General features: G+C 44.0%; 1 protein-coding gene across 1 annotated transcript; it reads left to right on the top strand.

Annotated features, from left to right (window-relative positions):
• The first annotated feature begins 7,104 nt into the window (after positions 1 to 7,104).
• Positions 7,105 to 38,382, top strand: LOC121004006 (urotensin-2 receptor-like). Its single transcript, XM_040436025.1, has 2 exons — positions 7,105 to 8,317; positions 37,546 to 38,382. Exon 1 carries the CDS (start codon positions 7,170 to 7,172, stop codon positions 8,253 to 8,255), a length of 1,086 nt encoding a protein of 361 aa, XP_040291959.1. The 5' UTR covers positions 7,105 to 7,169; the 3' UTR covers positions 8,256 to 8,317; positions 37,546 to 38,382.
• Positions 38,383 to 72,089: the final 33,707 nt, after the last annotated feature.

Here is a 72,089-nt window from a genome sequence, read left to right on the forward strand (position 1 = left end):
CATAGCGGATCGTCCTCTTAACTGTGACCTCCACCGTTCCCTGCCCCTTTAACAGTGACCTCCACAGCAGCCGCCCATTTATTAGTGAACCTCCACAGTACCCCATCTCCTTAACAGTGATTTCCACAACACCCCGTCCCCTTAACAGTGGTCTCTGCAGCAATCTGCCCCTTTACACCTCCATAGCAGACCATCCCCTTAACTGTGACCTCCACAGAAGCCTGGACGGACACAGGGATGTCCTTTTGAACAGCTCATTCTCAGACAGCAGCACTGTGCTGTCTGAGCGTGAGCTGCAGGGAGAAAGTCACCCTCCCTCCCACCTCTGCAGCTGACAGAAGTAGATTTTCACCTTCATTTTTTTAATCCCCGTCGGCTGCGGAGTGGATTGAGGGCATGGCTTAGTGGGTGGCCTGAATTGCCAGTGAAGAAAAATGGCTGGGTTGTTATGGAAACCTGGTGTAAAACTGTGTGTATGTGGAGACTAAGGGCCTGCGAGCTTCTATTGGCTGATAAGGGTCATGTGACCAAGCTTCTATTGGCTAATGCATTTTTGGGAATATCTCAAAAACGATACGTGCTAGAGAGCTGAGAGCTGGTCTAAAACCTTCCCGAACACCTGATGTATGCCAATTTTGTGACTGTAAATGCGATGGTGCGGATTCCTTTATCGGACATACATGCATACACACACATGTATACTCATCTTTATTTAGATATATATTTCTATAGATCTCTCTATATATATATATATTACAGAGGACAATATAATGTGTATATATAGTACAGAGGACTGTATACTACAGGTATATTTCATCTATTTCATTTAATGTTTGTGTGTGTCATTAAAGATATCGACCGTATCCCCATAACAGTTATCTCTACCTTTAACAGTCCCCCACCCCTGAACACTGACCCCCCCTCCCCCCATAGTGCCCCGCCACTTTAAAATGGGACATCACAAGCAGCCCATCCCCTTAACTTTGACCTTCACAGCAGCACGCCCCTTTAACAGTAAGTTTCACAGCACCCCACTCCCTTGACAGTGACCTCCTCAGGGGCCCGCCCCCTTAACAGTGACCTCCACAGTAGCCTGATGCCTTAACAGTGACCTTCATAGCAGTTGCCCCTTTAATAGTGGCCCCTGCCCCCTTAACAGTGACCTCCACAGCGGCCTGCCCCCTTAACAGTAACATCCACAGTGAACGCCTCTTTAACAGTGACCTCCACAGTGCCCGTCCCTTTAACAGTGACCTCCACAGCGCCTGGCCCCTTTAATGCTAGGGCTACACGACGACATGTGTTGGGCGACATTTTGTCTCAACAATTTTTATAATGATATTCTATGGTGTCGCACTGCGACATGTGACATGCTGCGACTGCGACACGTCAGTTGCAAAAAATCCATCCAAGATAAGTTGTCACATGTTGTCAGCATGTCACATGTCGCAGTGCAACACCATAGACTTAAATTGTAGCGCGACATTGGTACGACATCAATGTCGCGCGACACATGTAGCCAGAGGCGGCTCTTCCATTAGGCCACTTAGGCCACCGCCTAAGGCCTCGCGCTGGTGGGGGCCTCGCTCTGGCTCCCACCCGACACCGCCACAAGTACTTGCGGCAGTGTCGGGTGGGAGCGTCCTTAGGTCAAAACATTCCAGGCCCCGAATGCTATTCCCCACGCCCCTTGTACTTGTCTGTCCACTAATGGCTAATGCTAGGCTGCTGCGCTGCGCGGTCATGAATTCAGTCACTTGACAAGGCGACCCAGTCGTGCGGTGCGTTACGTGCGTAATCTCGCGAGACCAGAGGGAGGTCACAGGTCTCGCAGGATTACGCGCCACAGGATGGGGTTGCGCTGTCAAGTGACTGAAGTTGAACTCATGCCCGCGCAGCAGCCTAGCAGATCAGCGGACAAGTACAAGGTGGGGGGGGAAATTTCATAATATGAAGCAGTGTGTGGGCAAATTTGTGAGGCAGTGTGGGGGGACAAATTACTTAATGGGGGCAGTGTGGGGGGACAAATTACTTAATGGGGGCAGTGTGGGGGGACAAATTACTTAATAGGGGCAGTGTGGGGGGACAAATTACTTAATGGGGGCAGTGTGGGGGGACAAATTACTTAATGGGGGCAGTGTGGGGGGACAAATTACTTAATGGGGGCAGTGTGGGGGGACAAATTACTTAATGGGGGCAGTGTGGGGGGACAAATTACTTAATGGGGCAGTGTGGGGGGACAAATTACTTAATGGGGGCTGTGTGGGGGGACAAATTACTTAATGGGGGCAGTGTGGGGTGACAAATTACTTAATGGGGGCTGTGTGGGGGGCAAATCACTTAATGGGGGCTGTGTGGGGGGCAATTTACTTAATGGGGCAATGTGGGGGACAGTATTACTAATGAGAGCATTCTAGAAGGGAATTACTATTGGTGGGACTATGAGGAGTACTATTACTATGGGGGGCACTAATATTTCTTCAGGATAGTATTTGGGGGCACAGTGAGCAGCAGGATAACACTGTGGGGGCTCCAGGTTGGGGGATGATGATAGAAATGTGAGGAAGCTAAGATGTCCGTGTGTCACACTCTGCAGAGACGAGGCGGCTGAGAGAAGTGTCCGGGACCGAATGGAGAAGATGATGACAGAGAAGATCTACACCGGAGGAGACGTCACCTGGAGGCCCTGGATGTGACCGGTATGTGCTGCTGTATAGCAAGTACAGCACAATGCGGTGTGTGGGGGGAGGGTCGATTTAGAGAACTGGGCCAGGGTTAATGCAAAGTGTTAATATGCACTGTGAATATAAGCCCAGTACTGTGTTGTCACTGTGCATATTAACCCTTTACTGTGATGTCACTGCATATTAAAGGGGTACTCCGGGATAGGAAAATAAATCCCCTATCCAAAGGATAGAAGACAAGTGTCTGATCAGGGGGGTCTGGCCGTTGGGATCCCCCACGATCTCCTGTATGGTACTCCGGATCTCCTTGTGCCCAAAGCGGTGGTCAACACTCCCCCTCCATGTATCTATGGGAGAGCCGCAGAAACAACACTTGTGTATCTCCGAGTCCTCCATAGAGATACATGAAGGGGGGAGTGTTGACCACACCACCGCTCCGTGCGGTGGTTAACACAGCTTATTTCTTGAGGATTGAGGCGGGGCGCCGTACAGGAGATCACGAGCATCCCAACAATCTTTGTGGGGGCCTCATGTTCGAGTTTCACCTAAGGCCTCACAAAGTCTAGAGCCGCCTCTGCATGTAGCAGTGTAGTTATGCCCTATGTGTTGTGCGACTTATTATCGTGTAGCCCTAGCCTAAAGCTGACCTACAGCAGTGAAGAAAAATGGCTAGTTTGTTATGGAAACCTGGAGTAAAACTGTGTGTATGTGGAGACTAAGGGCCTGCGAGCTTCTACTGGCTGATAAGTGACATGTGACCGTGTGTATGGCAGTTGGGATATGAAGAGAAAGAATATCTCAGGAATGGTACGTCCTAGAGAGCTAAGACCCCCCCACAAGATTTCTTTCCAGGTAGCAAGGGATGTGTATGGTTGCGTTTTTGAGTGATCACGGAACATACATACACACATATATACGTCCTTCTTTTTATATATATATATATATATATATATATATATATACACTACAGAGGACAGTATACTGTGTGTGTGTGTATATATATATACATACAGTCTGGTCCATAAATATTAGGACATGGACACAATTCTAACATTTCTGGCTCTATACACCACACACAGTTTTACACCAGGTTTCCATAACAACCCAGCCATTTTTCTTCACTGGCAATTCAGGCCACCCTCAAAAGACAGACTTAAAATGGACTTAAAACCCCCGTCTTCCATGTCCCACTAAGCCATGCCCTCAATCCACTCCGCAGCCGACGGAGATTGAGCCAATAGAAGCTTGCAGGTCCTCCAGCCTCCACATACACAGTTTTACTCCAGGTTTCCATAACAACCCAGCCATTTTTCTTCACTGCTGTAGGAGAGCTTTAAAGGAAATCTGTTACAAGGATAATTGCTATTGAAGTAAAGCCATGGCCTAATAGCACTTAGTACCTTATTTCAAGATGTGCCTTTGTTCCAGCAATAGATGTTTTTATCCTCTGAAAATCCAGTTTATTTGGTATGCAAATGAGCCAGTAAGGTGCCCAGAGGGGTGTCACTCTTGCAGGAAGGAGCCCAAACACGCCCCCTACAACAATGTGTCCACCCTCAAAAGACTAAACCACGCCCCTGATCTGGTTAGGTCACGCCCCCTCTAACTCCTGAGCCGACGGGGGTTGAAAAAATGAAGGTAAAAATCAACTTCTAGGTCCCACTAAGCCACGCCCAAATCTGGTTAGGCCATGCCCCTCCACTCCTCAGCCGAAAGGGATTGAAAAAATGAAGGTAAAAATCAACTTCTGTATCCCAGGGGTGGGAGAGAGGGCGACTTTCTCCCTGCAGCTCACACTCAAACAGTACAGTGCTGCTGTCTTAGAGTGAGCTGTTCAAAAGGACACACCCCCGATCTGGTTAGGCCACGCCCCCTCCCACTCCTCAGCCGACTGAGATTGAAAAAATTAAGTTAAAAATCAACTTCTAAGTCCCGCTAAGCCACCCCCCAATCTGGTGGTGTTGGTGTTACAGTGTGGGCAGGTGTCTGTATATACTACAGAGGACAGTACACTGCTACAAATGGATCTGGATAGGTTGGAGGCTAGGGCAGAGAAGTGGCAAATGAGGCAACTAGAGTAATAACTGGAATTTATGGACTACAGAACCTAGAAAGATTATCAAAATTAGGGTTATTCAGTTTTTAAAAAAAGACGACTGAGGGAAGATCTAATAACTATGAATAAATATATCAGGGGTCTGTGCAGAGATCTCTCCCATCATCTATTTATCCCCAGGACTGTGACAAGGGGACATCCTCTGCGTCTGGAGGAAAGAAGGTTTGTACGCCATGGAACTCTCTGCCTGAGGATGTGGTGATGGTAAGTTCTCTAAAAGAGTCCAAGAGGGACCTGGATGTTTTTCTGGAGGGTAATAATATCACAGACTATAGCTACTAGAAAGGTGTCGTTGATCCAGGGAGTTATTCTGATTGCCTGATTGGACTCGGGAATGAATTTTAAGAAAATTGACTTCTGCCTCATGAAGTTTTTTTGCCTTCCTCTGGATCATCGTTGCAGGATAACAGGCTGAACTGGATGGACAGATGTCTTTTTTCAGCCTTATGTACTATGTTACTATGTGTAGCTGTTCAAAGATCCGGGAAAGAGAAGAGAAGTATGACCAGAACAAGTGGACCTCTTTCCAAAAACTCAAGAGTAGAACATGGCTCAAGTCTAGGACAATCATCGTTCGTCATACACATAAGATGAATGTCGGCCAAACCCTCCGATATTTGTGGGGCATAAATCAGAACGTCCATATGAATCAGACCTCAGGCATATACTGTGTATTAGAAGGAAGCGTTTCAAGAAAAGGTGAAAGTAACAGTCTTCATGAAGGTGGAAGTCTGGGAGCTGGTTGGGGTGGGTGGGACAACAGGTGAAAGAGTGTGAAGATATGGAAAGTGTAAAGTGAATAATTTATACTTGAGAGGATATATGAATACATGAGCTTGGACTGACGCAAGATGGTAGGAGACCTGGAAGGGAGGGACGTGTCGTGGAGGATATGAAAGACAACACATATTGAGGAGAGACTGGAGAAATGTTCATAAGGGACCTTGTCAGTCATGTGCACAGAAGACAGGATGGGGGCTTTATAAGAGCTGCATGACACCACCACACATTTTACCCTTCCCTTTTTGAAGACATGTTGCCTTGCTGGTTCTCTACCCATTACTATGGGGAAGGGGTCATCCTGGAAGGGCTTCCCTCTCTGGATTACCATAAAGATTTTTTAGAATATAATAAAGAGTTAATGGACTAAAAAAAATCTATGTATTGTATACTTAACAATGTTCTTATTGATACATTTTGAGCATTTAAGCCCCACCCCTGGGAATCCCCCAAATCCACCAAAAGCGGCTGCTCATGGGCTGGGCTTACATAAGTACCTCCCATTTATCTAGAGGCAGCCTAAATTTGCCAGGATTGTATCTGAAAATTAGGGACAGTCCCTGTAAATTCAGGACTATTGGGATACAGAGTAAATTCAAGGAATGTTACGCTGTAGCACAGGTGAGTTTGTTACTTGTGGCTACATCTTTAAAGAGCACCTGCTCGCAGGATCAACCCTATTAAACCATACACACTGTGTGGTAGGGTTGATACTGATAAGTAAAACAAAGCCTGTATCATGTTATTAATTAGCATTTTATTAATATGTTAATTAGGTCTTCAGATCAATGAGGGACAGGCCTGAGCCCATCAGAGCACCAGAGCTCTATCTCCCTCACTTACAACCATTCTCCCATCTGGCCAGCTATCTCCTCTGGCCCTGTAATCTTGCACCCGCTATTGGCGCATGCACAGCGCATCCGTCTCTGCTTCCCCAGAAGTGCAGATGACTACTGATGACCATAGGGTTGCTACTGCTGACAGATGCTCTTGAACAGTTCCCTAAAGGCAGACGTATCAGCCCCTGGGCTCCAGTGCAAAACCTCTGCCATGGAACAATATTGGTGCTTTCTTATGTAACAGAGGGACCTTGGGGCTCCTCTCAGGTAGCAGCAAACTCAGGCCTGCTACATCTGCATTCCAAAAAGTTTCCATCAGCAAACAATACTCATTGCTGGCTGTGAAGAGTAAAAGGGAAACGGGTGAAAAATAGGGGTAGAAAGGTGGCATCTCAAAAAGTTACAAAAAGCAAGTGGAAGACAAAAGAGGAGAAGAACGAGACAAGTGCAATTGGAGAAGAATACAAAGAAGCAGACGGGTGATGGAAAACCTGACACAAGGGAAACATGATGGATCCAGAGCTGAACAAGAGCCAGACACAAAGGAAGGAACAGGGGATCCGTAAAGTAAGGAGATAGAGAAGGATGGAGAAGATAGTGAGGGAGAGCAGTGCTGTCGTCACCACCTCCCGCCTCCCCCTCCCTCCCGTCATCTCTCTCTCTCTCGCCTTTGCAGTTTCTAGCTGTTAAGAAGCCTCAGTCTTCTCCACAAGACGGTCCCTTCCCCGGGCCGGCTGCACCGACACTCAAATGGAGCACAACTCCTCCGGCCCGGGGAACTTTTCCAACCTGGACCTTCGGGGCTACAGCACGGAGGAATTAATTATCACGGCAACGTTTGGCACCATCCTGTCTCTGATGTATGTGGCTGGAATGGTGGGGAATGTGTACACCTTGGTGGTCATGTGTCACTCCATGAGATATGCTGCATCTATGTACATCTCCATTATTAACCTGGCCCTGGCTGACCTCCTTTACCTCTCCAGCATCCCGTTCATCGTCTGCACCTCTTTTGTCAAAGACTGGTACTTTGGGGACATAGGGTGCCGGATATTGCTCAGTTTGGACCTCTTCACCATGCACGCCAGCATATTCACCCTTACCGTCATGTGTACCGAAAGGTACATGGCCGTCACCAAACCTCTGGACACGGTCAGAAGGTCCAAGGGCTACCGAAAGTCCATGGCCATTGCCGTGTGGCTGCTGTCTCTTCTTCTCACCTTGCCAATGATGATCATGATGACCCTAAAAGAAGTGGAAGGGAAAGGGGTGAAAAGAATGTGCGCCCCAACTTGGAGTGAGGATGCCTACAGAACTTACTTGACGGTACTCTTCAGCACGAGCATCATGGCACCGGGCATGATCATTGGGTACCTATACACCAGGTTGGCCAGGACTTATCTTGAATCCCAGAGGAACCCCATCAATAAGAAAGAGAACAAGAGGTCACCAAAACAGAAGGTGCTAATTATGATCTTCAGCATTGTCCTCGTCTTCTGGGCTTGCTTCTTGCCTTTCTGGATCTGGCAGCTAATACGACTTTACGACATGTCCCCTCCGCTCTCCTCTCAAACCCAAAAGTGCATTAACTACCTGGTCACCTGCTTGACCTACAGCAACAGCTGCATTAACCCTTTCCTGTACACCCTGCTCACCAAGAACTACAGGGAATACCTGAAAAACAGGCACAAGAAGTTCTACAGGTTCACCTCCTCCTTCAAGAAGAGAGGCTCTAACCTGCAGTGTTCTTCATGGGGTCGTTCAATGTCCTCCAGCAACCAGTACGACTATGTTTCAGAGTCTATCGGCATGACATGTGTCAGGGACATCAAGTGATAGGCGCTTGTCTCAGGTTCAGCACTGGCTGCAGGTTCACTGCAGGGGGACCTCTGACTCTGGTAAGTGACAGCAAGGCGGCCAAGATAATTTAACCCCTCCAGCGCTTGCTCCTTGCTCATAGCAATGTATCCTGCTGTTATCACTGCACTGCTCTGCAATAAACATGAGAGATACTCGGCCGGTTGTGTGATTTGTGTGTAACCCTTACATTGCCATAGACATGGAGGCTACTGCAGACTTAGGAATCTAAGCCAGGATTTTTGCAGTCGATGCAGCAATCAGCATATTTATTGGTTACTGTCCCTTTAAGAGCTTACAATAGTCAGTCACCCTCATATACAGTCCTTAACCAGGGCTCTGGTTATAGCAGGTTCGTAGACATTGGTTTCCCAATACTAGGCTCATCCCTCTTGACCCTTGAAGTGAAGCTCCACATTTTCCTACCACATTATAGAATTGTATTGTAAGCAGCTTTAATAATAAACATCGATCAAGGCCAAGTGATCCCTTTAACAAGGAGAAGCAATCCAAGAGCAGCGGTGGTGAAATCAAAATTCCCTATGACTGCTCTTCCTGGCACCAGACCACTAAAGTGTCACCACCTGCCCTAACAGGGGTGCACCATCAATGAGGCCAGGTGAGGCTTTCGCCTCAGGCAGCAGAAAGGCTAGTTTCACCCCTATGCCCTAAGGGCCATAATAAATGTATATGAGGGAATCACTCATAATACAATTCCATAATAGTGTTAATGGTGGAGATTGAAACTTATAGGGGAACTCCACTTTTATTCCCAGACATGAAATCAATACAGTGTGTGAGCTGGGATATAAAAATAGCTGAACATAATGCTAACATGAGCGACTTTTTCACCTACGGCCAAAGGGCAAATGTTATTATTATTTGTATTTTTTTTGGGGGGGGGGGGGGGGCATACCATTGTTTTGGAAGGCGACAAATAAATCTATATACATATATATAATACCATCATAAGGGACCTATCTACAGTAATATTCCCAAAAAGTGTTGTAATAATAGTGCCATACAAAGCTTACATACAGTAATTGTGCCATACAGCTTTATAAAGCTCACACATAACCGTGGCATAAAGAACATCCCTGCTGCTGTAGGCCATGATGTACATTAGGTAACTCAAAAAACATTAACATGGTGCTTCTAGGGAAAAGTCTTTGACTTCAGTGAAATCAGCGTCAGGCAGGAGTGTTAAAGCAGCGAGGATATCGGTAGTGGTTCCAAAGTAAACTGAACTCATCTTAAGAACAAGTGGATTACTTATGGATCCCACCACAGATGGCAGCTTCTCATACCACCACATGGGCAAACATATTCTAACTCAACATCACATCCATGTACCCATTCTACCAAAACAGCTTCCACTCTTCTCGGAAGGATTTCTATGTCCATTGGGCCAAAAGAGGTTAGGCGTTGTTGTTGGTCTTGGGCCTTGGTTAGGGGTTGAATGGTACTGAGGTCAGGACACTGGTGTAGACCAATGAAGTTCTCTAACGCCAGTCCAAATTTTCCGGGCCTCCTCTTGCCCAGCCAGTATGGTCATGATGGAACATCAGCCTTAGGCCTCATGCACACGACCGTTCCGTTTTTTGGAACGGGCGGCCCATTGTAGAAATGCCTATTCTTGTCTGCAAAACGGACAAGAATAGGACATGTTCTATTTTTTTTGCTGTCCGCATCTTTTGCGGCCCCATTGAAGTGAATGGGTCCGCATCCGAGCTGCCAAAACAGCGGCTCAGATGCGGACCCAAACAACGGCCGTGTGCATGAGGCCTTAGGTCCACTAAACTAAGGGGATTTTTCATGGAAGACCAGACATGGAACCTAAGATGGGTCTTTTTCTAATTTTGTAACTGATAAGGAACATCCTCGATAGGTAAGAAATGAGGTCAGACCCATTTTTGAGGTCACAGGTGATATTGAGACATTTAGGGCTGCCTCATTTGAGAAGATCCTATGCACAATGGCCATCTTCTATAAGAGGACCACCCCTCCTGAAGACCATATTTCCATAGGTGATTGCCTCAAGAAAGTTTCTCTATAGCTTACCAACACATTCCATATAACACCTCCTTCTACCGGTTTCTATAAATTTCCTCTGCTTCATGAAACCCACCCACCATCTGGTCCCTGCTACCTCTTGAAGTTCTTCACTAGAACATGGCTTAAAATTGGCCAAGAAAAATTCTCATGTTTTGTTTCAAATGTAAAGGCCAAAGAATACTTTGCAGGAGGTATTATCTCATCTTCATTACCCTTCAGGGATACAGCTAGGTGAAGAGTAGGTTAGAGAAAGATGAGAGGCATAGGCTTGTTTGACCTTGGTCTGAGAGGCAGCTTCCCGCAGCAGAAGCCTCCTGCAATAGTTCTGCCTACAATCAGGACCAAGCAAGGTTTAAGCCATCCTTCACGTAAGCCTCTGACATTCTTCAGATAAATGTGGAGAAAAACAGAAAGTGAAGAACATCTATCTACGGTATCTATCTCCTTCCCATCTATCTCTGCTCTTTGCTTTACGGTTTCCAGACCTCTTTCATTGACATAATGAACATCCTTGCCAAGACCAAGCCTCCTCCGCACCGTGTACCTGCCTGCTTAACCCTTCCACAGCCAGTGGATCTGCTCAATGCTACTACCTGTACAGTAATTACTGTATTTCACTGTGACTTGGGCATTCAAAGGCCTCAGGGGATGTGACTGAGCTGAATGGCATATATATCTCTCCTACTGACCTGCCTGTGCGGGTGTCAGTCTCCACTGTATTTCTGGCATTGTATTCAGGAACCAGTAGACACTATAACTCCTTATGAAACCAAACAGAAATTGTGAAGGCCACTAAAAAAGGGATGCTATTTCATTTAAAGGGGTACTATGGCTTGCGGGTGCCCCATACCAGCATAGCAAGTGAAGCAGCAGCTCTTGTGATCCTGGGTATCCCACCAATCTACTTAGGGCACTTTAGATTCCAGTGCTCTGTCCACTTGTCTGAGCAGATTTATAGGCACAGACAAGTGGCACCATTATATGGGCACTGTCTGTGTCTGGCACTGATATGGGGGCATTACATGTGTATTATAGCCTACGGCTGGCACCATTACATGGGCACTGTCTATGGTTGGCACTGGTATGGGGACATTATATGTGTATTATAGCCTATGGCTGGCACCATTACATGGGCACTGTCTATGGTTGGCACTGGTATGGAGACATTACTTGTGTATTATAGCCTACAGCTGGCACCATTACATGGGCTCTGTCTGTGGTTGGAACTGGTATGGGGGCATTACATGTGTATTATAGCCTACGGCTGGCACCATTATATGGGCACTGCCTGTGGTTGGCACTGATATGTTATGTGATGTTATATGAGCATAGACTGTTATGGGGAGGCTGAGCCTGGTACGTAGGCACTATAGGCTGCCCTATTATGGGGGCACTGTGGCTGGCACTGTAAATGGGGCACTTGGCAGCATACCCTCCTGTCATTCCTGTCTCTAGACACTGGGGTGAGAGTTGCTTCTAAGTTTTGCAACTTTCTAATATACTTTTCTGTTTCAGTTCCTCAACATTTTCCAGATCTCTGCTTGCTGTCAGTGAATGGGAAAAGCCCATTTGCATCCAGAGACTGAAAACCTGTCCTAATACGTCTCACAGTTGAGAATAAAAACATAAAAACACTTAAATAAATTTTTTCCTGAGCTGATACATAGTAACAAACCACCAGGACAGGAAAAAAAGATCTGTGCTGTTTTACTTAAAATATGTGGATTGTCTAGACTGGCAATGACTGTAACGAATCTTCAGCTGTGAGGAGTGTAGAGGGTTTAGGCCTGTGAATACTTGCATTCAGGGATAGCAAGCGGAGATCTTGAAAGTGGTGAAGAACTGACGCACACAGTATATTAAAAAGTTATAGGAGTGTTCACTAAATAATGATTCAACCTTATTTCCACAGGAGTGGAGAACCCCTTTAAGCTGTAGGGGGTGGAGAAGTTGGGATGGGGAAGGGGGGGACACACAATTCTCTTGCTGTGTATTTCATTCTTCGTCCGTGCAGCCGTCAGTGTTACTATTCTAAACATGTCTGCTGAGGTGGATCAATTAAGCAAGCGACATCAGGTTTATATATATCCGCTCTATAAATACTGTACAGCTGGGATCAGCCGTCATTTACTGCAGGCAACAATACACATATAATGCAGGAGACATCTCCAGCACTTTAATCAGAGGAGAAGGTAGATGACTCTGACCCCTATAGGGCTCCAGGGTATAGAAGAAGGGGGGCCCACTAATGGTCCCGAAATCCTGGTAAGCTAGGAGGCAGCAAACCAGAGTAATGGGAAATTACCTGGTAGATGGAGCGCGGGGGGTCTCAGATGAGAGGATTTTCGGTAGCATAGTCATCTCCTTGCTGTCCTCCTTCAGATCGATATAATATCTAATAGGATTTTACGCCTCTTCAACTTTTTAATCCTTGTGTAGTGAGAGGAAATGTAGACTTCTTAGGCCCCTTGCCGACGAGCGAGTATTCGACGCGGGCGCAATGCGTGATGTGACCGCATTGCGCCCGCACTGAATCCGGACCCCTTCATTTCGATGGGTCTGCGTACATGAGCGTTGTTTTTTCGCGCATCACTTGTGCGCAGCATGCTCTATATTGTGTGCGTTTTTCACGCAACGCTGGCCCCATAGAAGTGAACGGGGCTGCGTGAAAATGCAAGCAAGTGCGGATGCGATGCGTTTTTCACGGATGGTTGCTAAGAGATGTTGTTTGTAAAACTTCCGTTTTTTATCACGCGCGTGCAAAAAGCATTAAATCGCATTGCACCCGCACGATAAAAATTTAACAACTGAACGCGATCACATACAAAACTGAATGAACTTGCTTGCGAAATCGCGCATTTTTCACTGAACGCATCCGCAACGCATCCAGACCTAATCCGCTCACGCTCGTCTGCAAGGGGCCTTAGGCCTCCTGCACACGGCCGTTTTTTTTTCCCGTTTACTGGCCGTTTTTTGCGTTCCGTATACGGTCCGTATACGGAACCATTCATTTTAATGGTTCCGCAAAAAAAACGGAATGTACTCCGTATGCATTCCGTTTCCGTATTTCCGTTTTTCCGTTCCGTTTTAACATAGAACATGTCCTATTATTGCCCGCAAATCACGTTCCGTGGCTCCATCCAAGTCAATGGGTCCGCAAAAAAAACGGAACACATACGGAAATGCATCCGTATGTCTTCCGTTTCCGTTCCGTTTTTTGCTGAACCATCTATTGAAAATGTGATGCCCAGCCCAATTTTATCTATGTAATTACTGTATACTGTATATGCCATACGGAAAAACGGAACGGAAAAACTGAACAAAAACGGAAACAAAAAACGGAACAACGGATCCGTGAAAAACGGACCGCAAAACATTGAAAAAGCCATACGGTCGTGTGCAATAGGCCTTAGTGTCAGAGACTGTGACAGACAAGAGCTGACAGTCATACAGTTTTAAAGGGCCACCGACCCAATATAAAATGTGCCAATATCAAGGGAGACTACTTTTCTCATCGGAGACTGAAGCCTTAATTCTCTTGAAGGGCATCTCCACCCAGATTCACCTCTGACAATGGGCAATCTAAATCAGATGGAGTAAAGGAAGATGAATGGTTGAGTTGGAAATCTATAAATAGCAAAAACATCAGACCGGAGAGGGTGTGAGGACTAATGCACCTCCATTATCACCTTCCAGCAGCGCCTGAATATGGCAAGTTTTATAACTTAGAGGAATTAGGACACAAAATGTCAAGATGTCTTCCAGTTACCTCAAAGTAAGGAGGAAGGAGCAGCTGTCGGGTGACAGTGGCTGAGATATCCCTCTCCTGGGACTGCACATGATAGGTGACCCCTGAACCACCGGATGACCAGAGGAGGGACAACTGACCATTGATCACCATGATTGACCAATAAACTAAAGATACTGAGCCACCTTCAATATCATCAAAAGGACCCTGCTGACCAATTTGTCATTCAGGCTGAAGCAATATATCACCAGATGTGGGATGAACCACTAGATCACCATGGATGACTGCTGGACACCCAGGGATGATCAATAAATCACGAGACATGGATAATATGAGATGAGGAAAGGAGAATAAATCCCTTGTAGGATCAAATATGGACCTTGTTGACCAATTTTTTAAGAGGGACTGAGCATTAGCTCTCCAGATGAGGGATTTCGATCACTATGGTTGACTGCCAGGGATGACCACCAGGGATGACCAGATATAGACATGTGATCATCAGAGAAGGACCAGTTTGTCAACATGTAAAGCCTGTATTAAACTGGCAGATTTTTGAGGAAAGGACAATAAATCCCTTGTAGGAGCAAATATGGACCATGACCATATTTCAACGGCCCCATAGAAGTGAATGGAGGATGGCCGCACATGCGCAGTGCGCCCTCTTTCAGTTTACGAGATAGGTGTTGGTGCCAGAGGTGGGACCTGCACCTATCATACAGTGGGGCCATATCCTAGCAATATGCCCCCATTCTCTGAGATGAGAATACCCCTTTAAGTGCTGGATCAGCTATATGAAGGACAAACCAGTCGATTATCTCGGATCACCAATAAACTCCCAAACAATAATGGAACCAAACAGTTTTTACGATCAGATATGGACCTGGCTGACCAGTTCAACAGAGACTAAGCAATGGATCACTAAACGAGAGAGAAACCATTCGATCACCATGAATGTTTGCTGGATCACCAGGAATGATCAATAAACCACTAGACATGGGTGACAGTAAACCATTTTTATGATCAGATATGGACCATGCTGACCAATTAATCAACAGGGACTATGAAACGGATGAGGGACAAAGCACTTTATCACCATGGATGACTGCTGGATTACCAAGAATAACAAATCATCAGACACACGATCAAGGAGGAAGAACCAGTCTGTCAACAGGGACTAAGCAATAGATCCCTGATGAGGGACAAGCCACTCGATCACCATGGATGACTGCTGGATCACCAAGGTTAACAAATAAACCATCAGATATAGACACATAATCAGAAAGGAAGAATCAGTCTGTCAACAGGAACTAACCAATAGATCACCAGATGAAGGACAAGCCAGTCGTTCACCATGGATGACTGCTGGATCTCCAAGAATGACCAATAAACCATCAAATATGGATGCTAGATCCTTGGAGAAGAATGCTGCTAAACCACTCCATGTGAGCAGACATGGACCCCATTGACCAATTTGAAACCAGTGGCTGATCATTAGATCACCAGATGAAGGAGGCACCAGAGACTGGGACGCTTATAGAAGCATTTCCAGTAGAACACTTGAAGCTTATGGGGGAAGTTGAAGCTGAAGTAATTATGGTGGCATCTAAAACTGATGCATTTATGGAGCATCAGGCACTGAATCCCTTGGTGAGGCATTATAGAGGCATATATGGGGTAAATGAAGTCCAAGGTTGGCATTTGAAGATGAGGCACCTATGACAACATTGCTGTAGCATTCATGGGGCATCTGACTCTGAAGCATTGACCCTATAAATTGTTATGGGGAAACTTGTACTATTTTTTTATGCTTGGGGTGTAGTTAATTTCCATTGCTGGGGATATGGATTTTACAAGAGGAGTTATGGCTGGTGAGCATCTTTATGATCAAGTCTTCCAGCTGCAATGATAAAAACGAGCACAACCTCCGAAGCCTTTCAATGAATTGCCTCCCACCAGCCTGTACATTGCAGTCACATATAATTTGCTTGCTGAAATGACTTTCCCGACTATCTTTCCCTATTAGTTTGAATGTGTTGTCACTTTTCAAAGCGCTGTAAAATCTAATTAGATGCGCTATCGTTAATTAGCTCACAGTCGAGATCGTGTTTGGTATTGGAGCAGGCAATGACGAGATGCAACAGTAAAGACGTGTATACAGTTTAGATCATTGTCAGTAAGGAGCACTGTGTGGGTGGGGTCTCTAGCAATGTTTATCCTGACATTCCTGAGTTATGAATACAATTCCAGAAGTACAGTAAAGACTGATACTCATGCAAACACATCGAAGAAAAAAAAAAAGTGAAGATGGGCATCTCTTGCTCAAGATAACTCAAAAATGATGCATAATATTGCGGGGAAAAGTAACTTTATTCAAAATGTGCTGTTCCTTTAAATAATGTACCGTCCCTTTAAATAATGGGATGCAGCCTAAACAATAAAAAGATAATGCAATAACCATGAAAATAAAATGGAGACCTTTACAGAAGGCCTGCGGGTGCCCGGAGATATCCAATATAATGACGCAGTGTAGATGCCATGCTGAGGTTGCCACTAACTGTGCCTCTGTGCAACCGCAATTACACAAGAGCTATAATTACCCCATAAAAATACATTCATCAAGATAATTATTTTGTTATGGTCACAATTTCAGACCACTGGGCGCGTCCTTAGGACTCGAGTTGCTACAATAACAGTCGAGCTGGGGAAAAAAAAAATCCCATTTTAAATGTATTCTACAGATGTAGTAGAGCTGAGTTGATTGTTGGCACAGTGTGGTATCTGTGGTTTTATGCACTGGTCCATTACCTAAACATGGCGATTGTTCACAATGGACGAGTGATACATTCCCACTGAGCAACACAATGCTATTAAAGTGTGGAATTTAATACTATAATAACATTTTAAAGCAATCACAGCGAATGATTTGGCATTGAGTCAGTTATAGTCATTCTTTCAGCCACCACTAGAGGGAGCATAAGAGCTTACTGCTTAGTAAAAAACAGTATGCACTAAGCTCCTATGCTCCCCCTAGTGGTGGCTACAAGCAGCCAGAATTGTATCATTTAACTCAATGCTTACGCAGGGGTTTGTATCAGAAAATCCAGCTCATTAGCATGTTTTCTCAGGGGCGGAGCATCTGAGAGGAACTCTCAAGGGATATACAAAACGAACTACGGTACATTTTAGCTAATGTTTTACAGTAAGGTTGGACAAGGGTATTTGTCAGGTTCTGTAAAAACTAGATCATCGGTGAATCCCAGACAAAAGCAATCAATAGATAGAGGCTGCCAGACTATTGGCTCCGCCCCCACAAAATGGTGGCCTCTACTCTAAGCAGATCCCAAACAATAGACTAAAATGGCTATTTTGCTGTAAGTTTCACCACTGGAGCTCCTTGAGGCGTTCTTTAAGAAGCTGCCAGGAAAATACCAATGTGGTTCTTGCTTCACTATGAAATATTAATTTACAGCGTCACGATTATCTCCTCGGCTCTCCGGTGTAAACACTTCAAGACACCCGCTATCTGGAATAGACAGCTAAGCAGGAATGACTATATCATGGTAATGAAGGGATCGGCTCTGTAAAATGAATTACTTAATAGTCAGTGAACAAAGCTCATCTACTCAAAAGGGAATGTCCATTTAAAGGGGAACTCCGCTTGTGACTTTTCCCAGTATAAATCTATAAAGAATGCTGAGCCATTATGTAAATACTTAGCTTTACTTATCCCTTAAAGATCCCGAGTTATTCCATGCATGTTTTTCTCCATTCACAGCCAAAGCTACATTCAGGATTCTATTGGTTGCCCTTAGAAACCGACTGGGGTGTTCTAGACCGCCAGTCATGTGACCCTCGTTCAGATCTGATGCAAGGATTACTCTCTGGCAACCGGAAAGCAGCAGAATTCTGAATGTCGCTTTATATGGGAATGGAGAAGAAAAGATTTATACTGTAAACTTTTGTGACTTTTTTCAAAAGTGGAATTATCCTTTACATTTCCCTGACGCTGCTATTTTAAGATCCTTATTGATGAAGCCGTCCATTGTTTGCCTTCTCTTTCCCATAAATGGCAGCTACCATTAGCAATAGCATGTCAATTGATTTGGAGTAGGGTAAGAGTAAGAGCGCTTCTCATGGTTGGAAGTCATCATCGAAGGGTTAAATTATTTGGCGCTATGAGGACTGACTCAGGTGGGGAGATTTTGTGTAAAGAAAATAGTGCCTTCATACAGTCTCCAAATAATGCTGCCATATACTGCCCGCATAATACCACTACCCAATGCTGAAATAAAACTGACACTTGGTCAATTAACAATACTGTATGTACAGTCCAAATCATGCAGCCATATAGTAGTAATAATACTGCCATATACATCCTGTATAACACCACTATATAGTGCTAACATAATACTGCTACAGGAGCGTGACTATAGCGGAAGCGACTGCTACGGGGCCCAAACTCAGAAGGGACCTGCCCAGAAAGGAGAATGAAAGATTTTGTTATCAGGCCCCCCTCAACAGTATTATACAATGACAGTATATAGTGACATGACATACAGGATATACGTGTAGGAAATGGATGGTGCAGCTGTCTGGCCTGCTCTGGCAGAGCTATCTTGACTAGCCGCAGGAGTGAGGGTTGCACGGGAGGAGGGGGTTGCTTGTGGAAGGGGGTCCCAGTCAAAAATTTGCTGAGGGGCCCAGTCAGTTCTAGTTGTGCCACTGTGCTGCCATACATATCCTGTATAACTATATAGTGCTAAGATCATACTGCCATTCATATCCTGTATAACACCACTATATAGCGCTAGGATAATACTGCCATTCATATCCTGTATAACATCACTATATAGCGCTAAGATAACACTGCCATACACATACTGTATAACATCACTATATAGCGCTAGGATAATACTGCCATACACATCCTGTATAACACTACTATACAGTGCTAGGATAATACTGCCATACACATCCTGTATAACATCACTATATAGCGCTAGGATAATACTGCCATTCATATCCTGTATAACATCACTATATAGCGCTAAGATAACACTGCCATACACATCCTGTATAACATCACTATATAGCGCTAGGATAATACTGCCATACACATCCTGTATAACATCACTATATAGCGCTAGGATAATACTGCCATACACATCCTATATAACACCACTATATAGTGCTAGGATAATACTGCCATACACATCCTGTATAACACCACTATATAGTGCTAGGATCATACTGCCATACACATCCTGTATAACACTACTATACAGTGCTAGGATAATACTGCCATACACATCCTGTATAACACCACTATATAGTGCTAAGATCATACTGCCATACACATCCTATATAACATCACTATATAGTGCTAAGATCATACTGCCATACACATCCTGTATAACATCACTATATAGTGCTAAGATCATACTGCCATACACATCCTATATAACATCACTATATAGTGCTAAGATCATACTGCCATACACAACCTATATAACATCACTATATAGTGCTAAGATCATACTGCCATACACATCCTGTATAACACCACTATATAGTGCTAAGATAATACTGCCATACACATCCTGTATAACACCACTATATAGTGCTAAGATAATACTGCCATACACATCCTGTATAACACCACTATATAGTGCTAGGATCATACTGCCATACACATCCTGTATAACACCACTATATAGTGCTAGGATCATACTGCCATACACATCCTATATAACATCACTATATAGTGCTAAGATCATACTGCCATACACATCCTGTATAACACCACTATATAGTGCTAGGATCATACTGCCATACACATCCTATATAACATCACTATATAGTGCTATGATCATACTGCCATACACATCCTGTATAACATCACTATATAGTGCTAGGATCATACTGCCATACACATCCTGTATAACATCACTATATAGTGCTAAGATCATACTGCCATACACATCCTGTATAACACCACTATTTAGTACCAGGATAATACTGCCATACATACAGTTGTGTTCAAAATTATTCAACCCCCAATGCTGTAAAGGGTTTTAGGGAATTTAGTGTACATTTGTAATTGTGTTCAGAATGAAATCTTACAAGGACTTTTTAAAGAACCAAATGCAACTAAAATGACATCAATTGTTTTTGTAATACAGTATTAAATGTTTTTTTTGTGATTTCTTCATTGACACAATTATTCAACCCCTTAAAGACTACCACTCTTAAGAACAGAGGTTCATTCAAGTGTTTTCGATCAGGTATTGAAAACACCTGTGGATGTCAAGGAGCAGCAATCAAGCATAATAAGCACCAATTAGGCAGATGTAAAAGGACTGTGATACTCAGCTCCTTCTAGACATTTACTGGTGTGTTTACAAACATGGTGAAGTCAAGAGAATGGTCCAGGAAGACAAGAGAAGAGGTGATTTCTCTTCACAGGAAGGGCAATGGCTATAAGAAGATACCAAGAGACACCATAGGAAGCATCATTCGCAAATTCAAGGCAAAGGGCACTGTTGAAATGCTACCTGGTCGTGGCAGAAAGAAGATGCTGACTTCGACTGCTGTGCGCTACCTGAAGCGCAAAGTGGAGAAAAGTCCCCGTGTGACTGCTGAGGAACTGAAAAAAGATTTGTCAGATGTGGGTACTGAAGTTTCAGCTCAGACAATAAGTGGCACACTGCGTAATGAAGGCCTCCATGCCAGTACTCCCAGGCGCACCCCCTTGCTGTCTCCAAAGAATAAGAAGAGTCGACTGCAGTATGCCAAAAGTCATGTGGACAAACCACAAAAGTGTTCTGTGGACTGATGAAACAAAATTAGAACTGTTTGGGCCCATGGATCAACGCTATGTTTGGAGGAGGAAGAACAAGGCCTATGAAGAAAAGAACACCTTGCCTACTGTGAAGCATGGCGGGGGGTCAATCATGCTTTGGGGCTGTTTTGCTTCTACAGGTACAGGGAAGCTTCAGCGTGTGCAAGGTACCATGAATTATCTTCAGTACCAGGAGATATTGGATGAAAATGTGATGCAGTCCGTCACAAACCTGAGGCTTGGGAGACGTTGGACCTTTCAACAGGACAATGATCCCAAGCATACCTCCAAGTCCACTAGAGCATGGGTGCAGATTAAAGGCTGGAACATTTTGAAGTGGCCATCGCAGTCACCAGACTTAAATCCGATTGAGAACCTCTGGTGGGACTTAAAGAAAGCAGTTGCAGCGCGCAAGCCTAAGAATGTGACTGAACTGGAGGCTTTTGCCCATGAAGAATGGGCGAAGATACCCGTAGATCGCTGCAAGACACTTGTGTCAAGCTATGCTTCACGTTTAAAAGCTGTTATAACTGGAAAAGGATGTTGTACTAAGTACTAAGATTGAATGTCACTTGGGGGTTGAATAAAACTGATAAGGATGTGAGCACAGAAAAGACATTTGTGGTTATTTCATTATAAATGTTATGTTATATTTGTCTGACTTACAAGATGACTGAAATGATCAAAATCAATGTCAAACTGGACAAAACACTCAATTTCAGTGGGGGTTGAATAATTTTGAACACAACTGTATCCTGTATAACACCATTATATAGTGCTAAAATAATTCTCCCATTAACACCCTGTATAACACCATTATATAGTACTAAGATAATACTACCATACACATCCTGTATAACACCACAATATAGTGCTATGGAAATACTCTATTCCCATCCAGTAATAAGCTACCATATGACACCACCATATATTGCTAAGATAATTGTGCCACATAATATCCTGTATAATACAACCATATAATGCTAAGATAAAACTGCCATATGCACCCTGTATAACACCACCTTTTAGTGCTAAGATAATACCACCATATACATCCTGTATAACACCACTATATAGTACTAAGAAAAAACTGCATTCACATTGTGTATAAAGCCACCATATAGTGTTAGGATAATACTGTCTGTCATATGCATCCTGTATAGCACAAACATATAGTGAGAGATTTATCAAACAGGCTTAGTTGCCCATAGCAACCGATCAGATTCCACCTTTCATTTTTTTATAGCTCCTTTGGAAAATAATCTGATTGGTTGCTATGGGCAACTAAGCCAGTTCTCCTTTAAACCAGTTTGATAAATCTCCCCCATAGAGCTAAGATCATACTGCCATACACATCCTGTATAACACCACTATATAGTGCTAGGATAACACTGCCATACACATCCTGTATAACACCACTATATAGTGCTAGGATAACACTGCCATACACATCCTGTATAACACCACTATATAGCGCTAGGATAATACTGCCATACACATCCGGTATAACACCACTATATAGCGCTAGGATAATACTGCCATTAACATCCTGTATAACACCACTATATAGTGCTAGGATAATACTGCCATACACATCTTGTATAACACCACTATATAGTACCAGGATAATACTGCCATACACATCCTGTATAACACCACTATATAGCTCTAGGATAATACTGCCATTAACATCCTGTATAACACCACTATATAGCTCTAGGATAACACTGCCATACACATCCTGTATAACATCACTATATAGTGCTATGATAACACTGCCATACACATCCTGTATAACACCACTATATAGTACCAGGATAATACTGCCATACACATCCTGTATAACACCACTCTATAGTACCAGGATAATACTGCCATACACATCCTGTATAACACCACTCTATAGTACCAGGATAATACTGCCATACACATCCTGTATAACACCACTATATAGCGCTAGGATAATACTGCCATACACATCCTGTATAACACCACTCTATAGTACCAGGATAATACTGCCATACACATCCTGTATAACATCACTATATAGTGCTATGATAACACTGCCATACACATCCTGTATAACACCACTATATAGTACCAGGATAATACTGCCATACACATCCTGTATAACACCACTATATAGTGCTAGGATAATACTGCCATACACATCTTGTATAACACCACTATATAGCGCTAGGATAATACTGCCATACACATCCTGTATAACACCACTATATAGCTCTAGGATAACACTGCCATACACATCCTGTATAACACCACTATATAGCGCTAGGATAATACTGCCATACACATCCTGTATAACATCACTATATAGTGCTATGATAACACTGCCATACACATCCTGTATAACACCACTATATAGTGCTAGGATCATACTGCCATACACATCCTGTATAACACCACTCTATAGTACCAGGATAATACTGCCATACACATCCTGTATAACACCACTATATAGCGCTAGGATAATACTGCCATACACATCCTGTATAACACCACTCTATAGTACCAGGATAATACTGCCATACACATCCTGTATAACACCACTATATAGTACCAGGATAATACTGCCATACACATCCTGTATAACACCACTATATAGTGCTAGGATAATACTGCCATACACATCCTGTATAACACCACTATATAGTGCTAGGATAATACTGCCATACACATCTTGTATAACACCACTATATAGCGCTAGGATAATACTGCCATACACATCCTGTATAACACCACTATATAGCTCTAGGATAACACTGCCATACACATCCTGTATAACACCACTATATAGCGCTAGGATAATACTGCCATACACATCCTGTATAACATCACTATATAGTGCTATGATAACACTGCCATACACATCCTGTATAACACCACTATATAGTGCTAGGATCATACTGCCATACACATCCTGTATAACACCACTCTATAGTACCAGGATAATACTGCCATACACATCTTGTATAACACCACTATATAGTACCAGGATAATACTGCCATACACATCCTGTATTACACCACTATATAGCGCTAGGATAATACTGCCATACACATCCTGTATAACACCACTATATAGTACCAGGAAAATACTGCCATACACATCCTGTATAACATCACTATATAGTGCTATGATAACACTGCCATACACATCCTGTATAACACCACTATATAGTACCAGGATAATACTGCCATACACATCCTGTATAACACCACTATATAGTACCAGGATAATACTGCCATACACATCCTGTATAACACCACTATATAGTGCTAGGATAATACTGCCATACACATCCTGTATAACACCACTATATAGTGCTAGGATAATACTGCCATACACATCTTGTATAACACCACTATATAGCGCTAGGATAATACTGCCATACACATCCTGTATAACACCACTATATAGCTCTAGGATAACACTGCCATACACATCCTGTATAACACCACTATATAGTGCTAGGATCATACTGCCATACACATCCTGTATAACACCACTCTATAGTACCAGGATAATACTGCCATACACATCCTGTATAACACCACTATATAGCGCTAGGATAATACTGCCATACACATCCTGTATAACACCACTCTATAGTACCAGGATAATACTGCCATACACATCCTGTATAACATCACTATATAGTGCTATGATAACACTGCCATACACATCCTGTATAACACCACTATATAGTACCAGGATAATACTGCCATACACATCCTGTATAACACCACTATATAGCGCTAGGATAATACTGCCATACACATCCTGTATAACACCACTATATAGCGCTAGGATAATACTGCCATACACATCCTGTATAACACCACTATATAGTACCAGGATAATACTGCCATGCACATCCTGTATAACACCACTCTATAGTACCAGGATAATACTGCCATACACATCCTGTATAACACCACTATATAGCGCTAGGATAATACTGCCATTAACATCCTGTATAACACCACTATATAGTGCTAGGATAATACTGCCATACACATCTTGTATAACACCACTATATAGTACCAGGATAATACTGCCATACACATCCTGTATAACACCACTATATAGCTCTAGGATAACACTGCCATACACATCCTGTATAACACCACTATATAGTGCTAGGATCATACTGCCATACACATCCTGTATAACACCACTCTATAGTACCAGGATAATACTGCCATACACATCTCGTATAACACCACTCTATAGTACCAGGATAATACTGCCATACACATCCTGTATAACATCACTATATAGTGCTATGATAACACTGCCATACACATCCTGTATAACACCACTATATAGTACCAGGATAATACTGCCATACACATCCTGTATTACACCACTATATAGCGCTAGGATAATACTGCCATACACATCCTGTATAACACCACTATATAGTACCAGGATAATACTGCCATACACATCCTGTATAACATCACTATATAGTGCTATGATAACACTGCCATACACATCCTGTATAACACCACTATATAGTACCAGGATAATACTGCCATACACATCCTGTATAACACCACTATATAGTACCAGGATAATACTGCCATACACATCCTGTATAACACCACTATATAGTGCTAGGATAATACTGCCATACACATCCTGTATAACACCACTATATAGTGCTAGGATAATACTGCCATACACATCTTGTATAACACCACTATATAGCGCTAGGATAATACTGCCATACACATCCTGTATAACACCACTATATAGCTCTAGGATAACACTGCCATACACATCCTGTATAACACCACTATATAGTGCTAGGATCATACTGCCATACACATCCTGTATAACACCACTCTATAGTACCAGGATAATACTGCCATACACATCCTGTATAACACCACTATATAGCGCTAGGATAATACTGCCATACACATCCTGTATAACACCACTCTATAGTACCAGGATAATACTGCCATACACATCCTGTATAACATCACTATATAGTGCTATGATAACACTGCCATACACATCCTGTATAACACCACTATATAGTACCAGGATAATACTGCCATACACATCCTGTATAACACCACTATATAGCGCTAGGATAATACTGCCATACACATCCTGTATAACACCACTATATAGCGCTAGGATAATACTGCCATACACATCCTGTATAACACCACTATATAGTACCAGGATAATACTGCCATACACATCCTGTATAACATCACTATATAGTACCAGGATAATACTGCCATACATATCCTGTATAACACCACTATATAGCGCTATGATAACACTGCCATACACATCCTGTATAACACCACTATATAGTACCAGGATAATACTGCCATACACATCCTGTATAACACCACTATATAGTACCAGGATAATACTGCCATACATATCCTGTATAACACCACTATATAGCGCTAGGATAATACTGCCATACACATCCTGTATAACACCACTATATAGTACCAGGATAATACTGCCATACACATCCTGTATAACATCACTATATAGCGCTAGGATAATACTGCCATACACATCCGGTATAACACCACTATATAGCGCTAGGATAATACTGCCATTAACATCCTGTATAACACCACTATATAGCGCTAGGATAATACTGCCATACACATCCTGTATAACACCACTATATAGTACCAGGATAATACTGCCATACACATCCTGTATAACATCACTATATAGCGCTAGGATAATACTGCCATACACATCCTGTATAACACCACTATATAGTACCAGGATAATACTGCCATACACATTCTGTATAACACCACTCTATAGTACCAGGATAATACTGCCATACACATCCTGTATAACACCACTCTATAGTACCAGGATAATACTGCCATACACATCCTGTATAACACCACTATATAGTGCTAGGATCATACTGCCATACACATCCTGTATAACACCACTATATAGTACTAGGATAATACTGCCATACACATCCTGTATAACATCACTATATAGCGCTAGGATAATACTGCCATACACATCCTGTATAACACCACTATATAGTACCAGGATAATACTGCCATACACATTCTGTATAACACCACTCTATAGTACCAGGATAATACTGCCATACACATCCTGTATAACACCACTCTATAGTACCAGGATAATACTGCCATACACATCCTGTATAACATCACTATATAGTGCTATGATAACACTGCCATACACATCCTGTATAACACCACTATATAGTGCTAGGATCATACTGCCATACACATCCTGTATAACACCACTATATAGTACCAGGATAATACTGCCATACACATCCTGTATAACACCACTATATAGTACCAGGATAATACTGCCATACACATCCTGTATAACATCACTATATAGTACCAGGATAACACTGCCATACACATCCTGTATAACACCACTATATAGTACCAGGATAATACTGCCATACACATCCTGTATAACACCACTATATAGTACCAGGATAATACTGCCATACACATCCTGTATAACATCACTATATAGTACCAGGATAACACTGCCATACACATCCTGTATAACACCACTATATAGTACCAGGATAATACTGCCATACACATCCTGTATAACACCACTATATAGTACCAGGATAATACTGACATACATGAGTTGTATAACAGTAATGTCCAAAATATGCAAATGTTATCCAAATAAAACTGTCCTCTACTGCTTTCAACATCAAGCAGATCCATTTCTAAATAAGACCGCCATATGCCTATAAAAAAAGCTGGATGACTATTGCTATGATTGTTCTCATCCTTGGGGACCTCTAAGGATCTCTGGACCAAGACCGTTGCTTGCTTTGCCAAAAATTAGTCTACCGTGGTCCGTGGATCCAGTAATCTGTAAGGGGAATTCTGGAGACCAATTTTTATGTTCTTCTACCAGTAGTGCCCTGCAGGGCCATACCACTGTATAGAGGAAGGGGGGAGGGAGTGAAGGCTGAAGAAAAGTACTTCCTAAGGCCTCATGCACACGACCGTTGTGTGCTTTGAGGTCCGCAAATTGCGGATCTTCAAAACACGGATGGCGTCCGTGTGCGTTCCGCAATTTGCGGAACGGCACGGACAGCCATTAATATAACTGCCTGTTCTTGTCCGCAAAAGCGGACAAGAATAGGACAGGTTATATTTTTTTTGCGGTCCACGGAACGGAGCAACGGATGCGGACAGCACACGGAGTGCTGTCCGCATCTTTTGCGGCCTCATTGAAGTGAATGGGTCCACATCCGAGCCGCAAATACTGCGGCTCGCATGCGGACCAAAACAACGGTCGTGTGCATGAGGCCTAAGGCTACTTTCACACTCACGTTTTGGCTTTCCGTTTGCGAGATCCGTTCAGGGCTCTCGCAAGCGGTACAAAACGGATCCGTTTTGCCCTAATGCGTTCTGAATGGATGCGGATCCGCTCAGAATGCATCAGTTTGCCGACGTTCCGTCTCCATTCCGCTCTGGAGGCGGACACCAAAACGCTGCCTGCCTGCGTTTTCTCTGACACAATCTGGCACAATAGAAAACGGCTATAGAAGACATAATACAAACGGATCCGCTCACGACGGATGCAGACGGTTGTATTATTATAACGGATCCGTTTTTGCAGATCCATGACGCGAGTGTGAAAGTAGCCTTAGGCCTCTTGCACTCGACCGTATGGTTTTGCGGTCCATTTTAAACGGATCCGTTTTTCCTTTTTTTGTTTCAGTAGTGTTTCCGTTTCCGTTCCGCTTCTGTTCCGTTTTGCCATTGCGTTTGGTTTCCGTTTGTTACGGATCGGAAGCGGAAGCATACAATAATGTTTAAACAGCAAGTACAAAAAAAAATGTAAATTGGGCTGGGCATAAAATTTTCAATAGACGGTTCTGCAAAAACGGAACGGATACGGATGCATTCCATTTTTTTGGCGCAACCATTGACTTGAATGGAGCCACGGAAAGTGATTTGCGAGCAATAATAGGACGTGTTCTTTCTTTGAACAAAACGGTAATACGGAAACGGAATGCACGCGGAGTACCCTCTGTTGTTTTTGTGGACCCATTGAAGTGAATGGTTCCGCATACGGATTGCAAACGGAACGCAAAAAAATTGAACAGAAACGGGAAAAAAACGTATAGGATAGTCCCTCATATTGCAGTGCTGACCTGACCTGTGTCATGACTGGTGCCCTTTAAGAACATGTTGACGAGATAAAATGTACTTCCCCTTTAAATTAGCAATTCAATCTATTGCTGTGGGAGCAAAAGAGAGATCAGAAGAATCCGCGCGGTGAGGTGTATTCAGGTTTGCGATCCCCAGACAATTAACAGCGATGAGGTCTAGCAGAACGCGTCATCGTAATTCCGCAGCGTGATGTTTTTCTGCAGAGCGTTGCAGAAAAAAAAACAAAAAAAAAAAAACACGTAATTGCTTCCTCTCTCCGGTACGTGTGACCCTAAGGGCTTGTTAATCGCGCAGCTACGCGGTCATGAAATATTCATAGGGACAGGACGCTCGCCGGTGATAAAAGAGGCATCAGCCTGCGCTGATACATTGTAACAAACTGGACGGCGGCAGTCCTATTGACCTCACAGGGTTTTTTTTTTTAGGCTGGATCCATTTGTAACAAACACGCAGCTCTCACGTGCAGTACGTCAGGATTTTCCTTTGGAGGCGAACCGAGAATGTTCCCGTTCACTGACAGCAAGCAGAAACAAGCATTATGCTTCATTCACGCCCCCTCCTACAGATTGATTTTCAGGTTTTTTTTGGGCAGAAAAGATGAAAAGATAGGAATCCACCATGAGATGTTACAATGTAACTAGTAAAAATTGGGGTAGGAATATTTTTGTAAATGCCAACCAGCCTCCCGCCACATAGTGTCATATAGAAGATAAAATCGATGGGGGTTCATGAAGTGGGATCTTTACCAGGTTCTAAACATAGGGGGCGCTGTGCCAGGTGTTGAATCTACAACTCTGAGCAACACTTTCTATACAGATGCATTAGGCACCGCAGAGACTCCCTAAAAAGCGTACTTCCCCTTTAAAATATTATGATACGAGGAGAGTGATAAATATCTTAAAGGGGCTGTGCCACCATTAAATGTCATTTTAATATAATTGCATGAAAAACGAGTTACTTCTGTAATATATATTCTGCTACAAAAGTGCTCCAGTTGTGAATTATTCTCTTTAGATCCATGGCACCCTCTGATGTTTAATCTGCATAGTAAGGTGCACGTCCACCTACTGAGGTGGACGTACATGCTCAGTTGCATCCTTCAATTGCCACCAGCCAGATACAGGGAGAGCGCTGCAGCAGAATGGACATGCCCCCTTAGAAAGAGCACACCCCTGAGCTGCAGCAGAAAGGACATGCCCCCTTAGAAAGAGCACACCCCTGAGCTTCTGCAGCAGAAAGGACATGCCCCCTTATAAAGAGCACACCCCTGATCTGCAGCAGAAAGGACATGGCCCCTTAGAAAGAGCACATCCCTGAGCTGCAGCAGAAAGGACATGCCCCCTTAGAAAGAGCACACCCCTGAGCTGCAGCAGAAAGGACATGCCCCCTTAGAAAGAGCTCACCCCTGAGCTGCAGCAGCAGAAAGGACATGCCCCCTTAGAAAGAGCACACCCCTGAGCTGCTGCAGCAGAAAGGACATGCCCCCTTATAAAGAGCACACCCCTGAGCTGCAGAAGAAAGGACATGCCCCCTTATAAAGAGCACACCCTTGAGCTTCAGCAGAAAGGGCATGCCCCCTTAGAAAGAGCACACCCCTGAGCTGCAGCAGAAAGGACATGCCCCCTTAGAAAGAGCATACCCCTGAGCTGCTGCAGAAAGGACATGCCCCCTTAGAAAGAGCACACCCCTGAGCTGCTGCAGCAGAAAGGACATGCCCCCTTAGAAAGAGCACACCCCTGAGCTGCAGCAGAAAGGACATGCCCCCTTAGAAAGAGAACACCCTTGAGCTGCTGCAGCAGAAAGGACATGCCCCCTCATAAAGAGCACACCCCTGAGATGCTGCAGCAGAAAGGACATGCCCCCTTAGAAAGAGCACACCCCTGAGATGCTGCAGCAGAAAAGACATGTGTCACAGCGGGCGTGCACTCAGTCTAAAAGATAACGCACCAACCAGGCTCTGGGCGAGAGACAGGGGAAGGGTCACCTCCTAACTAATCCCTGACCTCTTTCCCTGCAATACTCAGCCCACCTACAGACCTTTAAAGTAGGTATGAGGTGTCCCCGTGCCTGGGCTGACAAAACCCTGAATTCCCTGAGATGGTGAAGTAGGGAAAAAGGAGCAGCCTGCTCGCACAGAACCTGGATGGGATAGATGACACTAGACAACCAAACTTGAAATAGCACTTATCTTCCTGAGCTGGAGCAGACAGCCAACCTTCCTTCCTAGCTTCCAAGACCACAATGATTAGTATAATCCGCTCAGGGCACTGGGCTAGTGTGCTATTTAAACTAATGACCCCACCCATTGCACCTGATGAGAGGCGGATCCAGCACAGCTCCAAAACAACCACTAAACTCGTGCTGCTATCCTGGCCGACCTCCGCACATCGTCAGAGTGGGGCATGACAGCACCCCCCCTTCTACGGGTGACCTCCGGACACCCCGGACCAACCTTATCCGGATGGGACCTATGAAAAGCCCTCACCAGTCGGCTGGCGTTGACATCCACCGCCGGAACCCACATCCTCTCCTCAGGACCGTATCCCCTCCAGTGCACCAGGTACTGAAGAGAACCCCGAAGAACTCTCGAGTCGAGAATCCTGGAGATCTCAAACTCCAAGTTTCCCTCGACCAGAACAGGAGTAGGAGGCAATGGCGATGGTTCCACCGGTCTCACGTATTTTTTTAGTAAAGACCTGTGGAACACATCATGGATCCTCCAAGTCTGCGGAAGATCAAGCCGAAACACCACAGGATTGATCACCGCAGAAATTTTATATGGACCAATAAATCTTGGACCCAGTTTCCAAGATGGCACTCTCAATTTGATATTCTTAGTGGACAACCACACCAGATCACCCACACACAGGTCCGGACCATTCATACGTCTCTTGTCAGCCATTCGTTTATACCTCTCACCCATCCTCTCCAAATTCCCTTGAATCCTCCGCCAGATAGAGGATAAGGCAGAAGAGAATCTCTTCTCCTCTGGCATCCCAGAGGAACCAGACCCAGAAAAGGTACTAAACTGAGGATGGAAACCGTATGCGCCAAAAAATGGCGACTTACCCGTGGACTCCTGCCTACGGTTATTCAACTGAAATTCTGCTAAGAACAAGAATGAGGACCAGTCCTCCTGATTCTCAGCCACAAAGCACCTCAAGTAGGTCTCCAGGTTTTGATTGGTACGCTCCGTCTGACCATTCGACTGCGGATGAAAAGCCGAAGAGAATGAAAGTTGAATGCCAAGCCGAGAGCAGAACGCCCTCCAAAACCTGGAGACAAACTGCGTGCCCCTATCAGAGACCACATCCGAAGGAATACCATGCAATTTCACAATATTATCCACAAAAATCTGCGCAAGAGTCTTAGCGTTAGGCAGACTCGTTAGGGGTATAAAGTGAGCCATTTTACTGAAACGGTCAACTACCACCAAAATCACTGTTCTCCCGGAGGAACTCGGCAGATCCGTAATAAAGTCCATAGACAAATGCGTCCAAGGACGAGATGGAATAGACAATGGAAGAAGTGAACCAGGCGGTCGAGTATGAGCAACCTTTGACCGAGCGCAGGTTTCACAAGCTGTCACGTAATTCTCAATGCTCTTACGTAACCCTGGCCACCAGAACCTCTGGGATACTAGATCACAGGTGGACTTACCACCAGGATGTCCAGCGAGAACAGTATTGTGATGTTCCTTGAACACCTTGTATTGTAGGCCATAAGGAACAAACAACCTCCCTGGGGGACAAGAACCAGGAGCCCCCTCCTGGGCTCCCAACACCTCCATCTCCAATTCAGGGTACAGAGCGGAGACCACCACCCCATCCGCCAAAATCGGCGCCGGATCTTCTGAATCACCTCCCCCAGGAAAGCTGCGAGACAAGGCATCTGCCTTGGCGTTCTTGACCCCTGGGCGAAAGGTAACCACGAAATTGAACCTGGTAAAAAACAGTGACCATCTGGCCTGCCTAGGGTTCAAACTCTTGGCAGATTGCAGGTAAGCCAAATTCTTATGGTCAGTATACACCGTAACGGGGTGAGACACCCCCTCTAACCAGTGACGCCATTCCTCAAAGGCCAACTTGATAGCCAACAATTCTCTATCTCCAACATCATAATTCCTCTCGGCGACCGAGAGCTTCTTGGAGAAGAAGGCACACGGGACCCACTTGCCAGGAGATGAACCCTGTGACAGCACCGCCCCAACCCCCACCTCTGATGCATCGACCTCCACTACGAATGGCTGAGACACATCCGGCTGCACCAGAATGGGAGCAGACGTAAAACGCTCCTTAACAGCCGAAAAGGTCTGCAATGCCTCATCCGACCAGACAGAGACATCGGCGCCCTTCTTGGTCATATCAGTAAGAGGTTTTACTAGGGTAGAATAATTCGAAATAAATTTTCTATAATAATTCGTAAACCCCAAGAACCGCATCAAAGCTTTCTGATTCTCTGGTCGGTCCCACTCCAGAACTGCCCGGATCTTTTCGGGGTCCATACGAAAACCAGAATCAGAAAGCATGTATCCCAAGAACAGAAGCTCTTGCACCGCAAACAAACATTTCTCCAATTTGGCATATAACTTATTCTCCCGAAGGATCATCAAAACCTGTCTCACATGATCCTGATGGGTCTTCAGATCAGGAGAATAAATTAAAATGTCATCCAGGTAAACTACTACGAACCTACCCACCAAGTGATGAAAAATGTCATTGACGAATCGCTGAAATACTGCTGGCGCGTTCGTCAACCCAAAAGGCATCACCAGGTTCTCAAAATGACCCTCGTGCGTATTGAAGGCTGTTTTCCACTCATCTCCCTCCTTGATTCTGATCAGATTGTAGGCTCCTCTCAAATCCAACTTGGAGAACACCGTGGCTCCAACAATCTGATCAAAAAGATCAGAGATCAAAGGCAGGGGATATGGATCCCGGACTGTAATACAGTTCAATTCCCGGAAATCCAAACACGGTCTCAGTGATCCATCTTTTTTCTTCACAAAGAACAAACCTACTGCCACTGGAGACTTAGATGGTCTAATATGACCCTTTGCCAAACTCTCGGCGACATACTTTCGCATGACCTCTCTTTCGGGTTGAGAGAGGTTGTAAAGCCGAGACTTTGGCAACTTAGACCCAGGAATGAGATTAACTGGACAATCATAGGCTCGATGAGGGGGCAATTCCTGAGCCCCACCCTCCGAAAAGACATCCGCAAAATCCGAGAGATACTGAGGTAAAGCCGTAATGGACACACCAGAGATAGATGTGCCAAGACAATTATCCGAACAAAACTCGCTCCAACCAATGATTTGTTTCGCTTGCCAGTCTATAATTGGGTTACGTCTAGTCAACCATGGCAACCCCAAAACTATAGGAGCTGGCAAATCCTTCATGACAAAACAAGAAATAATCTCAGCATGTGAATCACCCACCCTTAAGTGAATACCATGAACAATGTGAGTAAGGCTCCTTTGAGAAAGAGGGGAAGACTCAATTGCAAAAACACGAATCTCGTTCTCTAACGTGCAAGTACTTAGTCCCAGGCCTTGAAGAAAAAGAAAGTCAATTAGGTTTACCCCAGCACCACAATCAAGGAATACATCAACAAACACATTTTTTGACTCTAGCGCCACCATAGCCTAAAGGAGAAAACGGGAACTGCAGGGAGCTTGCATACTTGTCTGCTCCACCACACCATTCATACTACCAAGTGTGAGGGAAGTTTTTTTTTCTTTTTCTCTTCCACCTGTGATTTAACATAAGGACAAGAAAAAACAAAATGACCCCTCTTTCCACAATAGTAACATAGATTGTGCACTTTTCTAAAGTCTCTACTATCAGAATGGCAAGTTACCTGACCTAACTGCATGGGTTCCTCCCCTACCCCAGAGTTATGAGTAATATCACCCTGGGCAGTTGGAGAAACAAAACCACACGCAGGAGGGATCCCCTGCACGGAGGGACCCTTACACCTCTCTCTGATACGTCTATCCAACCGTATAGCCAAAGACATAGCATTCTCTAAAGTATTCGGGTACTCATGAAAAGCCAGGGCATCCTTCAACTATTCAGATAACCCCTGACAAAACTGACTACGTAACGAGGGGTCATTCCACCCCGACTCAGTAGCCCACCTCCTAAACTCTGTGCAATAACCCTCTGCAGTATGTTTACCCTGTAGTAAGTTACGCAATCTCGATTCTGCCATCGAGACCCGATCTGGGTCATCGTAAATCAATCCCAGGGCTTGGAAAAATTCCTCCACCGACCAGAGAGCCAGAGAACCGGGCGGCAGAGAAAAAGCCCAGGATTGCGCGTCCCCTTTAAGCAAAGACATGATGATACCAACCCTCTGATCTTCATTACCTGACGAAAATGGACGCAGTCGAAAGTACAAATTGCATGACTCTTTAAAGCGGAAAAAATCATCCGTACCCCCTGTAAATTTCTCGGGAAGAGCGACTTTAGGCTCCCCACCAATTTGACCTGTACCTGATGCCAGAACCCTCTGACACTGTGTGACCGAACTACGCAGATCCGCAACCTCTAGGGATAAACCTTGCATGCGGTCAACCAGTGCATCAATTAACGCTATCACAAAAGCGCTGAGTGATGGTAGTCACAGTATGGCGGATTATAATGTCACGGCGGGCGTGCACTCAGTCTAACAGATAACGCACCAACCAGGCTCTGGGCGAGAGACAGGGGAAGGGTCACCTCCTAACTAATCCCTGACCTCTTTCCCTGCAATGCTCAGCCTACCTACAGACCTTTAAAGTAGGTATGAGGTGTCCCCGTGCCTGGGCTGACAAAACCCTGAATTCCCTGAGATGGTGAAGTAGGGAAAAAGGAGCAGCCTGCTCGCACAGAACCTGGATGGGATAGATGACACTAGACAACCAAACTTGAAATAGCACTTATCTTCCTGAGCTGGAGCAGACAGCCAACCTTCCTTCCTAGCTTCCAAGACCACAATGATTAGTATAATCCGCTCAGGGCACTGGGCTAGTGTGCTATTTAAACTAATGACCCCACCCAGTGCACCTCATGAGAGGCGGATCCAGCACGGCTCCAAAACAACCACTAAACTCGTGCTGCTATCCTGGCCGACCTCCGCACCTCGTCAGAGTGGGGCATGACAACATGCCCCTTTAGAAAGAGCACACCCCTGAGCTGCAGCAGAAAGGACATGGCTTACTTGGAAAGAGAAAGGACCCCCCCTTAACTGCCAACCAGAAGAGAATCGAGCACAGAAATTGGAACAATGAATGGGGAGATCTCTGGATCCATGTGAGGTACCGGGATGGTCCTAGCTTTGTTACATTAATCATAGGATAACCCCTTTAAGAAATAGCAGAATAAAGCATTGAAGGAGCTCGGCCAGTAACTCCCTGCCTCCTCCTGACCTGAGTCTTTGTCCTATATGCCCTTAAATATCATTAACCCAACAAACCCGCTTACATCCAGCCGAAAATAGAGCCTACAGCGTCCGGCGGTACCAGATCAGATTACCGGGAAGTACCAATCACTTATTGAGGGGCGGGAATTGAATTGTGGGCTCAATTATGGCCGAAGATGGATGAGCCGCCACAAGGAAAATTCAAGAGGAATAGAAAAGCGGAAAAGAACTGTTCTGCTTAAAGAGACAGCGTCCACATGGTAGTGTGTGGTTAAGGAACGCTAGGATTAAAGGGTAGGTTCTTTAGGAGGAGGTTAGACTGGGGCACACTTAGTGTGGGGTCACTTTAAGTGAAACTACGTCAACATTGAGCATTGGGGGATTGATTCAACACCAACAACTTAGTATAGACTGGTAATCAGAACTATACAGGAAACATGCTTGCACCCAATAACTGACCCCCCCAAGTGGGGTAAAAAAAGAGGTGTAAGCCCGACCCATTTGACTCTAGAGTCAGCGAAATCATATTAGATGTGGAGCTCTGCAGCAATTTTTAGTGATGCTCCCTAATGGCGTGCGTACAAATAATGGCGCCATACAGTGTCACACACTGCCAATATAAGATGCATTACAGTGCTGCCAAAACCATACACTGCAAAAATAATAAACTGCACGGTGCCTAAGCAAATACCGCCATATAGTGCTCAAATTCCAACATAAAGCAACCAAATAACAGCTACATACAGAATGTAATCTAATTACCGCACAATACAATGTGTAAATAATACTGCTATACAGTTAATATAGAAATTTATGGTGGTTTCAAGCCATTGGTGTTGCCTCTTGAGCAGTGCCATATCATTCATGTCATAACCTTAAAGGGAATGTCCATTTAAAGGGGAACTTCACCAGCCTCTCAAGGTGAGAGTTTCCCTTAAATCCTAAATATATCCTTATACTAATTTATAATTTCCTTTATTCTATAGGAAACCCACAATTTTTCTACAGTGAAAGAAGAAGCCGTCTCTGCTACCAGGGAAACTCACTCACTACCTCATTTCAGGACAATGGGAAGGAAATGAAACGCGTTGAGTCTGGAATATGGAAAAAAAAATGGAGTCAAGAGGAATTCTTCGCAATTTGGGTGTCAATCAAAAGGTGTAAGCCCGAATGTAAGGATAGGAGTCATAAAGTATCAATCCCACCAACCACAGACAGATACTGAATGTAACAATGCCGGTATATACTGAGGGAAAAACAGCAACAGATTACAGTATATAAAGGTGTATCTACAAGAAACGAACAGTACTCAAGGACAGACGTAAAACGTTACGAAAATAATGAGGAAAGAATAAACTGAAGATAATAAAGAGCAATTCCAGTCGCAAGAACATTACTATAATATGGCAAAAGATGAGGGTCAGCTGCAGATCACCATAGCCTTGAGGGAAGTGCGTCACGGACAGTAAGCAGAAAAATGGTGGAAACAAGTCCAGCACGACTTCTTTCTGAATCAAATGGAATATTTTATTGAGATCGTCTAAAACTGCGTACATGCAAAAGCAGAAATTTTATGAATCATTTCATAAGATCGCAAAGGCTCAAAACGCATCACAAGTTTTTTGCTTCTGTACACAGACAGCTTTAGAGGAATTCAATAAAATATTCCATTTGATTCAGAAGAAAGTTGTGCTGGACTTGTTTCCACCATTTTTCTACTATAATACTGCCTCCTGTGTACAAAAATTAAATACTATAATACTTCCTCCTATGTATAAGAATATAACTCCTATAACACTGCTCCTATGTAAAAGAATATATCTACTATAATACTACAAGAAAATACAATAATACTTCTCCTATGTACAAGAATATAACTACTATAATTTTGCCCCCTATGTACAAGAATATAACTACTATAATACTGCTCCTATGAACAAGAATATAAATAGTATAATACTTCTCCTATGTACAAGACTATAACCACTATAATACTGCTCATATATACAAGAATATAACTACTATAATACTGCCTCCTATGTACAAGAATATAACTACTATAATACTGCTCCTATGTACAAGAATATAACTACTATAATACTGATCCTATGTACAAGAATATAACTACTATAATACTGCCTCCTGTGTACAAGGATATAACTACTATAATACTGCTCCTATGTACAAGAATATAACTACTATAATACTGCTCCTATGTACAAGAATATAACTATTATAATACTGCCTCCTGTGTACAAGGATATAACTACTATAATACTGCCTCCTATGTACAGGAATATAACTACTATAATACTGCTCCTATGTACAAGAATATAACTACTATAATACTGCTCCTATGTACAAGAATATAACTACTATAATACTGCCTCCTATGTACAGAATATACCTACTATAATACTGCCTCCTATGTACAAGAATATAACTACTATAATACTGCTACTATGTACAAGAATATAACTACTATAATGCTGCTCCTATGTACAATAATATAACTACTATAATACTGCCTCCTATGTACAAGAATATAACTACTATAATACTGCTCCTATGTACAAGAATATAACTACTATAATACTGCTCCTATGTACAAGAATATAACTACTATAATACTGCTCCTATGTACAAGAATATAACTACTATAATACTGCCTCCTATATACAAGGATATAACTACTATAATACTGCCCCTATGTACAAGAATATAACTACTATAATACTGCTACTATGTACAAGAATATAACTATTATAATACTGCCTCCTATGTACAAGAATATAACTACTATAATACTGCCTCTATGTACAAGAATATAACTACTATAATACCGCCCCTATGTACAACAATATAACTACTATAATACTGCCCCTATGTACAAGGATATAACTACTATAATACTGCCTCCTATGTACAAGAATATAACTACTATAATACTGCTCCTATGTACAAGAATATAACTACTATAATACCGCCCCTATGTACAAGAATATAACTACTATAATACTGCCTCCTATATACAAGGATATAACTACTATAATACTGCCCCTATGTACAAGAATATAACTACTATAATACTGCTCCTATGTACAAGAATATAACTACTATAATACCGCCCCTATGTACAAGAATATAACTACTATAATACTGCCTCCTATATACAAGGATATAACTACTATAATACCGCCCCTATATACAGGAATATAACTACTATAATACTGCCTCCTATGTACAAGAATATATCTACTATAATACTACTCCTATATACAAGAATATAACTACTATAATACTGCTTCTATGTACAAGGAAATAACAACTATAATACTGCCTCCTATGTACAAGAATATAGCTACTATAATACTGCCCCTATGTACAAGGATATAACTACTATAATACTGCTCCTATGTACAAGAATATAACTACTATAATACTGCCCCTATGTACAAGAATATAACTACTATAATACTGCCCCTATGTACAAGAATATAACTACTATAATACTGCCCCTATGTACAAGGATATAACTACTATAATACTGCCCCTATATAAAAGAATATCAGCGCAGTATATGTGAACATACCCTAATACTGTCCACTATGCATAGTTCTATGGACCTAAACAGATAGAAACTTATGATGTGACTGGATTTGCTCTTTATTATATGAATGCCATTATACGTTGATCTATGCTGACATATGGTGCACATATGAATGGGATAGAAGATTTCTCACTACTATACGTTGGTTATGTGTTTGGGGAGGAAATTCCACATTTTGCACGTTTTCCTCATTTGTAAAAAACAAAATTCAATATGGCCGCCTTTAAACTGTTGTAAGAAAATATCAGGGGGCAGACACAGACCCTTTACCGCCTCGGTGGTTGTAATCACAGATCACTCAATATGCAAAATTAGGACAGATCTCCTATAGACATGGACTGAGGAGCAGACACCTGGAGGACTCTGTGTTTTGAGTCCAGGACTATTGACCCCAACCAACAGTAATTTAGTTAAAGGTACAGTCATTTCTTCAGCTCCAGGTGTTGCAACACTACTACTCTCAACATGCTCTGGTGGAGCCACGGGTTGTTGACAACTGCCTTTCTAACACGATCCCTTTAAATGTTTCCCAGGAACCAAAATTTGTGATACGTCTGGATCCTGCCCCCTATTTACCATAACTCCACCCAAATCTGCTTAAAGGGGTTTTCCAGGGCAACAAAACTTAGTGGCAGTGGGCTAAGGGGGGCTAAGAATCATGTTGTTTCGATGACTCCCAGGTCCCTAGTACTAACCGATTTTGTCTAGACATACAGGAAATGCCTGGATATGCCCTCGGCCAATTACTGGCCACAGCTGTGACCCGCCTCAACCAGTGATTGGCTGAGCTGGCATTTCCTGTGCACAAAGGAACAGGAGGTAGAGAGCAGCAGGGGACTGAGGCAGTGGTGGAATGGCAGTAGCAGGAAGCCTATCCCCTGGGTGAACCCCAGCTTTTCAGTGCTGGCCCCGCCCCTTGGTACACTGAAGCCCTAATTTGCATAAATAATAAAAGTCTCTTTTTTCTTGGTAACCGATTTTCACTTAAATCAGCAGGATCAACCCTCCCAGACAGCATGTTTTGTTTAATAGAGTTGATCCTGCTGATTGGTGCCCTTTGAGCCTACCCACTAAATTAAAGCTCTTCCTTATTTGCCTTTGCAAGGTCTGAGAAGTGCGCCAGAAGAAAGAGGATTGCCTTAAAGAGGTGAGGCTTAGAAATCCTCCTAACACCCAATGACCAATGTTACCACCCTACGTTTATACAACCATTTCCATAATCGGGGTATTTAAAGGGGGCATCACTTCTACATTCCATAATGTGTGTAAGTTCTGCCTCCTTCTTCCCAAACTGTTGTCCCAAACCAAGCGGGTCCTAACTCTCACAAAATTTTCCACATCTTGGAGAAGGTGTTGAAAGTAAAACCAACATGGCGGAACCCATAGTCCTGGAAATCAGCACTAAGATCTCATGTAAAATAGAGAGGCTTCACTTAGGGTGGAAAAAAATTGCACATTTGCTGAGGAGTACTGGCTATCGGTCATTTTCTGCAAAAAATAGTAAAATTTTTGAGGGATGGTGGAGTACCCCTTTAAATTTTGCATATAGTACATCTAGATATAGGCCAGTGGTCGATGAAGGGGTGTCTGTGAAAGCACACGTAACGAATGTATTTTGTGATATGATGTAAAATTAGCGAGTTATTAAAAAAATTTATAAATGTCTTATTATGCAGAGTCTCCCTCCACCTCTAAATCAACGTCAGTGACTCTAGGGGATTCAACCATTGAATGATTATGAAATAAATTTCCTTTTTGGGGAAAAAACTTTGTATCAAGCCACCATGTTTAAGTCTGATGGTGGGCAGCCCTATTGTAAAGCTGCCTATAGATATTATAGTGCATGAAACTTTGGGTAGTAGCATACTTTTATAACCCTTTCCAGCTTCATGCAAGTGAACAAGTCTTAATCGTAGGTCTTCTGAGAGCTCTTTTGTGCGAGGCATCATTTACATCAGGCAATGCTTCTTGTGAAAAGCAAACCCAGAACTGGTGTGTGTTTTTTATAGGGCAGGGCAGCTGTAACCAACACCTCCAATCTCATCTCATTGATTGGACTCCAGTTGGCTGACACCTCACTCCAATTAGCTCTTGGAGATGTCATTAGTCTAGGGGTTCACATACTTTTTCCACCTGCAATGTGAATGTTTACATGGTGTGTTCAATAAAAACATGGTAACATTTAATTCTTTGTGTGTTATTAGTTTAGGCAGACTGTGATTGTCTATTGTTGTGACTTGAATGAAGATCAGATCACATTTTATGACCAATTTGTGCAGAAATCCATATCATTCCAAAGGGTTCACATACTTTTTCTTGCAACTGTATAACAGTACTGTGCGATCCTATATTTACAGTCAGGTCTCCGGACATTATACATATATAACAGTACTGTGCGATCCTATATTTACAGTCAGGTCTCCGGACATTATACATATAGAAACATAGAAACATAGAATGTGTCGGCAGATAAGAACCATTTGGCCCATCTAGTCTGCCCAATATACTGAATACTATGGATAGCCCCTGGCCCTATCTTATATGAAGGATGGCCTTATGCCTATCCCATGCATGCTTAAACTCCTTCACTGTATTTGCAGCTACCACTTCTGCAGGAAGGCTATTCCATGCATCCACTACTCTCTCAGTAAAGTAATACTTCCTGATATTACTTTTAAACCTTTGCCCCTCTAATTTAAAACTATGTCCTCTTGTAGCAGTTTTTCTTCTTTTAAATATTCTCTCTTTTACCTTGTTGATTCCCTTTATGTATTTAAAAGTTTCTATCATATCTTCTCTGTCTCGTCTTTCTTCCAAGCTATACATGTTAAGGTCCTTTAATCTTTCCTGGTAAGTTTTATCCTGCAATCCATGTACCAGTTTAGTAGCTCTTCTCTGAACTCTCTCCAAAGTATCAATATCCTTCTGGAGATATGGTCTCCAGTACTGAGCACAATACTCCAAATGAGGTCTCACTAGTGCTCTGTAGAGCCGCATGAGCACCTCCCTCTTTCTACTGGTAATGCCTCTCCCTATACACCCAAGCATTCTGCTAGCATTTCCTGCTGCTCTATGACATTGTCTGCCTACCTTTAAGTCTTCTGAAATAATGACCCCTAAATCCCTTTCCTCAGATACTGAGGTTAGGACGGTATCACTGATTTTATATTCTGCTCTTGGGTTTTTACGCCCCAGGTGCATTATCTTGCACTTATCAACATTAAATTTTAGTTGCCAGATTTTTGACCATTCCTCTAGTTTTCCTAAATCCTTTTCCATTTGGTGTATTCCTCCAGGAACATCAACCCTGTTACAAATCTTTGTGTCATCAGCAAAAAGACACACCTTACCATTGAGGCCTTCTGCAATTTCGCTGATAAAGATATTAAACAATATGGGTCCCAGAACAGATCCCTGAGGTACCCCACTGGTAACAAGACCATGGTCTGAATATACTCCATTGACTACAACCCTCTGTTGCCTGTCCCTCAGCCACTGCCTAATCTATTCAACAATATGGGAGTCCAAGCCCAATGACTGCACTTTATTGATAAGCCTTCTATGTGGGACAGTATCAAAAGCCTTACTAAAGTCTAGATAAGCGATGTCTACTGCACCTCCTCCATCTATTATTTTAGTCACCCAATCAAAAAAATCAATAAGATTAGTTTGACATGATCTCCCTGAAGTAAACCCAGGCTGTTTTTCATCTTTCAATCCATGGGATTTTAGATGGTCCACAATCCTCTCCTTAAGTATGGTTTCCATTAATTTCCCCACTATTGATGTCAGGCTTACTGGCCTATAGTTGCCCGATTCCTCCCTACTACCTTTCTTGTGAATGGGCACAACATTTGCTAATTTCCAATCTTCTGGGACGACTCCTGTTGCCAGTGATTGGTTAAATAAATATGTTAATGGTTTTGCTAGTTCACCGCTGAGCTCTTTTAATAGCTTTGGGTGTATCCCATCAGGCCCCTGTGACTTATTTGTATTAATTTTAGGCCTATTGCACACGACCGTATGGCTTTTTCAGTGTTTTGCGATCCGTTTTAAACGGATCCGTTGTTCCGTTTTTTGTTTCCGTTTTGTTTCCGTTTCCGTTCCGTTTTTCCGTTCCGTTTTTCCGTATGGCAAATACAGTATACAGTTATTTCATAGAAAAAATTGGGCTGGGCATAACATTTTCAATAGATGGATCCGCAAAAAACGGAACGGATACGGAAGACATACGGATGCACTTTCGTATGCATTCCGTTTTTTTGCGGACCCATAGACTTTAATGGAGCCACGGAACGTGATTTGCGGCCAAATATAGGACATGTTCTATGTTAAAACGGAACGGAAAAACGGAAAAACGGAAACGGAATGCATACGGAGTACATTCCGTTTTTTTTGCGGACCCATTGAAATCAATGGCTCCGTATACGGACCGTATACGGACCGCAAAAAACGGCCAGTAAACGGGAAAAAAAAACGGCCGTGTGAAAGAGGCCTTAGACAGTTGACTTAGAACCTCTTCCTCTGGAAAGACACATGCGTCAAAAGATTAATTAGTCTTCTTTCCCAACTGAGGTCCTTCTCCTTCATTTTCCTTTGTAAAAACTGAACAGAAGTATTCATTGAGGCAGTCAGCTAGTTCTTTATCTTCTTCCATATACCTTCCTTCTTTAGTTTTTAATTTGGTAATTCCTTGTTTTAGTTTCCTTTTTTCATTTATGTATCTAAAGAATGCCTTATCGCCTTTTTTTCCTGACTGAGCTAATTTCTCTTCTGCCTGTGCTTTAGAAGCTCTTATAACTTTATAACTTGTTTGGCCTCTCTCTGCCTAATCTTATAAATTTGTCTGTCATCCTCGTTTTGTTTTTTTTTATAATTCCTAAATGCTATCTTTTTGTTTTTAATGATTTTGGCCACTTCTGCTGAGTACCACAGTGGTCTCTTCCTTTTTTTGCTTTTACTGACAAGCCTAATGCAATCTTCTGTTGCCTTCAATAGTGCCACTTTTAAGTAGTCCCATTTCTCCTGGACTCCAATTAAACTGTTCCAGTCTGATAGGGACTCGTATACCACTAATCTAATTTTAGAAAAGTCAGTTTTTCTAAAATCTAAAACTTTTGTTTTTGTGTGGTGTGACTCAGTCACTGTACTTATGGTAAACCACACTGACTGGTGATCACTAGATCCCAAGCTTTCCCCTACAGTAATATCAGATACCAAATTCCCATTTGTGAATACTAAATCTAAAATGGCCTCCTTCCGGGTTGGCTCCTCCACTACTTGCTGTAGAGATAATCCCAGTAGGGAATTTAGAATATCTGTACTCTTGGCAGAACTAGCTATTTTGGTTTTCCAGTTTACATCTGGAAGATTGAAATCTCCCATAATGATAACTTCCCCCTTCAATGTCATTTTAGCTATTTCCTCAACTAGTAGATCATCTAATTCTTTGACTTGGGTAGGTGGTCTATATATCACACCTACACGAGTTACCTTATGATTATCAAGCTGCAAGGTGACCCAAATTGTTGACTCTAAATTGTTCTCGCTAACTTGTATCAAATTAGATTTTATGCTGTCTTTCACATACAGGGCCACCCCTCCCCCTTCTTGCCTTCTCTGTCTTTCCTGTATAGAGAGAACCCTGGTATTGATATATCCCAGTCATTACTCCCCTTGAACCACGTCTCAGTAACAGCCACTACATCTATATTCTCAGATGCCATTATAGCCTCAAGCTCATTGATCTTATTCCCTAGACTGCGAGCATTTGTAGACAAGACTCTGAGCTTGTCATTTCTTAACCTTTGTGCTACTGGCCTCTTCTGGCATTGTTCCGGGGGGCAGTCGGACTGCTGGATTATCACTCTTTTGCCCCCCTTTCCTAGTTTAAATGCTTCTTAGCAAATACTTGGAACTGTTCACCGAGGACATTCGTTCCCTTGAGAGAAAGATGCAAACCGAATTTCTTGTACAGTTCTTTTCCATTCCAACAAGAGCTATCAAGAGACACAAAGCTAAACCCTTGGTTCAGACACCATTCACCAAGCCATACATTGAATTCCTTAATGCGCATCTTCCTGTCATGCTGAAGGTTATGCACAGGCAAAACTGCAGAGAATGAAACAGTTGATGCAACCTCCCGTATATCCTTTCCAAGTGTATGAAAAGCTTCTTTCACCTTTGAAACCTCATTGCAAGCCAGATCGTTTGTCCCAAGATGGAGAATAACATCCACTTCCCTTTCCTGCTTTGCTTGCCTAACAATATTTAGGATCCGTCGTCTATCCCTGCTAGCGGTAGCACCAGGGAGACATCTCACAACACCATTCTATATAACAGTACTGTGCAATCCTATAACTTACAGTGAGGTCTCTGGACATTATACCTATATAACAGTACTGTGCGATCCTATAACTTACAGTCGGGTCTCCGGACATTTTACATATATAACAGTACTGTGCAATCCTATAACTGACAGTCAGGTCTCCGGACATTATACATATATAAAAGTACTGTGCGATCCTATAATGTACAGTCAGGTCTCCGGACATTATACATATATAACAGTACTGTGCGATCCTATAACTTACAGTCAGGTCTCCGGACATTATACATATACAGGATCTTCTCAAAAAATTAGCATATTGTGATAAAGTTCATTATTTTCTGTAATGTACTGATAAACATTAGACTTTCATATACACTGCTCAAAAAAATAAAGGGAACACTTAAACAACACAATGTAACTCCAAGTCTATCACACTTCTGTGAAATCAAACTGTCCACTTAGGAAGCAACACTGAGTGACAATCAATTTCACATGCTGTTGTGCAAATGGGATAGACAACAGGTGGAAATTATAGGCAATTAGCAAGACACCCCCAATAAAGGAGTGGTTCTGCAGGTGGTAACCACAGACCACTTCTCAGTTCCTATGCTTCCTGGCTGATGTTTTGGTCACTTTTGAATACTGGCGGTGCTTTCACTCTAGTGGTAGCATGAGACGGAGTCTACAACCCACACAAGTGGCTCAGGTAGTGCAGCTTATCCAGGATGGCACATCAATGCGAGCTGTGGCAAGAAGGTTTGCTGTGTCTGTCAGCGTAGTGTCCAGAGCATGGAGGCGCTACCAGGAGACAGGCCAGTACATCAGGAGACGTGGAGGAGGCCGTAGGAGGGCAACAACCCAGCAGCAGGACCGCCACCTCCGCCTTTGTGCAAGGAGGAACAGGAGGAGCACTGCCAGAGCCCTGCAAAATGACCTCCAGCAGGCCACAAATGTGCATGTGTCTGCTCAAACGGTCAGAAACAGACTCCATGAGGGTAATATGAGGGCCCGACGTCCACAGGTGGGGGTTGTGCTTACAGCCCAACACCGTGCAGGACGTTTGGCATTTGCCAGAGAACACCAAGATTGGCAAATTCGCCAGTGGCGCCCTGTGCTCTTCACAGATGAAAGCAGGTTCACACTGAGCACATGTGACAGACGTGACAGAGTCTGGAGACGCCGTGGAGAATGTTTTGCTGCCTGCAACATCCTCCAGCATGACCGGTTTGGCATTGGGTCAGTAATGGTGTGATGAGGCATTTCTTTGGAGGGCCGCACAGCCCTCCATGTGGTCGCCAGAGGTAGTCTGACTGCCATTAGGTACCGAGATGAGATCCTCAGACCCCTTGTGAGACCATATGCTGGTGCGGTTGGCCCGGGGTTCCTCCTAATGCAAGACAATGCTAGAGCTCATGTGGCTGGAGTGTGTCAGCAGTTCCTGCAAGACGAAGGCATTGATGCTATGGACTGGCCAGCCCGTTTTCCAGACCTGAATCCAATTGAGCACATCTGGGACATCATGTCTCACTCTATCCACCAATGTCACGTTGCACCACAGACTGTCCAGGAGTTGGCAGATGCTTTAGTCCAGGTCTGAGAGGAGATCCCTCAGGAGACCGTCCGCCACCTCATCAGGAGCATGCACAGGCGTTGTAGGGAGGTCATACAGGCACGTGGAGGCCACACACACTACTGAGCCTCATTTTGACTTGTTTTAAGGACATTACATCAAAGTTGGATCAGCCTTTTTCCACTTTAATTTTGAGGGTGACTCCAAATCCAGACCTCCATGGGTTGAAAAATTTGATTTCCATTTTTTTATTTTTGTGTGATTTTGTTGTCAGCACATTCAACTATGTAAAGAACGAAGTATTTCAGAAGAATATTTAATTAACTCAGATCTAGGATGTGTTATTTTTGTGTTCCCTTTATTTTTTTGAGCAGTGTATTTTAGATTCATTACACACAACTGAAGTAGTTCAAGCCTTTTCTTGTTTTAATATTGATGATTTTGGCATACAGCTCATGAAAACCCCAAATTCCTATCTCAAAAAATTAGCATATCATGAAAAGGTTCTCTAAACGAGCTATTAACCTAATCATCTGAATCAACTAATTAACTCTAAACACCTGCAAAAGATTCCTGAGGCTTTTAAATCTCCCAGCCTGGTTCATTACTCAAAACCACAATCATGGGTAAGACTGCCGACCTGACTGCTGTCCAGAAGGCCATCATTGACACCCTCAAGCAAGAGGGTAAGACACAGAAAGAAATTTCTGAACGAATAGGCTGTTCCCAGAGTGCTGTATCAAGGCACCTCAGTGGGAAGTCTGTGGGAAGGAAAAAGTGTGGCAGAAAACGCTGCACAACGAGAAGAGGTGACCAGACCCTGAGGAAGATTGTGGAGAAGGACCGATTCCAGACCTTGGGGGACCTGCGGAAGCAGTGGACTGAGTCTGGAGTAGAAACATCCAGAGCCACCGTGTACAGGCGTGTGCAGGAAATGCGCTACAGGTGCCGCATTCCCCAGGTCAAGCCACTTTTGAACCAGAAACAGCAGCAGAAGCGCCTGACCTGGGCTACAGAGAAGCAGCACTGGACTGTTGCTCAGTGGTCCAAAGTACTTTTTTCGGATGAAAGCAAATTTTGCATGTCATTCGGAAATCAATGTGCCAGAGTCTGGAGGAAGACTGGGGAGAGGGAAATGCCAAAATGCCTGAAGTCCAGTGTCAAGTACCCACAGTCAGTGATGGTCTGGGGTGCCATGTCAGCTGCTGGTGTTGGTCCACTGTGTTTTATCAAGGGCAGGGTCAATGCAGCTAGCTATCAGGAGATTTTGGAGCACTTCATGCTGAAAAGCTTTATGGAGATGAAGATTTCATTTTTCAGCACGACCTGGCACCTGCTCACAGTGCCAAAACCACTGGTAAATGGTTTACTGACCATGGTATTACTGTGCTCAATTGGCCAACTCTCCTGACCTGAACCTCATAGAGAAACTGTGGGATATTGGGAAGAGAAAGTTGAGAGACGCAAGACCCAACACTCTGGATGAGCTTAAGGCCGCCATAGAAGCATCCTGGGCCTCCATAACACCTCAGCAGTGCCACAGGCTGATTGCCTCCATGCCACGCCGCATTGAAGCAGTCATTTCTGCAAAAGGATTCCCGACCAAGTATTGAGTGCATAACTGAACTTAATTATTTGAAGGTTGACTTTTTTTGTATTAAAAACACTTTTCTTTTATTGGTCGGATGAAATATGCTAATTTTTTGAGATAGGAATTTTGGGTTTTCATGAGCTGTATGCCAAAATCATCAATATTAAAACAAGAAAAGGCTTGAACTACTTCAGTTGTGTGTAATGAATCTAAAATATATGAAAGTCTAATGTTTATCAGTACATTACAGAAAATAATGAACTTTATCACAATATGCTAATTTTTTGAGAAGAACCTGTACAGTCGGGTCTCCGGACATTATACATATATAACAGTACTGTGCGATCCTATATTTACAGACAGGTCTCTGGACATTATACATATATAACAGTACTGTGCGATCCTATAACTTACAGTCAGGTCTCCGGACATTATACATATATAACAGTACTGTGCGATCCTATATTTACAGTCAGGTCTCCGGACATTATACATATATAACAGTACTGTGCGATCCTATATTTACAGTCAGGTCTCTGGACATTATACGTATATAACAGTACTGTGCGATCCTATATTTACAGTCAGGTGTCCGTACATTATACATATATAACAGTACTGTGCGATCCTATAACTTACAGTCAGGTCTCCGGACATTATACGTATATAACAGTACTGTGCGATCCTATATTTACAGTCAGGTGTCCGGACATTAAACATATATAACAGTACTGTGCGATCCTATAACTTACAGTCAGGTCTCCGGACATTAAACATATATAACAGTACTGTGCGATCCTATAATGTACAGACAGGTGTCCGGACATTATACATATATAACAGTACTGTGCGATCCTATAATGTACAGTCAGGTCTCCGGACATTATACATATATAACAGTACTGTGCGATCCTATAATGTACAGACAGGTGTCCGGACATTATACATATATAACAGTACTGTGCGATCCTATAACTTACAGTCAGGTCTCCGGACATTATACATATATAACAGTACTGTGCGATCCTATAACTTACAGTCAGGTCTCCGGACATTATACATATATAACAGTACTGTGCGATCCTATATTTACAGTCAGGTCTCCGGACATTATACATATATAACAGTACTGTGCGATCCTATATTTACAGTCAGGTCTCCGGACATTAAACATATATAACAGTACTGTGCGATCCTATAACTTACAGTCAGGTCTCCGGACATTATACATATATAACAGTACTGTGCGATCCTATAATGTACAGTCAGGTCTCCGGACATTATACATATATAACAGTACTGTGCGATCCTATATTTACAGTCAGGTCTCCGGACATTATACATATATAACAGTACTGTGCAATCCTATAATGTACAGTCAGGTCTATGGACGTTATCCATATATAACAGTACTTTGTGGGTAGCGGTGGATAATATTCCTAGTTACGGTATATAAAAGAACTGTAAATCCTATATTATAATTTATAGTCAGATCCCTGGATATTATACAGCTTCCGCTCTCATTCATTCTTAGATGTAAACACATTTCACACCGCACAGTCTCTGTTTGAAGCCCCCGGATCATTTGTAAAAGACGTGTTCTTTGTTCCCTATAATCCTAGTGGATGTCACACTGGGCTTATAATTAGATAGAAAAATGATGTAGAAAGCCGCTGTATTAAAGAGCTATTCACACCTGTCACCGCCCGTACCCATACATACAATACAAGGAGCGAGCTCAGCTCAGGAGGAGATCCAATCAGGAAGGAAGAATTCCACAAATCGGACGTCTCCTAGAGGAGAAGTCACAGGAATGAATGGAGCAGCTGTGTCTTAGGAGAACTCAAAAGGCATCTAGTAATAATTAGCGGAAGTGGGTTACCTTCAAAGATATTGCTGGATATGATTTCATTTGATCACCCCTAAAAATGTTTACATCGATCTTGTAAATTTCGCTTGGTGGTAACGGGTAATCAAGGGTTAATGGTACAATTCCTGGTGATGATGCATGATGAAGGGTTTCATTGTATCAACCTGGGGGTCTCTCTAGCTTAATACAATGAAAACAATGAAGTTTTAAACATTTTCCAGTTTTCAAACCAGCCCCTGGATCTGAATACTTTTGTAATTGCAAGTAATCAAAAATGTAGCATAGCCGCTGAGTTATCGCTGAACTCTATCTGTATAGCGCCACCTGCTGTTTGTTTTCTTATTTCTTTGACCTGCTCAGTGAGATGGCCGCACATGCTCAGTTTCATCCTTCAACTGCCTCCTGAGCAGTGATAGGGAGAGAATGGACACGCCCCCTGAGGTGTGATAGGGAGAGCATGGACACGCCCCCTGAGCTGTGATAGGGAGAGCATGGACACGCCCCCTCAGCTGTGATAGGGAGAGCATGGATACGCCTCCTGAGCTGCAGCAGAAAAGAACCTCCCCTTGTGCTGCCATCTTAAAGGGGTATTCCCATCACAATGATCACTGTTAAATCTGTTAATGATTTGACAGTGATCATTTTTCTAAATACGTTTTATTACCTAATTCCCACCCTTTTTGAGAAAATAAGTCCCCTCTTACCTGATTGTTGTCTTTCGTCTCCCCTGGTTACGGCCACCTCTCCTGTCGAATCCTGCAGGGCCGCGCTTGCGCAGAAGACTTAAGATTCTCTCCCGGCCGGGCCGTGCAATGTCCTGAACGCGCACGCCGCCTCTGTACTATACAGGCCAGGAATAAGTCACCATGGCGCATGCGCGGTGGCGTGCGCGTTCAGGACATTGCGCGGCCCGGCCGGGAGAAAAGCTTCAGTCTTCTGCACAAGCACGGCCTGGCCAGGAGAAGACGTCAATCTAAGCACCGCCAAACCCAGGAAGGGAACGTCGCGCTGGACGAAGGTAAGTATGAAAACTGATGATGGGAATACCCCTTTAATATAACTCTAGCAGAGCAATTAGAGCAATGAATGGGGAGATCTCTGGATCCATGTGAGGTCCAGGGCTGGTTCTATCTTGTTAGGCCCCCTGCACACGAACGTGTGCGCCCCGTGGTCGTGCTGCGGGCCGCAATGCACGAACACAGTCCGTGGGACAGCCACAGCGGATCGCTGACCCATTCACTTGAATGGGTCCGCGATCCGGCCGTTCCGCAAAAAGATAGGACATGTTCAATCTTTTTGCGGAACGGAAGTATGGGACGAAACCCCACGGAAGCACTCCGTAGTGCTTCCGTAGGGTTCCGTTCCGTACCATTCCGCATCTCCGGATTTGCGGACCCATTCAAGTGAATGGGTCCACATACGTGATGCGGAATTCCCACGGAACGGCACCTGTGTATTGCGGATCCGCAAATGCGGTCCACAATACGGCAACGGGAAGCACACGTTCGTGTGCAGGGGACCTTAGAAAGAGATTGACATGTACTATATGATGTCTGATTTTCATTTTTTACATAAATCATGGAATAATGCTTTTAACCTCTTCAGGACACAGGGCGTACAGGTACGCCCTGATATCCTGGTACTTAAGGACAAAGGGCGTACGGGTACGTCCTGTGTATTTCCGATCACCGCCGCCCGGCGGGCGGTGATCGGAACCCAGTGCCTGCTCAAATCATTGAGCAGGCACCTCGACTAAATGCGCGTGGGGGTCCTGTGACCCCCCCGTGTCGGCGATCAACGCAAACCACAGGTCAATTCAGACCTGCGGTTTGCGGCTTTACCTGCGGTTTGCGGCGGCGATCGGCGGTGCCATCAGGTCCCCATGCGGCTGTAGGGGGGACCCGATTGCATGGAAGGCAGCGCGATGCCTAAGGAAAGGCATTGCGCTGCCTTCCGGTAACGAGCCTGTGAGATCCAGCCCCCTGGATCTCACAGGCCGGAAGCTGTATGAGTAATACACACAGTATTACTCATACAACCTATGCATTCCAATCCAGAAGTATTGGAATGCATTGTAAAGGATTAGACTCCCAAAAGTTCAAGTCCCAAAGTGGGACAAAAAAGTAAAGTAAAAAAAAAGTTTTACCCCCAAAAAATTAAAAGTTCAAGTAAAAATAAACAAAAACGTCATTTTCCCCAAATAAAGTAAAAAAAAATTAGTAAAATATAGGGGGGGGGGAAAGTATACATATTAGGTAATGCCGCGTCTGTATCGACCGGCTCTATAAACATATCACATGACCTAACCCCTCAGATGAACACCGTAAAAAATAAAAACTGTGCTAAATAAATAGTACCAATCTAACCGTCACCTCATCCCGCAAAAAATTAGCCCCTAATTTTTTTGTTTTAAAAAAGCTGTTATTGTGTAAAACTTACATTTATAAAATAAAAAGTATACATATTAGGTATCGCCGCATCCGTGACAACCTGGTCTATAAAGATATCACATGATCTAACCTGTCAGATGAATGTTGTAAATAGCAAAAACTAAAAACGGTGCCAAAACAGCTATTTCTTGTTACCTTGCGTCACAAAAGTGTAATATAGAGCAACCAAAAATCATATGTGCCCTAAAACTAGTACCAACAATACTGCCACCCTATCCCGTAGTTTCTAAAATGGGGTCACTTTTTTGGAGTTTCTACTCTAGGGGTGCATCAGGGGGGCTTCAAATGGGACATGGTGTAAAAAAAAACAGTCCAGCAAAATCTGCCTTCGAAAAACTGTATGGCATTCCTTTCCTTCTGCGCCCTGTCGTGTGCCCGTACAGCAGTTTACGACCATATATGGGGTGTTTCTGTAAACTACAGAATCAGGGCCATAAATATTGAGTTTTGTTTGGCTGTTAACTCTTGCTTTGTTACTGGGAAAAATGAATTAAAATGGAAAATTTGCCAAAAAAGTGAAATTTTGAAATTTTATCTCCATTTGCCAACAACTCTTGTGAAAACACCTAAAGGGTTAACGACATTTGTAAAATCAGTTTTGAATACCTTGATGGGTGTAGTTTCTTAGATGGGGTCACTTTTATGGAGTTTCTACTCTAGGGGTGCATCAGGGGGGCTTCAAATGGGACATGGTGTCATAAAAAACAGTCCAGCAAAACCTGCCTTCCAAAAACTGTATGCCATTCCTTTCCTTCTGCGCCCTGTCGTGTGCCCGTACAGCAGTTTACGACCACATATGGGGTGGTTTCTGTAAACTACAGAATCAGGTCCATAAATATTGAGTTTGGTTTGGCTGTTAACCCTTGCTTTGTAACTGGAAAAAAATTATTAAAATGGAAAATCTGCCAAAAAAGTTAAATTTTGAAATTGTATCTCTATTTTCCATTAATTCTTGTGGTACACCTAAAGGGTTAACAAAGTTTGTAAAATCAGTTTTGAATACCTTGAGGGGTGTAGTTTATAGAATGGGGTCATTTTTGGGTGGTTTCTATTATGTAAGCCTCGCAAAGTGACTTCAGACCTGAACTGGTCCCTAAAAATTGGGTTTTTGAAAATTTTTCGGAAAAATTTCAAGATTTGCTTCTAAACTTCTAAGCCTTGTAACATCCCCAAAAAATAAAATATCATTCCCAAAATGATCCAAACATGAAGTAGACATATGGGGAATGTAAAGTAATAACTATTTTTGGAGGTATTACTATGTATTATAGAAGTAGAGAAATTGAAACTTGGAAATTTGTAATTTTTTACAACGTTTTGGTAAATTTGGTATTTTTTTATAAATAAAAATTATTATTTTTTACTTCATTTTACCAGTGTCATGAAGTACAATATGTGACGAAAAAACAATCTCAGAATGGCCTGCATAAGTCAAAGCGTTTTAAAGTTATCAGCACTTAAAGTGACACTGGTCAGATTTGCAAAAAATGGCCTGGTCCTTAAGGTGAAATAAGGCCCTGAAGGGGTTAATGGCAACATTCCATTTGGTCTAATCATAATGATTAATGGACTGGAAACTTAAAGTGGCCTTGGAAAAAAAAACTAAAAGAGGCCCCATGTTGTAGGCTGGTCCAAATCGACAGAAGATGGGTTAACACAAGTAGCCAGGGAGAACAGACGTAAGAGGGGCGAGGAATACCACAGTGCAGAACAAAATTCCGCCTCAGCAGAACCAAATACCACAGTGCAGAACAAAATACCGCCCCAGCAGAACCAAATACCACAGTGCAGCACAAAGGCGATACAGTTGAATTCAGAGAGGCTTTTGTAGCCGTTGGCCAGGTGCAATAAGGGCCTGATGCTCCTACATTAATTAATGCTGAGAGCATCAGATCTTTATGTACTCGGCCAGTGGCTGTGAGGAGGGTTTCGGCAGCCCCTTGGTCATTTGCCTACCAGGAAATTTCCCTGTAAGGTTTATAGTCCGCCCCTGAGTCTAGTGAAGGCTTCAGTGTTAGCATCCCTATTGGTTTAATGTACTGAAGTCTTTAATAGTAACATTCCTAGTGGTCTAGTGTAGTAAAGTTTTTAATGGTAACATCCCTGGTGGTCTGGTGTAGCGAAGCCTTAAATAGTAACAATCCCTGGTAGTCTATATAGTAAAGTCTTTTAATGGTAATATCCTGATAGTTTAGTGTAGTTAAGTCTTTAATGGCAACATCCCTGGTGGTCTAATGTAATGAAGGCTTTAATAGTAACATGCATGGTGTTATAGTCTGGTGAAGGATTTAATAGTAACATCCATGGTGGTGTAGTGCACTAAAGAATTTAATGGTAACATTCCTGGTGGCCTAGTGTAATGAACCTTTAATGGTAACATCCCTGATGGTCTAGAGTACTGAACATTTAATGGCAACATCCATGGTGGTCTAGTGTAGTTAACCTTTAATGGACACATCCCTGGTGGTATAGTGTAGTAAAGGCTTTATTTGTAACATCCCTGGTGGTCTAGTATAGTGAAGTCTTTAATGTTAACATCCCTGATGTTCTAATGCAGTGAATGCTTTAATGGTAACATGCATAGTGTTATAGTCTGGTAAAGGCTTTAATAGTAACATCCCTGGTGATGTAGCGCACTAAAGACTTTAATGGTAACATCCTTGATGGCCTACTGTAATGAACCTTTAATGGTAACATTCCTGATGGTCTAGAGTACTGAACACTTCATGGCAACATCATTGGTGGTCTAGTGTAATTAACCTTTAATGGACACATCCCTGATGGTCTAGTGTAGTAAACTCTTTATTTGTAACATCCTTAATGGTCTAGTATAGTGAAGTCTTTAAATGTAACATTCCTGGTTGCCTAATTTAGTAAAAGATCTTCTGGTAAAACTTGCTTAACTCTGCTACATATGTTCCATGCCAGAGTTTCCTTCCTGCTGGAGACTTGCATTTGTGTTGAAGCTTGCATGGATGTGTCTCTCTTCACCTAAGAGGCAACACACACACGCCCTCTGTCTCAGCAGCCTATGGCCGGATTGCAGTAGGTATTTAAAGGCAACAGGAAGTTGGCTAAGCAACCTCAGTGTCTAGGCTCTGTGCAAAGGTGTTTATCTTGTCTGCCTTCCTGTGTACCGAATCCTGCTATTGTACTCCTGGACTTTGCTTTCTGCCGCCTGCCTCTGACCTCGGACTTTGTTTATGGACTTTGCCTGTTTGCTGCCTGCCCCTGACCTCGGATCTTGTTTGCTGACTTTGCTTGATTGCCGCCTGTCCTGACCCATACCTCCAGGCCTCGTACGTCCCCTTGGTGCTTGCACCGAGCACTCTGACCCCCTGGTCAGCTGCCACTGATTTTGGGATTACTCTGGAGTGGCATCTAGCAGCTACCCTACGGCCCAAGCCTATCCCCACCATCAGGGGCTCTAGTGAATACCAGGTAGCTGCTTACTTACGCCCCTCTGGAGTATACCCAGTCAGTGGCACAGTGGGTCCACACCCGCTTGCATAACAGTTTGCTCAGGCCATGGACCCCACTGATCCGAACCCTTCAAGTACCACCAAGTTACACCAGGAGTTGGCTCAGCAGCGTGGGCGTCAGGATCAAATATTATCCTACCTAAGCAATGTGAATATGCGTCTAAATGACCTGACATCTGCTAACCCAGCGTCATCTAGCTTCTCTAGCCCGGTTAACGCGACTTCTGCTCCGCCCTCTTCCTACGTACCAGGATCTGGACCTCGTCTCTCAGCTCCTCCATGTTTTAATGTTGACCCCAAGCAGTGCTGGTGTCACCGCCAGTTCTGTGAGAAGGTCTGGTAGATGTTCTTCTCTACCTCTTGTATGACGTTCTTTGTTTTGGTTTCACTTTTTCATCTCCTTTCCTTCTGCCAGGTGTCACTTATTTAGACTAATCGTCTTCCTTTATATTTTTCCCATACTGCCTCACTTTGCGGTTTATACTACTTCCTGGAAGAAGTGTTCACTGCTGCTGCTGTTTGCTCAGATAAGTCTTTTTCTTTATTGTGTTTCCTTGCTGGCTTGATTCTAGGTGACCCTGGTCCGTATTAAGTGCAGGGAGCGGTGGTCGTGTCCCCTCACTATATAGGGTTTTCAGGTGTCACACAGTCTTAGGTACAGTACAGACCAAAAGTTTGGACACACCTTCTCATTCAAAGAGTTTTCTTTATTTTCATGACTATGAAGGCATCAAAACTATGAATTAACACATGTGGAATTATATACATAACAAACAAGTGTAAAAACAACTGAAAATATGTCATATTCTAGGTTCTTCAAAGTAGCCACCTTTTGCTTTGATTACTGCTTTGCACACTCTTGGCATTCTCTTGATGAGCTTCAAGAGGTAGTCCCCTGAAATGGTCTTCCAACAGTCTTGAAGGAGTTCCAGAGATGCTTAGCACTTGTTGGCCCTTTTGCCTTCACTCTGCGGTCCAGCTCACCCCAACCATCTCGATTGGGTTCAGGTCCGGTGACTGTGGAGGCCAGGTCATCTGGCGCAGCACCCCATCACTCTCCTTCATGGTCAAATAGCCCTTACTTTCAAAGTTTTCCCAATTTTTCGGCTGACTGACTGACCTTTATTTCTTAAAGTAATGATGGCCACTCGTTTTTCTTTACTTAGCTGCTTTTTTCTTGCCATAATACCAATTCTAACAGTCTATTCAGAAGGACTATCAGCTGTGTATCCACCTGACTTCTCCTCAACGCAACTGATGGTCCCAACCCCATTTATAAGGCAAGAAATCCCACTTATTAAACCTGACAGGGCACACCTATGAAGTGAAAACCATTTCAGGGACTACCTCTTGAAGCTCATCAAGAGAATGCCAAGAGTGTGCAAAGCAGTAATCAAAGCAAAAGGTGGCTACTTTGAAGAACCTAGAATATGACATATTTTCAGTTGTTTCACACTTGTTTGTTATGTATATAATTCCACATGTGTTAATTCATAGTTTTGATGCCTTCAGTGTGAATCTACAATTTTCATAGTCATGAAAATAAAGAAAACTCTTTGAATGAGAAGGTGTGTCCAAACTTTTGGTCTGTACTGTATGTGGGCATGCAATCATCTACCATTGAAACCCTTGCATGTGCATAGCAGTCAGGGAGAGCTCTTAGGGTTTTATAGGGCTCACCTATATGCTCCTTAGTTTTGGATCAAGCCAGTCAGTCATTTATTTATAAGTTCCAGCTATCTGCAACTTCATCCATGACATTATAAACCGTCTTAAGCATGGATCCGGTTTCAGCCTTAATTGACCGCATGCAAGGTCTGCTGGCGTTCATAGAGTTTGTTCCGAGCCTAAGATCTCGCTTACGGATACGTTCTCCAGGGGTAGTGAGAATTTTGTTTGCTTTAGAGAGGCTTGCAAACCCCATTTTTGCCTACTTCACCATTCCTCTGGTGATAAGGAGCAGAGGGTGGGGATCATCATCTCGTTGCTCAGGGATAATGCTCAGTCTTGGGCCTTTTCTCTGCCAGTGGGGGCACGGCCCCTCCGATCGGTGGATGAATTTTTTGTAGCACTGGGGCAGATATATGATGACCCGGATCGTATTGCTCTGGCGGAATCTAAACTGCGTCTTTTATGCCAGGGTAAACAGTCCGCAGAGCAGGGCCGGTGCAAGGATTTTTGGCGCCCTAGGCAAGATAAAAATTGCCGCCCCCCCCCCCCCCCCTATCAGATAATCTGCCCATATCATGACATCACATATGTTCCACCCCTTTCTCAGCTTTTAAATAAAAAGAACTGCTAGGTTTCCCTTAGGGTTAATCCAGCTTCTTGTAGCTGTCTTTTATTGCGGAACGGAATTGCGGACCCATACATTTCTATGGGGCCGCATGACGTGCGGCCCGATCCGGAATTGCGGATCCGCAATTCCGATCCGGAAAAAAATAGAACATGTCCTATTCTTGTCTGCAATAGCGGAACGCACATTGCTGCTGTCCGTGTTTTGCGGATCCGTGGATCCGCAAAACACACATGGATGTGTGAATGGACCCTAAATGTGAGGTAAATTAGTTTCCAATGTAGTATTAATAACTAAACAATTACATAATAAACATATTGCATTGTCTACTTACACCAGGACAATAAGATGATCTGGTCTCTGGCTGCAGTCTGGCTCTTGGTCTGGCTCTGGGGACTCCCTTGTCACTCTCTTCTCCCCCACTCCTTCCCTTGTCACTCTCATTATACCCCCCCCTCCCTTGTCACTCTCATTATTCCACCCCCCCTCCCTTGTCACTCTCATTATTCCCCCCCCTCCCTTGTCAATCTCATTATACCCCCCCTCCCTTGTCACTCTCATTATTCCACCCCCCTCCCTTGTCACTGTCATTATTCCACCCCGGCACCCCCCTCCCTTGTCACTCTCATTATTCCACCCCCCCCCCCCCTCCCTTGTCACTCTCATTATTCCCCCCTCCCTTGTCACTCTCATTATTCCCCCCCTCCCTTGTCAATGTCATTATTCCCCCCCCTCCCTTGTCACTCTCATTATTCCACCCCCCCCTCCCTTGTCACTCTCATTATTCCCCCCCTCCCTTGTCAATCTCATTATTCCCGCCCCTCCCTTGTCACTCTCATTATACCCCCCCCCCTCCCTTGTCACTCTCATTATTCCACCCCCTCCCTTGTCACTCTCATTATTCCACCCCTCCTCCCTTGTCACTCTCATTATTCCACCCCCCTCCCTTGTCACTCTCATTATTCCACCCCGGCACCCCCCCCTTGTCACTGTCATTATTCCACCCCGACCCCCCCCTCCCTTGTCACTCTCATTATTCCACCCCGGCACCCACCTCCCTTGTCACTCTCATTATTCCCCCCCCCCCTCTCCCTTGTCACTCTCATTATTCCCCCCTCCCCCCTCTCCCTTGTCACTCTCATTATTCCCCCCCTCCCCCTCCCTTGTCGCTCTCATTATTCCCCCCCCCCCCCCTCCCTTGTCACTCTCATTATTCCCCCCCTCCCCCCTCCCTTGTCACTCTCATTATTCCCCCCCCTCCCTTGTCAATGTCATTATTCCCCCCCCCCCCTCCCTTGTCAATGTCATTATTCCCCCCCCCCCCCTTGTCAATGTCATTATTCCCCCCCCTCCCTTGTCAATATCATTATTCCCCCCCCCCCCTTGTCAATGTCATTATCCCCCCCCTCCCTTGTCAATATCATTATTCCCCCCCCCTAGTCAATATCATTATTCCCCCCCCCTCCCTTGTCAATTTCATTAGTCCCCCCACACACACACCTCTAATGTAGCGTGGCCGAGCTCTCTTCGGTCCGCGGTACAGGAGCATTTGTTTCCTGTACCCGGCCGGACTGACAGGAAGTGCACACTAAGTGAGCACTTCCTGTCAGTCCGGCCGGGGTACAGGAAACAAAAGCTCCTACCGCGGACCGAACAGAGCTCGGCCACGCTACATTAACAAAAGCACAGAGCTGACACACAGCAGGCGCAGGCTGCGCAGCAATGAGCCGGCGGCCGGAGATTCAAATTAGAGCGGCAAGCGCGGAGTCCTGAGCGCTTGCCGCTCTAATTTGAATCTCCGGCCCCGCCGGAGATTCAGGAGGCGCAGCATGAGGGGCGCCGCCGGCCGAACTTATATAACCAATTATTTTTTATTTTTTTACACCGCAACGGGCGCCCCCTGCTAAATGGCGCCCTAGGCGACTGCCTAAGTCGCCTTACTGGTGGCGCGGCCCTGCCGCAGAGATATATTGTTCTGATTTCGGAGATGGGCAGCTGATACTGGTTGGAATGATGCTGCACTACGAAGTCAATTTTGCCATGGTCTTTCGGAAAGATTGAAAGATGCATTTGCTTTTCATGAGAGACAGCGTCGTTAGAGTCTGCCATGTCTCTAGCTGTCGTATTGACAGGCGTCTTAGAGAGAGAGAGAGGAGACTACTCTTTCCTGTCATATTCAGCCCAAGGACAGTGGGACTGTCTCATTCAGTGCACAGGGGTCTCAGTCTGTCTCAATCCCCTCTGAGGAGGAGGCCATGCAGCTGGGTTTGCTTGCCTCTGATAGTAGAGGATTCAGCTCTCAGAGGAGGGTTTGTTTCTGTTGTGGGGGTATAAATCATTTGGCTAATGTTTGCCCCTCTAGGAGATTCATGGAGTTTTCTGAGGGTAATAAAAATAAAAAAAAATAAAAAAACTTTCCATTTGCTACTATTGGCAAGATTGATGCGGAAATGAAGGTTTGCCGTTTGCTTGTAGTTCCGTTTTTTCTCCTACCTGCCAGGGTGGCGCTAGACAGCAAGAACATTGTTTGTGAGATTTTTGTAGACAGTGGAGCAGCTGTCAATCTCATTGATAATCAATTTGCAACAGTGCATGGTTTCCAGGTGTGCACTTTGGAAAAGGATATACCCTGTTTTTTGCTCTCGATTCCGCTCCACTTTCTCAAAGATCGTTAAAGGGCATAGTTCACAATATCTGTTTGACTGTGGGTGACGCTCATGTTGAGGATATGTCATGTTTCGTCTTAAGCGGATTACCTACTCTCTAGTGTTGGGGCTACCCTGACTCACTAAACATAACCCCACCATTGATTGGCAAGCAAGGCAAATAAATGGTTGGAGTGAGTTTTGCAGAGAGAATTGCCTCACGGCGTCTCTTTCACAGGTTTCTACCAAGACTGTACCATCTTTTCTCTCTGAATTTTCTGATGTGTTTTCCGAGAGTGGTGTCAGGAGCTGCCCCCTCACCGGGAGTACGACTGCCCCCTATTAATCTCATCCCAGGCGCCAAGCTGCCAAAATCACAATTATACAATCTCTCCCAACCTGAAGAGTCGCTATGCGTACTTATATCTCTGAGAGCCTGAGAAAGGAACACATCCGACCCTTGAAGTCACCTGTTGCCGCTGTTTTTTTTTGTTAAGAAAAAAGATGGTTCTTTAAGACCTTGTCTGGATTTCAGGGAGCTGAACCGTATCACGATTCGTGACCCATATCCGCTTCCTCTGATCCCGGACCTGTTTAACAGATTGTTGGGGCGAAAGTTTTTTCTAAGTTGGATTTAAGAGGGGCATACAACCTAGTCAGGGTCAGGGAAGGGGACGATGGAAGACGGCCTTCAACACCCCTGAGGGTCATTTCGAGAATTTGGTTATGCCCTTTGGTTTGATGAATGCTCCAGCCGTCTTCCAACATTTTGTGAACAGCATTTTTTATCATTTAATGGGGAAATTTGTACTGGTGTATCTAGATGACATTTAGATTTTTTCTCCTGATTTCAAGACTCATCGGGACCACCTATGTGAATCTGCTGATTCTGCGGGAGAATAAATTATACGCTAAACTGGAAAAATGTGTGTTTGCAGTTCCGGAGATTCAATTTCTTGGTTTTCTTCTCTCCGCTTCTGGTTTTCGGATGGACCCTGAGAAGGTCCGCGCTGTGCTTGATTGGGAGCTTCCTGAGAATCAGAAGGTGCTGATGCAGTTTTTGGGTTTTGCCAATTATTACACAAAGTTCATTTTGAATTCTTCCTCTGTTGTTAAGCCACTCACTGATATGACTAAAAAGGGGGTGGATTTTTTCTTGTGGTTGGTAGATGCGCTTAAAGCCTTTTCTACTATTAAAGAGAGTTTTGCTTCCGCTCCCATACAACCTGATGTCTCTCTACTTTTGATTGTTGAGGTGAATGCTTCTGAGGTGGGTGTGGGTGCGGTCTTATCTTAGGGTCCCTATCCTGCCAAATGGCGACCGTGTGCCTTTTTCTCAAGGAAACTCTCCTCTGCAGAGAGAAATTACGATGTGGGAGATAGGGAGTTCTTTGCCATCAAATTAGCTTTTGAAAGAATGGCGCCATTGGTTAGAGGGAGCCAGACACCCTATTACCGTGTTTACCGACCATAAGAATCTGGCCTACTTGGAATCGGCCAAGCGTCTGAACCCAAGACAGGCCAGATGGTCTTTGTTCTTTTCTAGGTTTAATTTCTTTTGTTACGTTCCGCCCTGGGGTTAAAAATGTGAAGGCGGATGCCCTGTCACGTTGTTTTCCGGGAGGGGGGAACTTTGAAGACCCGGGTCCCATTTTGGCTGAAGGGGGGGTAGTCTCTGCTCTTTATCCTGATTTGGAGGCAGAGGTTCAGGCAGCCCAGGCAGAGGCTCTGATCTTTGTCCTCCTGGGAGATTGCGCCTCTCGCTTTACGACACAAGGTTTTTAAGGAGCACCACGATACTGTCCTTGCTGGGCACCCGGGGAGTAGAGCCACAGTGGATCTCATTGCTCTGAGATTCTGGTGGCCGGCTCTTTGTAAGACGGTTGAGGGTTTTGTGGCAGTCTGCGAGACCTGCGCTCGTGCCAAGGTCCCTCATTCACGGCCATCGGGTTCTCTCCTCCCGTTACCCATTCCTTCCCGTCCTTGGACGCATCTGTCCATGGACTTCATTACGGACCTGCCTCATTCCTCGGGGAAGACTGTGATTCTGGTGGTAGTGGACCGTTTTAGCAAAATGGCGCATTTCATTCCCTTTCCTGGGTTACCCAATGCTAAGACGCTGGTGCAAGCGTTTGTTGATCACATTGTTAAATTGCATGGCATTCCTTCAGACATCGTTTCTGATAGGGGCACGCAATTTGTTTCCAGATTCTGGAAGGCCTTCTGTTCTCGCTTGGGGGTTCGGTTGTCGTTCTCTTCTGCTTTTCACCCGCAGTTGAATGGTCAGACCGAACGTGTCAATCAGAATCTGGAGACATATCTGCGCTGTTTTGTGGCGGAGAATCAGGAGGATTGGTATTCTTTTTTGTCCCTTGCTGAGTTTGCTTTAAATAACCGTCGCCAGGAGTCCTCTGATAAGTCACCATTTTTTGGTGCATATGGGTTTCATCCGCAGCTTGGGACATTCTCTGGAGAGGGGTCTTCTGGTTTACCTGATGGGAGATTTTCCTCGTCTTTGTCATTTATTTGGCAAAAGATTCAGGGTAATCTGAAGAGGATGAGTGAGAGATATAAGCGTGTGGCGGATAAGAGACGTGTGCCTGGTCCGGACCTGAATGTTGGTGATCTTGTGTGGTTGTCTACAAAGAATATCAAACTGAAGGTTCCCTCCTGGAAGTTGGGTCCTAAGTTTATTGGGCCTTACAAGATCTTGTCCGTCATCAATCCCGTTGCCTTCCGTCTTGATCTTCCTCAGACTTGGAAGATCCACAATGTTTTTCTCAGGTCCCTATTAAAACCTTATGTCCAACCCACTGTACCCTCCTCTTTGCCTCCTCCTCCGATTTTTGTTGATGGTAATCTTGAAATTCAGGTCTCTAGGATTGTGGATTCTCGCATTATCCGCGGTTCTCTTCAGTACCTTGTTCATTGGGAGGGTTATGGTCCTGAGGAGAAGAAAAAGACTGCTCTCTCGGCCATGTATCGATTACAGGGGCCTCAATAAAATCACAGTCAAGAATAAATATCCTCTTCCCTTATCCCAGAGTTGTTTGATCGCCACAGAGGAGCTAAGATTTTCTCCAAACTCGATCTGCGTGGGGCTTACAACTTGATTCGAATTTGTCAAGGGGACGAGTGGAAGGACCGCCTTCAACACTCGTGACGGTCGCTACAAATATCTGGTGATGCCCTTTGGATTAAGCAATGCCCCTGCAGTGTTCCAAGAATTTGTGAACGACATCTTTAGAGATTTACTATATTCTTGTGTTGTGGTGTATCTAGATGATATCCTTGTTTTTTCTCCAGATTGGCTACTCATCGGAAGCCCGGTTCGTCTGGTTCTTCAAAGACTAAGACGAAATCGTCTGTACGCCAAGTTCGAGAAATGTACCTTTGACCCGTAAGGGAAGCAAATCTAAGAATGGACACCTGAGGCTGAATTGGCCTTTCAAGCCTTGAAGCAAGCCTTTCTACTGCTCCAGCTCTCCATCGCCCTGATGCTAACAAGAAATTCTACCTGGAGGTGGATGCATCGTCTCTTGGAGTGGGGGCGGTGCTTTCACAAAAAAGCTCCTTCCGTTAACATGGTAACCTGTGGTTTCTTCTCCAGGGCCTTTCTCTGCTCCTGAGCACAACTATTCTATTTGGGACAGGGAGCTATTGGCCATAAAAATGGCACTGGAAGAATGGCGTTACCTTCTAGTAATCATCCTGTGGTGATTTACACCGACCACAAAAATCTAACCTATTTGCAGTCCGCACAAAGACTTAATCGTCGTCAAGGCAGATGGTCCTTATTCTTTGCTCGTTTTGATTTTGTTCTTCATTTCCGTGCCCCAGAGAAGAATATCAAAGCAGATGCTCTCTCGAGGTCCTTTGATGCTACTGATCGAGAGAAGGAGCCTCAACACATTATTGATCCGCAAAAATTGCTGTTTGTCCTGTCAAGACTTTTCCGCCCGGAAAGACTTTTGTGGCACAGAACTCAGGAAGCAAGTTCTAGTCTGGGGTCATTCCTCTAAAATCGCAGGTCATACCGGACAACGAAAGACTTTCAAATTCATTGCTTAACGGTACTGGTGGCCATCATGTGGCAAGACATCCAAGAGTTTGTCGCTGCCTGTCCGTCATGCGCACAGTCTAAAACCCTCCAAGCAATGTCCTGCGGGCTCTTGCTTCCTCTATCTGTTCTGAGGCTCCTTGGCAACAGATAGCCATGGACTTTATCACTGATCTACCCTTGTCCTCTGGGTGTTCTGTGATCTGGGTTAGTGGTGGATCGTTTTTCCAAAATGGCGCACTTTGTCCTCTGCCTGGTCTTCCTTCTGCTAAAAAATTTATTGAACACATTTTTCGCCTCCATGGTTTTCCCCTCCGTATTGTGTCCAATAGGGGTGTACAGTTCACGTCAAAATTCTGGAGAGCTCTCTGCAAGCTATTAAATGTATATCTGGACTTCTCATCAGCGTATCACCCTCAGTCCAACGGTCAGGTGGAACGTGTTAACCAAATTCTGACTAACTTTTTGCGCCACTTCACAACAGTCATCACGACACTGGGCCGAAACTATTGCCATCGGCTGAGTTTTCATACAACAATCATGTCAGTGAGTCCTCCAAGAATTGCCATTTTTTATTGTTTTGGCCAACAGCCGAATATCCCACTCCCGATGTCTTCTTCTTCCCATATCCCTGCTGCAGATGCTACCTCAAGAGAATTCTCAAAAATCTTGGAGGAGACCAGGGGAGCTCTGAAAGAGGCTTCTGTGCGCATAAAGGGAGTCCACGGATAAAAAATGTAGAGATTCTCCTAAGTTCCGTCCTGGCGGAACGTGTGGCTCGCCTCCAAATACATCCGGCTCAAAATACCCTCCTACAAATTGGGTCCACGCTTCATTGGTCCATATGAGATTCTCGAACAAATCAATAATGTTTCCGACAAACTTAAGCTGCCAGCCTCCCTCAGTGGTACCGAATTCCTTCCATGTCCCCTGCTGAAGCCCGTCACCTGAATCGTTTTTTTCAAGAAACCTGTCTCTGCTCCTGTTGTGGTCAGTGATAAAAACATCTACGAGGTAAAGGCCATTCTAGGGAAGAAGAAGAGTAGAGGGAAGACCCTGTTTCTGGTGGATTGGAAGGGGTTTGGTCCTGAGGAGAGATCTTGGGAACCCAGAGAGAACATCAATGCCCCTCTCCTTCTGAAAAAATTCTTATCCAAGACAAGCCCTGAGGAGAGGGGGCGTAACGGGGGGGGGGGGAGGTACTGTTAGGCCAGCAATCCGTGCTAGCGCCGCTGCCCCCTAACCGCAGGCACGGGCGGCGGGCTCCCTCTTTTTCCTCCCGTCGTCCTGCTGACAAACATGGGCAGCAACTTGCTTAACTCTGCTACATAAGTTCCATGCAGAGTTTCCTTCCTGCTGGAGACTTGCATTAGTGTGAAGCTTGCATGGGTGTTTCTCTCTTCACCTAAGAGGCAACACACACACACCCTCTGTCTCAGCAGCCTATGCTGGATTGCAGCAGGTATTTAAAGGCACAGCAACCTCAGTGTCTAGCCTGTCTAGTCCCTGTACAAAAGTGTTTATCTTGCCTGCCTTCCTGTGTACCGAATCCTGCTATTGTACTCCTGAATTTTGCTTTCTGCCACCTGCCTCTGACCTCGGACTTCGTTTGTGGACTTTGACTGTTGTTGCTGCCTCTGACCTCGGATCTTGTTTGCTGACTTCGCTTGATTGCGCCTGTCCTGACCCATACCTCCAGGCCTCGTACGTCCCCTTGGTGCTTGCACCGAGCACTCTGACCCCCTGGTCAGCTGCCACTGATTTGGGGACTACTCTGGAGTGGCACCTGGCAGCTACCCTACGGCCCAAGCCTATCCCCACCATCAGGGGCTCTAGTGATTACCAGGTAGCTGCTTAGTTATGCCCCTCCGGAGTATACCCAGTCAGTGGCGCAGTGGGTCCACACCCTCTTGCATAACACACACCTTATGTCCAAGGCAAGGGATCTGCAACTAGTACATGCCCTAGTACATGCCAGCTGTGCTTACCAGTCCCAGATTCTTCATCCAGTGGCACGCCTCTTGCTCTTCTCTTTCAGGCATGCTCAGCCACCAGGGTTGCTCTGCTGTCTTTCTACATGCAGGCTAACGCCTGTTTTCTCCTCAGCTGGCATGCTCCACCAGTTCCTAGTGGGCCAGTGTGTGCGCACCCTAATCTTTTCCAACCAATAACTGGTTACCTTGGGGTACTTAAGGCACTTTCTTCTGTGAAAACAGTGCCTGAGCAATAGGTTCATAGCTTGCTAAGTTTCTTGCAAAGGTGTGCTCTTATTGTTGTCTACCCATGTACCAACCATTGCCCATTCCTGGATTCAGACCCTCTGCTGCCTGAACTGTAATTCACCTCCATATTGACCCTGACACTCGCACTGTTTAACAGAGACGAAAGCAACCCTGGCTTACACCTCAAACTTGCTTTCTCAAGTGCTGCTCCAGAAGAGCTAAACCTCTTTGTAGAAAAACTCACACACCACTTCTTCTATTATAAATTCATGTTGACAATTTATAACTCTGCCCTTCACCCCACCAAACAGATCTACTTTACCACCCTGATCTCTACATTATTTAATAATCCAAAACAACTCTTTGACACTTTTCACACCCTCCCTAGCCAAAAGTGCAGACGTCTAGTACAGATTCCATGCAGGAGATCTAGTCACCTATTTCAAAGAGAAAATTGAAATTATCCGGCAGGAAATTGGTTCACAATCTGGCTCACTGTCCACATTCGACCAGTCCACAGAAGAAGTCTCCAGGCTCCTCTCTTCTTTCTCGTCCTACCACATGCACTACTGACCCTATTCCCTCACACCTCCTCTAGTCTCTCTCCCTGGCTGTCACCACTCACCTAACCAAAATCTTTAATCTCTCTCTGTTCTGGTATCTTTCCCTCTTTCAAACATTTTGCCATAACCACCTTATTTAAAATAACTTTTCTCAACCCATCCTGCACAGCTAACTACCAGACCTGTCTCCAATCTCTTCTTCATCTCTAAACTCCTGGAGCATCTGGTCTACTCTCACCTCATACACTATCTCTCTGCTCACTCTCTCTTGATCCATTACAATCTGGTTTTAGCACCTACACCCAAAGTGACAAATGACCTCCTGACAGCTAAGTGCAATGGTGACTATTCTCTACTAATTCTCCTTGATCTATCTGCTGCATTTGACACTGTAGACCACCATCTACTCCACACCATGCTCCAATCTATCAGCCGTTCTTTCTTGGTTTTTCTTCCTATCTCTCTGGCGGCTCTTCAGTGTATCATTTGCTGGCTCTACCTCCCCTCCTCTCCCTCTTGCTGTTGGGGTTTCACAGGATTAAGTCCTTGGTCTGCAACGTGCCGGTCCACAGGGGAGAACACATGAGGTTCACAGTGGGCCGAAGTGTACAAAGAGTTTATGGGTTACTCACAGTTAGCAGATGCCTCACTGGGCCAGCAGTGCAGTGAAGGGGAGAACAGCACTGGATTCGCCGGGGCACACTCTATTACACGGGGACACCGACCAGGTGGTGAACGAGGTGCCCTTGATGGTGATTGGGTTTCTAAATGTGCTTGTGCGGCTGGGCCCCTGACTTAAGTAATGTCGTGACGCCAGCACTTTGATGGTGCAAAATGTTGAGAGTGGTAGTAGTATGGAGTTAGAAGAATGAGGCAGGTTTAAATACAATTTTAACTTTACTATAACCAGGTTCTTGATAACAGTTTACATCCAGTAATACAACAGTCTCCTATAACATGCAAGTTGAATGTGATGAATCACAGTAACAGGCTGTACATTTAGTTAGGCCTCAGGCTATAGTAGATAATTATACTCACTGATATTCAGCACTTTGCCTTGCTTCAGTCTCAGTTGAGGTAGTTCAAGTCTTTGTCTTCTACACACAAGTGATGCAACAGATATCATATCTGTACTTAAAATATCGGTGAGGCTGCCGGAAGCTAATAAATCCTTCACCTAGATACAAAGGCGCCTAGAATAATGGCTTTGTCCTTCCTTTGTCTTTTCCACAATAAACTTAGTAAATCCACTTGCTACTCCGGAAGAGTGAATGATAGAATACAGACTTCACCTCTGCCTATTTTCCTGGCTTGACACTGAGGTTATAATTTGGCTCCTCTGGGCATGGAGCCCAAGAGAGAGCTGACAGGGAACCTCTCCTTCCCCCTAGCTCCTCACTCCATCTCCTTCTTCAACTCCCACACTCTGAACAACAACCTAACTAGTCCTAAGCTGTGCTATATATACTGTGGTGCTATCCCCATCTAGTGGTGGAATGTGTGTAGTGCACCTGACAGCCTAGGTAACAGGGATTTCACATGAGGAATGTAATTCTGCATGATACAACATATGACAAAACAAGCTTTTGCAGTGCCCAGTGGGACACTGCAGGTCCTCTCCTCTTTTCTCTCTACACAGTTCTATTAGACAGACTATCAGCAGATTTGGTTTCTAATACCATCTCTATGCTGATAACACCCAAATATATACAAACGGATTCCAAAAAAGTTGGGACACTATACAAAATCGTGAATAAAACTGAATGCAATGATGTGGAGGTGCCAACTTCTAATATTTTATTCAGAATAGAACATAAATAGAAACATAGAAACATAGAATGTGTCGGCAGATAAGAACTATTTGGCCCATCTAGTCTGCCCAATATATCTGAATCCTATGGATAGCCCCCGGCCCTATCTTATATGAAGGATGGCCTTATGCCTATCCCATGCATGCTTAAACCCCTTCACTGTATTTGCAGCTACCACTTCTGCAGGAAGGCTATTCCATGCATCCACTACTCTCTCAGAAAGTAATACTTCCTTATAATTACTTTTATAAACCGTTGCCCCTCTAATTTAAAACTGTGTCCTCTTGTGGTAGTTTTTCTTCTTTTAAATATGCTCTCTTTCCTTTACCGAGTTGATTCCCTTTATGTATTTAAAAGTTTCTATCATATCCCCTCGTCTCTTCTTTCTTCCAAGCTATACATATTAAGGTCCTTTAACCTTTCCTGGTAAGTTTTATCCTGCAATCCATGTACTAGTTTAGTAGCTCTTCTCTGAACTCTCTCTATAGTATCTATATCCTTCTGGAGATATGGCCTCCAGTACTGCGCACAATACTCCAAGTGAGGTCTCACCAGTGTTCTGTACAGCGGCATAAGCACTTCACTCTTTCTACTGCTTATACCTCTCCCTATACATCCAAGCATTCTGCTGGCATTTCGTGCTGCTCTATTACATTGTCTTCCCACCTTTAAGTCTTCTGAAATAATTACTCCTAAATCCCTTTCCTCAGATACTGAGGTCAGGACTGTGTCAAATATTCTATATTCTGCCCTTGGGTTTTTACGCCCCAGGTGCAAATCACGGAACAAAAGTTTAAACTCAGAAAATGTACCATTTTAAGGGAAAAATATGTTGAATCAGAATTTCATGGTGTCAACAAATCCCCAAAAAGTTGGGACAAGGCCATTTTCACCACTGTGTGGCATCTCCCCTTCTTCTTACAACACTCAACAGAGTCTGGGGACCGAGGAGACCAGTTTTCTCAAGTTTAGAAATAGGAATGCTCTCCCCATTCTTGTCTAATACAGGCCTCTAACTGTTCAATCGTC

The sequence above is a fragment of the Bufo bufo genome, chromosome 6 (genome assembly GCF_905171765.1).
Source record: "Bufo bufo chromosome 6, aBufBuf1.1, whole genome shotgun sequence".
Taxonomy (NCBI): Eukaryota; Metazoa; Chordata; class Amphibia; order Anura; family Bufonidae; genus Bufo; species Bufo bufo.

What these genes read in the sequence shown, in the direction of transcription:
- LOC121004006 (XM_040436025.1), top strand. Translation starts at nt 7,170, where the DNA reads ATGGAGCACAACTCCTCCGGCCCGGGGAACTTTTCCAACCTGGACCTT.